This window comes from Schistocerca cancellata, chromosome 1 (genome assembly GCF_023864275.1).
Source record: "Schistocerca cancellata isolate TAMUIC-IGC-003103 chromosome 1, iqSchCanc2.1, whole genome shotgun sequence".
Classification (NCBI taxonomy): Eukaryota; Metazoa; Arthropoda; class Insecta; order Orthoptera; family Acrididae; genus Schistocerca; species Schistocerca cancellata.
In genome coordinates, this window is record NC_064626.1 from 1,068,017,082 (window position 1) to 1,068,089,170 (window position 72,089).

At 44.2% G+C, this 72,089-nt stretch overlaps 2 non-coding genes and 1 pseudogene across 2 annotated transcripts; 2 read left to right on the plus strand and 1 right to left on the minus strand.

Annotated features, from left to right (window-relative positions):
• Positions 1–11,868: 11,868 nt before the first annotated feature.
• On the minus strand, positions 11,869–13,013 carry LOC126127293 (L-lactate dehydrogenase-like; annotated as a pseudogene).
• A 29,832-nt stretch (positions 13,014–42,845) lies between these two features.
• On the plus strand, positions 42,846–42,920 carry Trnat-ugu (transfer RNA threonine (anticodon UGU)). Its single transcript has one exon. It is a non-coding gene; the product is annotated as a tRNA-Thr (tRNA).
• Positions 42,921–43,598: 678 nt separating this feature from the next.
• Positions 43,599–43,673, plus strand: Trnat-ugu (transfer RNA threonine (anticodon UGU)). The gene has a single exon. It is a non-coding gene; the product is annotated as a tRNA-Thr (tRNA).
• Positions 43,674–72,089: the final 28,416 nt, after the last annotated feature.

A 72,089-nucleotide genomic window follows, 5' to 3' on the forward strand; every position in this document is an offset into this window, starting at 1 on the left:
TCAATATGGTCACATAATCCTTGACAGTAATGCGACATTGCAGAATAACCGTGGGACCCAAAGAAACCTACGTACGATATGGGTGCCCAAATCATCATCGATATCCCGCTATGTTTCACTCTTGGCAGTGCTGTCTGCATCGTAGGCTTGGGACTGTGTACGCCAAAAGTAAACTCCGCCAGAAGTTGTAAATAGTGTGAAACAAATCTCATCTGTCCAAATTACTTTCTTCCATTGCTCCCTGGTCCAGGTTTTATGGTTTCGGCACCACATTTCCTTTGTATGGGCATTTGGATCTCAGCTGTGTGGGTCTGGAATTCCAGCTCGCCTTGTAATTCCCTACTTACGGAGCTACTTCCGTGTTGTTCCAGTTCTGACAGGGTTCGTGAGTGTGATAACCAATTGGTTGCAATGACTGTTCAAGTTATCACCCTCTTATTTTTCGTCACAATCCTCTTTAGTGATCGTCTGTCACGATCACTCAACAAACACTTTCCTGCGCTTTGTGACTTAGCGGATGATGTTCTGCCGATTTTCCTGTAAGCGGCGTAAATTTCGATAAGTTTCCTCTTGAAGCACGTTGGTTACGGAAGTAGCCACTATACGAGCACCAACAGTTTTCCCACGTTCGACTCCACTTACCTCTGACATAATGCACTCACAACAACACAGGACACTGTTCTGACCACGGCTGACTCTTGCAATGTACTGAGGACATTTCACAGGTGTCGTTCGTGGCCAAACAGAACAGCGCCACCTGCATGTCTGGTCGTCATTCGCATTTACTTTCAAGCATGCATTACTCGCAATTTTCCCATATTTCTGTCCATTCTCTGTTGTCCATGCTCTCATCTGTTATAGAAGCCTTATCTTTGGTCGAGTAGTAAGAATGCAAGTCTTCTAGCTGTCTTTGAGCGCGGAGCCTCGTCAGGCAATCAAGTTGCTTGGTGTAGAGTTTGAAGTTCGAATGGGCCATGAGGAGTCACGCTTACGCTGGAACGCCTACAGATTTTAACATTGTTCTGTCTGCTGAAGTTCAGAAATTTTCTCTTGTGTGTAGTGTTACTAAGTTGGACATTTCTAAGCTACAGCGTTCAGGATTTTTGGGGAGAGCTTGCTTGCTGGCATTGCATCGTGAAAATTCTGTATTTGATGATTTTCAGGTTTCCGAACGTGTTTTCAAGTGAGCGAAGTCTATCCTTTGTTCGGTTCACGTCTTTGTCTGAGTCATTGAGGATTAATCCTTGTTTTTCTTCAATTATCTGCATTTATCAATAGCTTTTCATTTGCATTTCCCACTACGTTTTTGTTGTGGTCTTCAGTCCTGAGACTGGTTTGATGCAGCTCTCCATGCTACTCTATCCTGTGCAAGCTTATTCATCTCCCAGTACCTACTGCAGCCTACATCCTTCTGAATCTCCTTAGTGTATTCATCTCTTGGTCTCCCTCTATGATATTTACCCTCCACGCTGCCCTCCAATACTAAATTGGTGATCCCTCGATGTCTCAGAACATGTCCTACCAACCGATCCCTTCTTCTAGTCAAGTTGTGCCACAAGCTCCTCCTCTCCCCAATTCTATTCAATACCTCCTCATTAGTTATGTGATCAACCCATCTAATCTTCAGCATTCTTCTGTAGCAGCACATTTCGAAAGCTTCTATTCTCTTCTTGTCTAAGCTATTTATCGTCCACGTTTCACTTCCATACATTGCTACACTCCATACAAATACTTTCAGAAATGACTTCCTGACATTTAAATCTGTACTCGATGTTAACAAATTTTTCTTCTTCAGAAACGCTTTCCTTGCCGTTGCCAGTCTACATTTTATATCCTCTCTACATCGACCATCATCAGTTATTTTGCTCCCCAAATAGCAAAACTCCTTTACTACTTTAAGTGTCTCATTTCCTAATGTAATTCCCTCAGCATCACCCGATTTAATTCGACTACATTCCATTATCTTCGTTTTGCTTTTGTTGATGTTCATCTTATACTCTCCTTTCAAGACACTGAAATCATATAGGGTTAATTTTATGCTTTTGTATATGTGTGGTACTGTTTTTTGGAGAACATTTGTTAAACATGTAGCTGATACTGGTTACTGACACCTAACCCATACTTAGTTTGCTCGCACTGCACTTCCTGGAAAGTCTATTACTGTAGCTGGGTGGCATACATACCAAGTGTTTCTCCTAAAAGCTGTTTCTCTGTGGTTTCATAAGATGCTTGCCATTTTTTGTCGAAATTGCATAATTTTTTATTTTGTGCGTCTTACTTACGTTGATGTACTATTTTTGCTGCAGTCGTTACTGGTTTTGGGCTGACACGTCCATTCTCAAACCACACACCTTGTTGTTACCAGTAACTAGTTATACGATATGGTACCAAAACGGCGCGAATTGTTTCTGTACAGAAAGTTACTGTGGGCAACAAGTATTCTCACTGATAAGCGTTTGAGTCTAGAATTTCACCCGTTGGTTTTGTCAGTCAGATGCAACAGTAGTCACATGGGCTACTATCAAGGAGAGTGCACATCTAGCCTAGTCAAATATACCATGTTAATTCTCAACCAGTTCACTTCTGCTACAAAGTACTGAAGTACAAGAGTCGCCTATTCAAACATTTAAGTCACAATGGAACGGGATGCACAATTACTTATAATAATATATTTTTCCAAATGTTCTGTTGCCAAGCACAGTCTGTCTTAGAATACGTTTTTGCAAATAGAGAATGATCGCTCACCTTCGTAAAAAGTCAACGGTGCACATTTATACAGAGGGATTGTCTTAGCGGGTTCTACAGTTTCACCACTAAATAAGCGAGACAAAATAACAAGATTTGAGTATCCAGGGTTCTTATTCAGCACTGGTATCTAAACTACCCACTTCACTTGGTATAACAGTGGCCTGCCGAACTGCATCTTCCATTATTCCCACAGCCTCTTGGACAGGCACACGTGAAGCATCTAGCACCATAATACAGTCGGGAATACAGCAGAAGTGATTCACGATGTATGAAGCTGAAATGAGCACTGCAGAACTGCTCTGTGCTGACAAGGATTCACTCACGATCGCTGCAGGATCAGAAGAAAGGGCCTCCATCACTGACTTACTGTAAAAAATCGCAGCTTCAGTCCATATTGCCCATCTTATTGTCATTGGATCCGGAGGCAGAGGTACATCAGTAAGCTGCTTCCTGTAGCGTTGTACACGATAAGGACATTTCAAGAAAACCTGTTCGTTGCTGATATCAGTGTATTTACTTCGGGGAACTGATGTCTAGCTGCCTCTACATCTACATCTACATCTACATCTACATCTACATCTACATTTATGCTCCGCAAGCCACCCAACGGTGTGTGGCGGAGGGCACTTTACGTGCCACTGTCATTACCTCCCTTTCCTGTTCCAGTCGCGTATGGTTCGCGGGAAGAACGACTGTCTGAAAGCCTCCGTGCGCGCTCTAATCTCTCTAATTTTACATTCGTGATCTGCTCGGGAGGTATAAGTAGGGGGAAGCAATATATTCGATACCTCATCCAGAAATACACCCTCTCGAAACCTGGCGAGCAAGCTACACCGCGATGCAGAGCGCCTCTCTTGCAGAGTCTGCCACTTGAGTTTGTTAAACATCTCCATAACGCTATCACGGTTACCAAATAACCATGTGACGAAACGCGCCGCTCATCTTTGGATCTTCTCTATCTCCTCTGTCAACCCGATCTGGTACGGATCCCACACGGATGAGCAATACTCAAGTATAGGTCGAACGAGTGTTTTGTAAGCCACCTCCTTTGTTGATGGACTACATTTTCTAAGGACTCTCCCAATGAATCTCAACCTGGTACCCGCCTTACCAACAATTAATTTTATATGATCATTCCACTTCAAATCGTTCCGCACGCACACTCCCAGATATTTTACAGAAGTAACTGCTACCAGTGTTTGTTCCGCTATCATATAATCATACAATAAAGGATCCTTCTTTCTATGTATTCGCAATACATTACATTTGTCTATGTTAAGGGTCAGTTGCCACTCCCTGCACCAAGTGCCTATCCGCTGCAGATCTTCCTGCATTTCGCTACAATTTTCTAATGCTGCAACTTCTCTGTATACTACAGCATCATCCGCGATAAGCCGCATGGAACTTCCGACACTATCTACTAGGTCATTTATATATATTGTGAAAAGCAATGGTCCCATAACACTCCCCTGTGGCACGCCAGAGGTTACTGTAACGTCTGTAGACGTCTCTCCATTGACATGCTGTGTTCTGTTTGCTAAAAACTCCTCAATCCAGTCACACAGCTGGTCTGATATTCCGTAGGCTCTTACTTTGTTTATCAGGCGACAGTGCGGAACTGTATCGAACGCCTTCCGGAAGTCAAGAAAAATAGCATCTACCTGGGAGCCTGTATCTAATATTTTCTGGGTCTCATGAACAAATAAAGCGAGTTGGGTCTCACACGATTGCTGTTTCCGGAATCCATGTTGATTCCTACATAGTAGATTCTGGGTTTCCAAAAACGACATGATACTCGAGCAAAAAACATGTTCTAAAATTCTACAACAGTCAGAGATATAGGTCTATAGTTTTGCGCATCTGCTCGACGACCCTTCTTGAAAACTGGGACTACCTGTGCTCTTTTCCAATCATTTGGAACCTTCCGTTCCTCTAGAGACTTGCGGTACATGGCTGTTAGAAGGGGGGCAAGTTCTTTCGCGTACTCTGTGTAGAATCGAATTGGTATCCCGTCAGGTCCAGTGGACTTTCCTCTGTTGAGTGATTCCAGTTGCTTTTCTATTCCTTGGACACTTATTTCGGTGTCAGCCATTTTTTCGTTTCTGCGAGGATTTAGAGAAGGAACTGCAGTGCGGTCTTCCTCTGTGAAACAGCTTTGGAAAAAGGTGTTTAGTATTTCAGCTTTACGCGTGTCATCCTCTGTTTCAATGCCATCATCATCCCGGAATGTCTGGATATGCTGTTTCGAGCCACTTACTGGTTTAACATAAGACCAGAACTTCCTAGGATTTTCTGTCAAGTCGGTACATAGAATTTTACTTTCGAATTCACTGAACGCTTCTCGCATAGCCCTCCTTACGCTAACTTTGACATCGTTTAGCTTCTGTTTGTCTGAGAGGTTTTGGCTGCGTTTAAACTTGCAGTGAAGCTCTCTTTGCTTCTCTCTCTGCCACTCGTTGTAATGCATGAGCCGTACATGTAACATGCGCTAAGTTTGGATAAAATAAATTACACTATTTCTCCGCTTTCAATATGTATGGAGCTGTGTACATCAATCGGAATGCCATGTTGCCATAGTACCTTAAGTCCATCATTAAAGACTCAGGCAGTTGTTGACTATTTATTACATCCAGAGGTTTTCTATAAATTAAATAGGGTTTACAAGCAGCCTCAGAGTCCAACTTGCCCACGTTTAGATTAGCTATGAAACGACCTATAGCATCTGTTGTCCCATCAGCAGAGAGCCAAATCCCACATTTTTCAGTGTCAGCCCTGACTTTCTCTAATATGTCAACCTGATAAGAATCAAGATGATTCCTTCTGAGAGTGGACTCGACAGGAATGGTGCGGTTGCAGTACTTCTGTAAGGAAATGGTTACATTCAGATACCTGAAGTTTGTTACAGAGTTGTGTTCCTTTTAAACAATGCGAAACACGGTTCTTTGTAAAATTCACTATTAGATGATTTAACCTATTCCTGCAACTGTCTAAGTAGAACCTGTTTCTTTGTTGTTTATTCCTAATATATAGACTGCTTCGTAAATGTTGTTCAGTTCGATATTTCATCTTACATCTGATATGGTTCGCAAGTTTGGCGAAGGAATATTTAAAGTAAAGGCAGAGGAATATATAAAACACTGCCAATAGAAATCCATGTTTTCAGCTTTGGTCAGAACGAAAGCACAACCGGTGCCTTGGTTAACTTAAAGGCAACTGACAGAAACATAGTATGAAGCATTTGAGAACAAGAAAGGAAAGCGTTTAAAAAGAGTCACTGCTGTCGCAACGAACTTGTGCAGTGTATTTTTTAGTGTATCGGGTTTGACGATACAGAATAACAAAATTAATTTATTTTCCTTTCCTGCTAAGTAACGAAAATACGTGGGACTCACGAAAATGTATGGTAATTCTGCAATAATATTAAAATATGTTAAGTTATGTAGTATAGTGGTAAATGTGTATTATACCTCAAAATATGTAATTTAAAACTTTGAAATAAGTGTCCTATCAGTGTAATTCGTCGACATTTTAGTTTTTCTTTTAACTACATGTAATCGAACAGAATACCGGTATGTAATTACATAAAATCCGGGATCTAATCATGACATAAATGGTCTGCTTGCTTTAGGGAAAGACCAACTGCAACATTACCTACGCCCAGCAACCAGACCATTTACGTCACGACTTTAGGACAAAGCAGCAACCTGCAGATGTTCAATCAGTTAGTTTCATGTTCCATAGATCATTTTGCGGTATAAATCGTAATGGTGTGGAACTTTTTATTTTTATTTTTCAACAAAAGAAACCGAGTGTAACACAATAAATGTGTAATAATACAGCTAAGGTGGTTTTTTTTATTAATTATGAACCTTGTCGGCTGTGGTGCTCAGCATGATCAACATTATCTTGACGGAGCACGACAGGCGGAATCAGGTTGAAATAAATTCGAATACAAGTGGGAAGAATGTTTCTATGATCTCCCATCAATAACAAAAATATAGATAAAAAGTTGAGCTTTGTGAAAAAATGTCGTGCATTTCATTTGGAATGACATTCGTCGTAATCCATACACGAGGAATGTTCAAAAAGTAACTGAATTTGTAGAATTTTCTATGGAACTTTATTTATTTGTGTATTTCATTGTTGTGGTTTCAAAATAGTCTTCATTAGATATTATACATGTACGCCAGCACTTTTTGTAATCCTCAAAACACTTTCTGAACTCGATCTTCGCGATAACTTTCTGGTCTCTTAGCGATCCGTTTTTAATCTCTCTGTGCTTACAGAGTGCTGGTCCTTTACGGTTTTCTTTCTTTATGAGAACAGAAAAAGTCACGTGAGACCATTTCTGGTGAATATGGAGGCTGGCGCTTCATTACAGTATTGTTTTTGGCTGCATACATACACCTTAGTGTGACCAGGTGCAATATTGTGATGCAAAAGCCATGAATTGTTTCGCCACAAATCCGACATTTTTTTCGTATTGCTCTACCTGAAACATCGTTGAACTAGTAAGTAGTACTCCTTTTGGTTGACCATGTGGCAAGAACTCATGGTACACTATGCCCTTAAAACTGAAGAACACAGTGGCCATAGCCTTAACATTTTACAGCACTTGTCGGGCGTTTTCCGGTCTTGGCGATCCATAATTCTTCTACTGTGACGTTTGAGCCTAAGTTTTTGCGTCATATCCGTAAAATCGTGTTTCATCATCTGTTATGACACGTTTCAACTGTTCCACATCGTTGTTAACTTCATGTACCGATTCCTGAGTAACTTCCATTGTTGCTGTTTTTGTTCGAAGTAATTTGAAACAAATTTTGTTATCATACGTTTCATAGTAAAAAATTTTAAAAAATCGTGGCATGAGGCAGTTTATATGGCAACATCATCATCGATTTCTCTGACTGCGATTTGGCAATTGTTCAAAATCGTTTCTTTCAATTTTTCCACGATTTCGTCGGTTGACGTTATTCTGGGGCTCATCTACAACGTCTTCGCGGCGTTTTCCCAAACGCTTATACCACTCGCTAATTCATGTTTTACTCATATCAGACGCACGAAATACGTTTGTAAAAGTTTGCTCTGCTATATTCTGTTTCTTACAGAAAAGTTTAATACTTATCCTCTGCTCAACTTTAATACAAAATAAATAACTGCCGATACTACCAAAACAAATGTAACCTTTTAGACAGCTGACAACAGACTAAATGTCTGCACAGATATTTCTCACACATTCCGACCAATCCAACGACGCAGAAATTGCGGGAATCGATCGTATTTGACCCGAGAAACAACATAACTTTCGTTACTTTTTGAACCCTTCCATCCCCCTACCTCTGCCTCTGTCCCTACGACTGTAAGCAGCGTCCTCCTCGCATATAACTTTTATTTATTTTTGCAAGCTGGAAGTCACGAGCGCACAAGATACACGAAGGATATGGGCATGTAGTGATTACTGAAAATTGACTTATGTCACCAAATTTATGCTCACTTGACTCCACTTTTTTGACCACTCACAAATAGTAGTGCCAAATTTGTTACGCCCCTGTCCCCAGGGAAATTGTTTCCTCGATAGTAACGAATATGGTCTGAAGCTAGACAAAAATTCCTCCATGAGAATGCAACGATTAATGTTTCTATCACAGACAGTGTTGTTATTATACCTAAGTCAGAAGAGCAAAGTGACTGACAGCTATTTTTGTGATCAGTCTTCTGACTGGTTTGATCCTGTGCAACACAAATTCTTCTCTTACACCAAACTCTTCATCCCAGAAGTACTAGTTGTGCCATAATTCCTCAATTATTTGTTGGGTGTATTCCAGTCTCTGGCATCCACTACAGCTTTTACCTTCTACAGCTCCATTTACACTCCGCAACAAAATTAAAGTATCACTTTTTGGAAACCCTGTAATTCCCACCCACTTATGTTTGAAATTTAGCTCAAAGGTGCGTACAACTTTTCTCTGCAAAGGTACAAAAGGGTGGTACCCTGCGACGTCACCCTTGGCTTCGGAAACGCTTCAAACAGGAAGCTGTCGATTCTTGCGAAAAAAGGCCACAACTCAGAAGTTCATGTGACGTGTAAGCTGCGTTAATTATGTCAAATAGGCACCAAATATCACCGCAATTCTGTTCAATGCCACGGTTTTTGTCACACGATCGGAAGGCCGCTACATCCCCTCTTACCCACATTTAACTCGTTCTTTTGACGCCTCTGCAATGGAGGTCAGAACCGTGCCGCTCAGCTTTGAAATCACACGGTTTTCTGATGAGGTGACGAGGAAACCATTAAAGACACAGTCACTCAGAATCAGCACGAAAAGGCCGCAGGGGTGGCATACACGGCGTCAATGAAACCACCCCCTTTCTTGGGTCATTAATTCCCACACATTTCGTGGTCGAAAACGACAATTTGCAGAGTGGTGAGCAACAGTAGGATATTCTTGACAACCTCAGACGTTTCCACCCTTCTCTCAGCTCGTTGTGGAGCTGCATCCCCATCGAGTGTGATTGGAGCCATTTGATGTGTAGCGCCACCGCAATTTTTGCTCTCGTGTACAGGCGGTACCTCTAGGGACCATTGAAAACCATTCAACGAAACCAGCTAAGGGTGCTTACGATCTTTCAGCACTACTTTTTTGTGCCCCCCTGTGTTGTGATCACGATGGGATGCGACACTGACACATGCGAGGATAAAACGGCAAGACCCACCCCCACCCTACCTCCCAGTTCGGCAAAAGCCACGGTAGTAACCACCTACTGTTATTGCGAATTTTAAAAAAGCACCTGTACAGATAGAACGAATGACGAGAGTACTAGGCGCCTTCAGGTAGGCTACACTACTGCTCTTTCGCGGCTACAATATTGCTCTTGCGCCTGATAGTAGGCCATCCGGAATGGGGAGTGTCAAAGGGGTTGCCGGCCTGCAGGCGCCTAGGACGGCGTTATGGGTTATAGCTGTACAGTAGCGATCCTTTAATTCTGTTGCGCAGCATGGTACCATGGAAGTTATTCGTTGGTGTCTTAACACATGTCCTATCACCCTGACCCACTTTCCTGCCAGTGTTTTCACGTTCCTTTCTATGGTGATTCTGTAGAGAACCTCCCCATTCCCTATCATTTTAGTCTACTTAATTTGAACAACCCCTCTACAGTGTCACATCTCAAACCCTTCGACTTTTTTCTTTCCGGTTTCATCACAGCTAGTTGTTTACAAAAGAGGTAGTGTAGCAACAACCTACCAGAGAACGAACTTGGTCACGCTTCTTCTAAGTTCGCCATTTATCGCTCTACAGGTGGCAACTACAGCCATTAACATGACAGTCCTAATTCGTTTTCACCGTACGTTTTGTTTCCATGTGCTTTTTTTCTTCGGAATATGCAAAAGAACATCTGCAGATAATTGGGAAAATGAGCAGCAAAGAAAAAGTAAGGCTATTAAGTTCTTACTCTCTGCTAAACAGTAGACTCTACTCAGGGGAATAAGCGTAAGGGAGCAGATGAAGTAACACTGCACCGCCGTCCTGTACAAGAGCCTAGTGGAGTTAGTTTGCCGTTGCTTTCCGCCGATCTGTCGTGAACTATCACTGGTGTAATTGCTTCATGTAGATGGCTTTGATGAGTGCTTCTACAATATAATGTTGGATATATGTTGTCACGTACGAATGGACGGGAGAGGATGAAACTAACTGCAGCACATAGCCTACTCCTCTCGAAAATCGTCAGGAGTTTCCTATACCCTCATTTCATGAGGGACTGTGGAGAGGTTTCACGCCACCACCTCTCCTCCCCTTGCCAGCCAAATAGGGGCAGTGAAAATTTAATCACCACCTGGATTCGAACCAGCTTAACTCCGAGTCGAGCACAACCGCACAGGCGTGCGTTAGCGACAGCTCCTACATTTTTTTTTCTTTTGCTAGGCAAGAGGTTTTCTAGTATTCTTTATTTATCATTAATTTATAACTATCCATTTACTTACAATGTGGGCAACATGCTCAACCACTTGAATTTTTTACAGTAAATACTCTATGTAACATATGGTTGCAGGTTCGAATCCTGCCTCGGGCATGGCTGTGTGTGATGTCCTTAGGTTGGTTAGGTTTCAGTAGTTCTAAGTTCTAGGGGACTGATGACCTCAGATGTAAAGTCCCATAGTTCTCAGAGCCATTTGTACCATTTGAATCTTTGTAACATATTTTTGTAAATACTTAAAACCTGAGACATTACTAGATAATTTTGCAATTTTGCTTCATTGATCTCTCAGGTACGGCTTAATGAAATGTCATGGTACAAAAATTATGAAACAGCGTTTTAAATTAAAGGAAAAAGTACAGAAATTTGTATTCTTCTGAAAGGATTATGTTGTATCTAGTTACACGAAAACTAACCATGAGTGGCTAAGACAAAAGCCTGTGCGACACTTTCACAAGAGAATAAAAATACAACATAATTCACAGTACTGTGTTGGGAGCACACCCACATGAGCAGACCTCCGCTTGTACACACATTAGTACCACATTATTAAAAACACAATCCGAAATACATAGACACGCATATGTGACACAAATGGACTATTCTTACATGTATTTACATGTATAAAAATTCTGCACTAGTAAAGTATAGAATGGTGTAAGCAGGTTCAGATGACAGTTATCATTCAACATCTGAGTTTTGAAATTATCTGGAGAAAAGTACATAGGTCAATAATTATGACAATAAAAATGCACAAATGAAACATTTTTCAAACGAAATATGGCGAGGGAAGAAGATTTGGCAATTTTCGTTGAGTAGGTACTACCTTCTCAGTACAAACGATGTAACTCTAACTGTTGATATTGACAGATCGTAAAATAAATTCTTTGCTGTTGTGTGTTCTTCGGCAGTCATCAACTTTACCACAAATATTTAAGAGCATTTTTATCGATCCGTTTATCTCTGAATTTCAGATCCTTGTCTTGCACGTCTCATGTATATATGTTCATGTACTGATAATAATGCTTCATTAACTTGAAAAGTGAGTCAGCATATATCCTGTTGGATAACTTTAAAAAAAATTAGTGTCTAACACCAATGTAACCGTTCATACCAGTTTGTACCTCACAAATAAAATCATCAGATTTATTTAGCATTGAGGGTTTCTTCCACTACGAGTGTAATTCCATTCTCTCCCAACACAGATGGCCATGAGAGAAACACGCCCTTTTTAATACTTTGATAACAACTGACCAGCGTTGACACAACATGAATAACATGGGTATTGGGCAAAATGCTTTGTGCTAAAGCTGAAACATTCAACCGAGTCGCCCACGATGTGTCGCCCTTTAATTTTCTGATCTCATATGCGCTCTAAAGTACTTGTTGGTGAAGTTATTCGCAGTTTTCTTTATCAGCTACTGTCCCCCACATCTTGATTTATATCTAGCTACCTGACTCCTACCACATTCACGCCGGACGTGACAGCCAAACTGGTGTCACTATGCTCTCCAATCATCCACCCATGACAACTTGTTGGAGCAACATTTAATTTCTGTGGCACCGGGAACAGGAAACTAGATGACTCTAAGTTTGTACCAGTCCATTGAGACGATTCTTTGGAGGGCTGTTCAGCTTCCAACCAACATACGTTAGGATATGGTTCAAATGGCTCTGAGCACTATGGGACTTAACTTCTGAGGTCATCAGTCCCCTAGAACTTAGAACTACTTAAACCTAACTAACCTAAGGACATGACACACATCCATGCCCGAGGCAGGATTCGAACCTGTGACCGTAGCGGTCGCGCGGTTCCAGACTGTAGCGCCTAGAGGCGCTCGGCCACTCCGGCCGGCATACTTTAGGATATCAATTGAATTACTATCAATGAGCAAAATAGTATTTGGACTGTGCTTAACCAAGTTCGGAATGATATCTTTGAACCTAGTAGTGTTTCGATGAACCAAGTCCAGCCATAATTCTTCTTCCCTCTGAGAGGCCGCAGAATTCACTGTGTACAGCCTTGACCCTGCAACTAAAGCACAATCAATGCTAGTAACAATCTTCCCCGTCTTCATAAATGTAAGGTCGTGTTGAAAATCCAACATTTCACCCTTCAGTTCTACAGCAACCACATCAGGTAGTGCAACTTCACTTGGAACATGCTGTGTCAGTATACTGAAGGCACAGAACATTCCAACCTGGCCGGTTCCCACCACTGCGACCTTGTTGCCGGATTTTCCCTGTGGCTCCGCAACTTCGCTCAAGAGAGCACTTGCAATTTCAGCCATTCCGAAAACTTCCTGTTCTCTGTTTTCGCTGCTACAGTCTCCAATGCTATGCACCCGTTCAAAATTCCTCTTCATATTCGATCCATGTCTGTAACGGAGTTCGTTGCCCTGTACGAGACGCGATCTACGTCCAGACGTACAAAGCTACGGAAGCGAGTATTCAGTAATATACGTCAAAGGAAAATCTACGACACTATTCAGTACTGAATTACGCAGCTGTCGCTGCCGCCGACACATTGGGAGTGGAGGTAGCAATCAACCCTAAGCATCTCTGCCTGTAAATTACGTTTTAGAATTAACTGGATTTTCCGTCGATGCTTGGCAGAACACGATAATAATAATAATAAGAGTACAGTATTAATTAGTATAATATCTCCTAAAGTTTTGTAAAACTGTATTTATACAGTCACGAACCGTCTTTGGGCTTCTTAAGGGCTATCTTCGGGTGACAACTGAGTGTTACTAACACAGGTACAAATGATGTGCGATCTACATAGACGACATTTGTACGGAAGATAAAAATGTGACATAGAGCGTAATTCTTCAGAATTTCCCGGCGATCTGTTCATGTCTTGAGGTGCCGGGTATCGGCGTCGTTCATGCACGATATTTCGGCAACGTGACACGTTATCTTCATGGGGTGCTATCTTAAAGTCGTCCATGCACGACGCTGATATGCGGCAGTATACCCGACACCTCAAGATGTCGAGATGCAGAGTGTTTACATATATAAACATAAAATATTTGACACACAGAAATAATTACATTGACAAAAATGGGGAGTAAAAGGATTTTATGTGGAGATTTTATTTAATAAATGACGAGATATGAGATGAATTTACTGTTTGGATCTAGTATTTGTGATCAAAACTTAGTTTAATAAAAGGGAAAAAGGAAACTGAGCTGTTTAAATTATTAAGTACTTTAATTCTCAGATGACATTCGGTCTCATATGTTTGTTGATTTCCAGTATTTCCAGTAGTATCAGCTTAGTGCTTTGTCAACAGAAAGTAAAACTTCGCTTTCTACATCATATAAACGATTTTCCGTTAAAAAATGATCAGCAAAGGTTGAATACTTCTTCCTTAATTTCCAGTTTCTCTCATCAGAACTATGACCCTACCGGAAATATTGGAAATCAACGAACACATGACACAGAATGCCAGCTTAGTATTAAACGGTGAGAATCAATTTCCTCTTCCCCCTTTGTTAAATTAAACTGTTGTCACAAATACTATATTCAGGTTGACAATTTATAAATCATCTTATTTCTCATAAAATTTTAAACGTATCACCACACACAAACTGTTCTCCACTTTTAATAGTTAACGTAATTATTTCTCTGAGACAAAAAATGTTATGTTTCCTTACGCAAATACTCTGAGTCATATTTATATCTTCTGTGCAAGTAATACGTGCGTAAGTCGAACATCATTTTAGTCTGTGTTTGCGACACTCGGTTGTTCCCTGAAGACGGCTTAAGAAACCGTAAGTCGGTTAGTGACCAAATAAATATAATTTTTCAGATCATTAGGAAGTGCTTCCTATTTAATATTATTAATAATTTGTGTTGATAACTATCTACAGCTGGGTAGATATATTAATATATCATTAATCTAATGAATAGACTGCAGTTTTAATTTATAATCTATTACATCCAATGTATATTTCAGTAGAAGCCCGAGGTCTAAGGCGGCCGCTGTGGCCGAGCGGTTCTATGCGCTTCAGTCTGGAACCACGCGACCGCTACGGTCGCAGGTTCGAATCCTGCCTCGGGCATGGATGTGTGTGATGTCCTTAGGTTAGTTAGGTTTAAGTAGTTCTAAGTTCTAGGGGACTGATGACCTCAGATGTTAAGTCCCATAGTGCTCAGAGCCTTTTTTGAACCCGAGGTCTAACGTCTTATGCAGTTAGTAGCCTAGATCTTAGTTTTGAGCTATCTGTAACCTGAAGTTTATTTTTGTTATATGCGCAGTTCAGTAATGACCAGCACATAGATTAATTTTTACACAAGCCTTTTGTTCATATTTTGTTTGTATGATTAGTTCATGTAATTAACACAATGGCGTACAAATGATGTTACTGTATACATTGACACTTATAGCTCACTGTTTAGAATTATTAGGAAAATGTAAATAGTGTGATTTTATTTCATAATCAGTCACACCCAATTTATGTTTCAGCCATAGCCCGAGGTCTAAGTTTTATGTTATTGGTAGCCCGAGGTTTAGTTGCATGTCATCTGTAGCCCAAGGTCTACAGTGTGCTACAAGCATATCTTACTGATCTGTGATGTAGGTCTATTATCTAATATAATTCCCAACATCCCTTGTTCCTACAATTGCATATTAACATTTTGTGTTATACAGGACGCATCTCATAAGAGTCGTCAGACGTACTTTCTCTGGTTTTTCGGCAGATATTTGCAGTTCTGTTTCTGCAAAATGTAGCTGGTGTCGGCCACACAAATGCTGCTCATCATGTCTTTCATGCGACCCCAGTGTCGACAGAAAGCGTAGGTTGGTTTCCCGTTACAAACAAAATGACTATTAAATCAGAATTTTACGTGCCATTCGATAGAGCGCTCCAAGATTACCCTAATGCATTATTGATTTTGTCGATACGTATTAACAGGAACAGTAAAACACGAAGAATAATCAGTACTCTAGCAGCGACCGAGCAGCGCGCTTCTGCATGGCGGTAGCAGTCATCACGAGCCAGAGCGGTACTGTCGCAGTTGCAGTACTCGTTATTTCCCATGTTTTACTGTTCCTGTTAATAAGTATCGATAAAACGACGCTTTCCATAGACCCTGGGCGTCACATGAAAGACGTAATAAGCAGTCTTTGTTCAGTTGAGTTCAGTAACACGATGCAAAAACAAAACTACAAATAGCTGCCGAAACACCAGAGAAAATGCGCCAGACTACCCTTAGGAGAGACACCCTCCGTATGCAATAGTTTGACCTCACTCTTTTCGAGCACTCGATATCTAACGCACAACAAAAATGTTTTATTATGATTATTCATAAATGTTCATTTATGCATCCAATATGAGCTTTTATATTACGTTTGTTGACTTGCATTTTATTGGTGATAAAGATGCGTTTTTATTGTAGCGTAAATACACTACTGGTCATTAAAATTGCTACATCACGAAGATGACGTGATACAGACGCGAAATTTAACCAACAGGAAGAAAATACTGTGATATGCAAATGATTAGCTTTTCAGAGCATTCACACAAGGTTGGCGCCGGTGGCGACACCTACAACATGCTCACATGTGGAAAATTTCTAACCGATTTCTCATACACAAACAGCAGTTGACCGGCGTTGCCTGGTGAAATGTTGTTGTGATGCCCCGTGTAAGGAAGAGAAACGCGTACCATCACGTTTCCGACTTTGATAAACGTCGGAATGTAGCTTATCGCGATTGCGGTTAATCGTATCACGACATTGCTGCTCGCGTTGGTCGAGGTCCAATGACTGTTAGCAGAATATGGGATCGGTGGGTTCAGGAGGGTAATACGGAACGCCTTGCTGGATCCCAACGGCCTCGTAACACTAGCAGTCGAGATGACAGCCATCTTATCCGCATGGCTGTAACGGATCGTGCACCCACGTCTCGATCAGTGAGATAACAGATGGGGACGTTTGCAAGACAACAACCATCTGCACAAACAGTTCGACGACGTTTGCAGCAGCATGGACTATCAGCTCGGAGACCATGGCTGCAGTTACCCTTGACGTTGCATGGCGTACTCAACGACGAACCTGTGTGCACGAATGGCAAAACGTCATTTTTTCGGATGAATCCAGGTTCTTTTCACAGCATCATGATGGTCGCATCAGTGTTTGCCAACATCGCGGTGAATGCACATTGGAAGCGTGTATTCGTCATCGCCATACTGGCGTATGACTCTGCGTGGCCGTCTGGTTGTGGCCGAGCGGTTCTAGGCGCTTCAGTCTGGAACTGCGCGACCGCTACGGTCGCAGGTTCGAATCCTGCCTCGGGCATGGATGTGTGTGATGTCCTTAGGCTAGTTAGTTTTAAGTAGTTCTAAGTTCTAGGGGACTGATGACCTCAGATGTTAAGTCCCATAGTGCTCAGAGCCATTTGAACCGTTTTTGACCCGACGTGATGATATGGGGTGTCATTGGTTACACGTCTCGGTCACCTCTTGTTCGCATTGACGGCACTTGAACAGTAGATAATGCACGACCGCATGTTGCAGGTCCTCTACGGGCCTTTCTGGATACAGAAAATGTTCGACTGCTGCCCTGGCCAGCACATTATCCAGATCTCTCACCAACTGAAAACGTCTGGTCAACGGTGGCCGAGGAACTGGCTCGTCACAATACGCCATACGGTGGTATGGTGTTGAAGCTGCATGGGCAACTGTACCTGTACACGCCATCCAAGCTCTGTTTGACTCAATGCTCAGGCGTATTAAGTCCGTTATTACGGCCAGAGGGTACTGATTTCTCAGGATCTACGCACCCAAATTGCGTGAAAATGTCATCACATGTCAGTTCTAGTGTAATATATGTGTGCAATGAATACCCGTTTATCATCTGTATTTCTTCTTGGTGTAGCAATTTTAGTGGCCAGTAGTGTAGTAAATCACTTTGTTCTTGTGATCAGGAGTACATCGCAGAGCCAACCCTTACGCCTCATCTTGCCTGCAGCACGTGGATTACGGCCGAGGACTCATCATTGGCGACTACGTGGAACAGATGAACGTTCGTCGGTTAGCGTCGTGGTCGGTGCAAAGTCTTTCAAGGGCTTCGGATAGAGTCCTGACGACTCGGGTCGCACCCTTGAACGAGCAGCTTGTAGAAGGAAATGTTTCTTCCTCTCGGGCGCGAAGGTCGGCGGCCGTCGAGGGGTAGGTGACGGCGCACCGGCACCACCCGTCGGTCTGCGGGGCGGTGGCGGGGGCGGGGGAATCGACCCACGGGGGGCGCGGCGTAACGTAGCGCCGAGCGCCAAGCCCGGACGTCAGTGTTTTTGGGTCGCGCGGCGCGGCGCGGCAGTGTGCGGCGTGGCGTGGCGTCTCGGTCGGCTTCGCAGCAGCGGCCACGGCGCAGCACGGCGAGCCGAGCTAGAGGTAGGCCAGCAGGCGCGCCGACTCGCCCGCTCAGTGGTTCGCGGACGCTCGGCGCCGAAGCACACCGCGCACACCCACGCTGCGCGGCGTCGCCTCCGACTCTCCGTGGAGCAGCCGCGATGTACCCCGTCGGCGACGGAGCGCGTCTCGTCGCTATCAGTGCTACGTTTAAACTACTTCACCGTCTTCTTGTTCTACAAGCCACGACTTCACTGCGTCCTTCTGTGATTTAGGTAATGCTTGTGCCGGTGTCAAAGGTAACAGTGGTGCTCCGTTGTCATTAAACGCTAATACACAATTCGATGCACCACTCTTCCGAGGTACCACCCCACCACGATATTATTGCACTTCGCTTCCTGTGTCAGTTACTGGAAAGACGCTGTGACCGTACAGTAAGCAAGTACAGTGGTGACTAAAGAAAACGCAGGGCACTGTGAAGATTTCCAGACATGCGCGGACATACTATCAAGCGTTCCAGCGTGTTCTCGTGAAACATCATGACAAGCACTTAATCCTACCTTATCGCCCCTACTCCCAGGTGCAGTAATATCGTGGTAGACTAATAACTTCATTGCAACGTCAACTCAATCTTATCTCTGCATTCAATGTACACAAACAATTCGCTATTTTTAGCAGATGACAAAATGCTCCCTGGTTCCTTTGGTGAGCCGATCGCGCTGATTCAATCCATGATAGCTGTGCACCACGAGCACAGTAATGATACCTCAGAAATTACGTGGTGGTGTCTGATCCATCTTTATGATATAAATTGAAGCTTATAAATCTTGTACGTGGCGTGTCAGGCCTGGTGTAACTTTCTCAAGTACGCTGAGAGCTGATGTTGCAGACAGTCCATCGTAAACTCTTACTCGATTTTACTAGTGTGGATTACGATTACCTCAAACGCATATCACTATAGTCGGCCAGTCAGTGGTTTATGGAGGTAGTGGCTTCCCAATCACACACTCTTTAGGATTAAATCATATATTAGAATATATGGCATCGTATAACTATCGTCGTGTGTCAAACATGTTAACGTCCTCGTTATTGGGTCTCTCAACAATGGAAGCGGATGGGTGTCATTGATACAGTAAAAGCTAATTTATGTAATAGCATCCTATAACTAACGTCGTGTGTCAAACGTGTTACCGTCCTCGTTATCGGGTCTGTCAATAATGGAAGCGGATGGGTATCATTGATACAATACCAGCTGTGCTACCAGAAATGTTGATACTTCGTATAAGTTAACAGTTACCATGGAGACCTTGGTCGTCCAAGGATTTTTAATGGTATCAAAGTATCTGATTCCTCTTTACACTTGACAGTGACAGATCCTACGCCAGCAATCAGAGTGACGTGTGGAAAAACTCGGGCGACATCTGGGTGCAGCTTGAAGCTACTCTCAGTCTGACGAGCTAAGGTGTTCCATCAGCGTGTGACGATTACTGTAGAGCGATATTCGTTGAATCGGCCCTGCACGTGGCGCCTGTAGTGCGGTGGCGGTCAGTGAGGACGGTAGTGCTGGTGAGACGCTGGTTGCCTCCAGTCGCCTTCCAGCCGCTCCAGTGCCGCCGGGCAGGTGTTCTGCGGAACGCCGAGGGTCTGATGAGCTGCCTCAGCGCGCTCTGCGGCGGATGCCGGTCCTGGGTGAGTACACGCTGTCCCTGCCTGCCGCTGCCCAACGCAGCGGCGCTACGCTACAGACGTGTGAAAGTTCTTAGCCTCGAGTAGGATTCCTGCGAAAAGAAGACTTTCATTGAATGTTTATGGCTAACTAAATGTGTACAGATGTGCCACACGTATTATAAATTTTAATAGGAAAAATATTACACTACTGGCCATTAAAATTGCTACACCACGAAGATGACGTGCTTCAAACGCGAAATTTAACCGACAGGAAGAAGATGCTGTGATATGCAAAAGATTAGCTTTTCAGAGCATTCAAACAAGGTTGGCGCCGGTGGCGACACCTACAACGTGCTGACATGAGGAAAGTTTCCAACCGATTTCTCATACACAAACAGCGGTTGACCTGCGTTTCCTGGTGAAACGTTGTTGTGATGCCTCGTGTAAGGAGGAGAAATGCGTACCATCATGTTTCCGACTTTGATAAAGGTCGGATTGTAGCCTATCGCGATTCCGGTTTATCGTATCGCGACATTGCTGCTCGCGTTGGTCGAGATCCAATGACTGTTAGCAGAACATCGAATCGGTGGGTTCAGGAGGGTAATAGGGAACGCCGTGGTGGATCCCAACGGCCTCGTATCACTAGCAGTCGAGATGACAGCCATCTTATCCGCATGGCTGTAACGGATCGTGCGGCCACGTCTCGATCCCTGAGTCAACAGATGGGGACGTTTGCAAGACAACAACCATCTGCACAAACAGTTCGACGACGTTTGTAGCAGCGTGGACTATCAGCTCGGAGACCATGGCTGCGGTTACCCTTGGTGCTGCATCACAGACAGGAGCGCCTGCGATGGCGTACTCAACGACGAACCTGGGTGCACGAATGGCAAAATGTCATTTTTTCGGATGAATCCAGGTTCTGCTTACAGCGTCATGATGGTCGCATCCGTGTTTGGCGACATCGCGGTGAACGCACATTGGAAGCGTGTATTCGTCATCGCCATACTGGCGTATCACCCGGCGTGATGGTATGGGGTGCCATTGGTTACACGTCTCGATCACCTCTTGTTCGCATTGACGGCACTTTGAACAGTGGATATGACATTTTAGATGTGTTACGACCCGTGGCTCTACCCTTCATTCGATCACCTGCGAAACCCTACATTTCAGCAGGATAATGCACGACCGCATGTTGCAGGTCCTGTACGGGCCTTTCTGGATACAGAAAATGTTCGACTGCTGCCCTGACCAGCACATTCTCCAGATCTCTCACCAATTGAAAACGTCTGGTCAATGTTGGCCGAGCAACTGGCTCGTCAGAATGCGTGAGTCACTACTCTTGATGAACTGTGGTAACGTGATGAAGCTGCATGGGCAGCTGTAGCTGTACACGCCATCCAAGCTCTGTTTGACTCAATGCCCAGGAGTATCAAGGCCGCTATTACAGTCAGAGGTGGTTGTTCTGGGTACTGATTTCTCAGGATCTACGCACCCAAATTGCGTGAAAATGTAATCACATGTTAGTTCTAGAATAATTTATTTGTCCAATGAATACCCGTTTATCATCTGCATTTCTTTTTGGTGTAGCAATTTTAATGGCCAGTAGTGTATATTTTACTTAACTTTTGTTCGACTCCACTGCAGACCAGTTGATTTCAATATTCATGCTGGTTCCAAGTTGTTCGTAATACCCGCAACTGGAAATTATGACTTTTAGTTTTTCTATTAATTAATTTCTTCTCTTTTCGTCTGGCACAGTGATTTATTTCCTTTTAATTATACAGGCTGAATGTGAATATGAAACATAATCCATGGATAACAAACTACACGAAATAGTTCTCCATATGTAAGCTTCACAAAATTTTTACCTATGGGTATAGGTCAGCCCAACGACATAAAAACGGGTTTGGCACACAAAAACAAACTTGTCACAGCTCAGGACTGGCCAAATACAACAATGGTAAGGCCAAAAATGGGCACATGCCACGATTTTTACCTGAACATACTTTTTAAGGATTAGATCATTAATAAAAATTCAACGCAGACGATACTCTAACATCCCTCATGTTTGCAGATGAGATGGTGTACTAATTTACATCTGTGGCTGATTTCGGTTGACAGTCACAGGATGTATGTAAAATGAAAGGTAAATTGCAAATATAATTTAAATAACAATAAAATCGATATTTTCTAATCTAAACATAATCTGTATGTATTATTTCTGGAAAATAAAGTAAAAGAAGCTCATTGTGGATGCCATTGCTGTGGTGAAACGTGTTTTGGTGTTAAAATAATAATTATGTGTACAAGAATTGCTTTGTGGGTTGAAGAAACGCACAGGGTAAATAACCTAAAACTTGCACCTCAAATATTGCGGAAATGGGAAGTGCTATTGGTGCATGGGTAATAATTAGAAAATCTAGTTTTTGTGCAAGCATACACTTTTTCAAACGGAACAAAGCCTACTGACGTTAAAAAACTAAAAATCAGAACGTCCGTGGTGTTTATTGCAGGAGTCTATTGCGATTCTTTTACGAAATATCGTATTTTGAAGAGTTTCCACACCGACACTTGTTTGTGCTATTCATCCTGCGTAGATGCTAGGTACAATGTTGTGGCGTTCGCTTACAGTGTTCTTGTGTTTTCCTTGAGTGCAGTGCCACTGGCTAGTCAGTGTGTGGCAGTTCAAGCAGTAGGTCTTGACTGGACGATGGATTTACCAACGTAGAACAAGCCGATATGCACATGGTGTATGGAGAGTGAAGGAACAATGCAGTTCGTTCTTGTACGGTGTATGCGGCAAGATATCGCAATAGATTTCAACCGCCTCTGCACTTATTTATCAACCTCTTCAAGCATTTACGCGAAAGTGGTAATGTAAACACCTAAGCAGCATAACAGAAGGAAATGGGCGACGACAGAAGAATGGGAAATTAAAGTTCTTGCTGCTGTTGCAGTTGATACGCACGTTAGAACACGCACCAACTAATGAGAAAGTGGCATGAGACCTATGCATTCTCCACGGACATCGATTCCAATCCAATCACATTTGTATCCATGACGAGTTGCATGGAAACGATTATGATAATCGTGTTAATTTCTGTATATGGGCATTAAGAACAGGATACTCCAGATCTATCACCTATCTTCGATAATGATCGAAGCAGACGAAATAAATTAAAATTTGTGCTGCGGCCGGGACACGAACCCGGGTCTTCTCGCTTGCTAGGTAGGAATGCTAACCATTACACCAGCGCAGTACAATGGTCAATATTACTGCACTAACTACTTAAGCCTAGTGCCCTCCTCAACACAAACTTCAATTCATTTTTCCCTTACGCATTGTCACTACTGCCAGGGCTCTCCGATATTGGCAAGCACCCCGGCATTGGACGTAATGGGACGTCCTTGTACCATTGGTGATCTTATAGTCCTTATAATTAAATGTTTCCTAGCGACATTTAAGTCTCTTTTTATTATCTACGATAATGATCGAAGCAGACGAAATGAATTAAAATTACGAGTCCCGATCGCAGCACAAATTTTAATTAATTTCGTCTGCTTCGATCATTATCGTAGATAATAAAAAGAGACTTAAATGTATCAGGGAAACATTTAATTATAACATCACGTATCTTGTTTAGAGATGAAGCCGCATTTACCAATCATGACTAGGTAAACCGCCAGACATGCACAATTGGTCTGTTGACAATTCTAATTTGTTTCGTCAGGTGGAACTTCAGCGTCCATGGAGTGTAAACGTGTGGTGTGGGATAGTGAACCATAATCTCATTGGCCTGTTTTTCGTAGACCGAACACTGATGCGCACAAGTATTGCAGCCTCCTAACACACCATTTCCACGGATGCTAGCAGAAGTTCCTCTGCAGACTAGAAGGAACCTGTGGTACTAACATGACGGCTGTCCAGCCCATAGTACACGAAGTACTACAGCATGTTTTCACGAATTGTTTCGGAATCGTTGGGTTGGACCTGAACCTTGGCCGACTCATTCCCCGGATTTGACACCTGAAGACTTTTTTATGCAGGGAAAACTGAAACAATCTGTCTACAAGGACATGCCAACAACACCCGAAGGCACGCAACGAAGTTTTACTGCAACCTGCTCCGACATCTCTGTTCAAATACTAGCACCCTGTGCAGTATTCGTTCCATACTAGACTGGAAGCGTTTACTGCCGCTGCCGGTGGTCGTTTTGAACCCAACCTGTGATGGTCAATTCTCTCGTTACTGGTTAGAATCCACATAATTAGTATATGCAGTTGTGCTGTTCTTTAGTGTGTGCTGTCGCAGGTATTGCACAAGTGTCGGCGTGGAACTTTTCAAAATACGGTATCCTGTAAACGACTCGCACTAGATCCTACAACGTATACCACTGACATTCTAATTTACCCTACCTTAGGTTTGTTAATATCAATAGACACTACTCCATTTAAAACGCAGTATGTCTGTACAAAAAATGTACTTTCTAAGTTTCATTACGATACGTTTCTTGGCTACCAACAGAAGCTCCTGACCATCAATCTATTCTGTGAAAACCGTACATCAATAGCACTTTCCAGTTCCACAATATTTGCGGTAAAAATTTTAGGTTATTTACCCTGTACGTTTCAATTATTGTTTTATTTTAACACCCAAACACGTTTCACCACAGTAATGGCATCCGCTATGAGCTTTTTTCACTTTATTTTCCAGAAATAATACATACAAATTATGTTTAGATTAGAAATTATGGACTTTATTGTTATTTAAATTACATTTGCAATTTAACTTTCATTTTACATTGTCTGTCCTGCGGCTGTCAACCGAAATCAACCACAGATCTAAATTATTACACCATGTCAGCTGCAAACATGAGGGATGTTAAGAGTATCGCATGCGTTAAATTTTTATTAATGATCTAATCCTTAAAAAGTATGTTCAGGTACAAATCGTGGCATGTGCCCGTTTTTGGTCTTACCATTGTTGTATTTGGCCAGTCCTGAGCTGTGACAAGTTTGTGTTTGTGTGCCAAACCTGTTTTTATGTCGTTGGGCTGAACTATACACACAGGTAAAAATTTTGCGAAGCTTACATATGGAGAACTATTTCGTGTAGTTTGTTATTCACGGATTATGTTTCTTGTTTTGACAGTGTTTATTCACATTTTCTCCTGCTCAGTTGTAAATAATGTGTTTTGCTATGTTTTTATTGCTTGGACAAACGTTTCACTTCACAAATTTACGTTTGCGACGCGCTTCCGACTGTCGTTTGTTTACTGCTTTGTTTTGGTTTGACGTCCGCGAACTTTGAATCTGCTCCTTTTGTTTTCGTTCTGCGTGTTTGTGCGTGTGTGTGTGTGTGTGTGTGTGTGTGTGTGTGTGTTCGTTTGCGTGTGTTTATTTTGTGTCGTCCGATATTTCATTTAGGGTGTTGAAAAGTGTTTTGTTGCATAGAACTGTTTGGTCATTGACAACTTTTTCGCCCTGTGTAATTGCTTTTGGAATGTGGTAATTTTCTTCCATTGTTGAAAACTGGAACAGATGATTACAGTGTTTTAGGATTTGGAGGTCTGTTTCAATGCCACTGCGGTGGTGGTTGATTTTGATGAGGTGGTATGCAAGTGTCGAATGTGTGCTGTCGCTTTTCAGTGCTCTTAAATGTTCTAAGTATTTTACCCTGAGATTTCTGCATATTTGTCCGATGTATACTAAAACACAGTGTTTGTAAGTTAGCTGGTATATATTTGCTTTTTTGAATTTATCTGTGGTGGTGCTGGGTATTTTTGATCTTTTCTGCAGAATGTTGTTCCTTTTATACACCACATGTATGCCGCAACTAATCTTCACAACGAATACAGTCTAACTCCAGAGTTCAGCAATGTCTTTCTCACGATACAGTTAACGCCGAAGATGATGTACCAATCATAGAGATATATCTAAGGAGTGAGCATTGTCTACTACACATGTTACCAACATCAAACTGGGCTAGTCACTTGATTTTGGGATGATGCTGCTTGTCTAAAATTTGCGGTAATAGAGAAACTTGAATATTACATGTATTTGCCTTGTTTTGCCTTGTTTCACTTTTAGTAAGAGTTATAGTAGAATATTGATGTTGCTACGGATGTAAAGATAAGTATTTGAAACAAGGACTAGTTACTTTTTATAAGTGTGTACAATGAATGTATAATTGTAAATGTCATACTGAAATGAGGCACTTCATATATGGAAAAATGTCGAGTCATGGTATTATAAAGTCTTGTACTGGAGAGATAATTTTTGCCTTTTTTGGCTATAGGCTTACGAGACAAATGCTAGATAAAATTGAAAGTATGTTAGAGTACATAAACTGCCTGTCAGTGCATACATATTGATACTATGTTCAAATGCAGATAAAATTGACATTTGGCAGTCTGATTAATGTCCTCCAATTTATGCACCTCCTATACCCTTGCGTGTATTTCAATATTTCTACATAAGTCAGTTTCCTATACAGTGACATTGTAACGTAATTTATTAGAACAGATACGACAATCTGAATCAGTGCAATAGAAAACATAAAAAGTATTGTTGGTTACGACTTCTTTTATTACTCCAAAATTCGAGCTCTGATCTGGTACGTTTTATTTATTTATTTATTTTTTGTGCTTATCGTATGGTTTTACTTTTCTGATGAGATGGCGAAAAAATATTATAGATTTTTTATTTGTATATAAAAATCAGAAGGGTAAACAAAGAAAAACAGAAAATTATAATAGGTAGTGCAAATCGCTTACCACATCTGCTGTAACAGTTTCATAGTTCCAGAGACGTTGTCTTTTCGTGACGCTTCGGCTCCGTCTACCTTCTCATTGTAATGTAAATTATTAGAGCAGAGATTCGACAATATGAATAAGTGCTATAGAAAACGTAAAAAAATATTGTTGATTGTCATTTTTTATCCCGATATCGAAAAAACGTAAATAACGTGGACTCTGAGCTGTGATACTGTGGCGAAAAAGCACAATACCACTGCTCTTCACATCTTCAAGCCAATTCGGTATCTGATGTCAAACTGTTAAGATGTCTGTGAAACGCATACACGAAGTTTCATTGCAATTCTGAAGATAATTTATACGCAGAACCGATGTAACAACACTAAAAATACGCTAAGCGCTATACAGGCTAATATGCGCCGTCCCTAAACCACGTGACTTGAGCTGCAGATTTTGCGGACAGAATTCTCGTTCTGCAAATCCGAATGCTCAGTCCTTAGCTATTTATACTTTATGGTACAAATCAGCGATTAACTGTACAATGCAAAGATTTGACATTGAGTGTTTGGAAAAATTAAACTTTTTAAATAACTGATTTAGAATTTTTCGTATGTTAACAATATGTTTCAGATTTACATAAATAAATTTAAATAACGTTCTAAGACATTGTCTTTTTATATTGTATCAGAAAAATAGAAAAAAATATTAGTAGCACCAGATTTAGAAGTGACAGAAACACACGTACAAGTGCCCTTACGCAAATACTATCTCAAAAAAAGAAAAAAAGAAAAAAATGAATACTGGTAAAACTGGGCATCATCTTACGAAAATGACAAAATGAGTTGATCGATTAGCCGCCTGATTTCGATATACATCTCACGAATCTAGCGTAGGCTTGCCCATTCCAATTTTGCAAACGTTGTCTGCGTCTGTAGTTTACTACTAAAGGGCAGATGAATTTCTCCAGACAAAGTAACAAATCTTTGAGTGGTGAGGGGAGGTGGCGAATCACTGTCTGCTTCCAGCATATTACGAGGTTCTCATTGGATCTTGCGCGAGATGAACGGTTATTTGCGTTGTCCTTCGCAGATATCAAGAATCCCCATCTGCAAACAAATTACACATCACAAGAAGCAATATTCTGGTTCTTCCGGTTATGCAGTTTTCTTAGAGCCTTTGCACAATCGTCTACAGTGTCTTACTAAAATAGATATCACCTCGAAATGTGTCATAATATATCCAGTTTCTGCCAGTTGAGAAATTCATCCTGTGTCTTGTTAGAATAAACATTATTTTTATTTTTTCTTCCCCGACTTTATCAAATTTTCACCCCTTTAGGTATATTTTCACAGCGTGAGGAGATGCAGTGGTTAAGATACTGGATGAAAATCTCTGAAGAACCAAGTTCATACTTCCATCGATCATTCAGACTAAAGTTTTCACAGATTTTTCAGTAGCACTTTAGTTCACTTAGGGGTAGGGGTGGGGGGGAAGGTCTTCAGACAACAGTTTGATTTTCACGTTTTGGAGGAGCAACAGTTACACGGAATTAAAAAGTTGGGGAGGGGGGTGGGGGGCTACTGCAGAAGAGGAAATACTCTCATGCTGTTTCTAGCAACATATTTCTAGCAAAATACTCTTGTACTATGCACCCACAATCAACGCAGTTATGAGCTGTCATGATGGCGTACCTGAATGCTATGGAAGATCCTTCTCGTCTTCGCTCGAATACCTTAGAACATTGCGATAAAATTCTTTCCCAAGTAGCTGACGAGATTGGAGAGTCCCTTCTTTAGTACCAGAGTAGGACTTCTTAGTAACGAAGTTGTAGCCAGGCAGCAAGATTTGGTCATCAGTAGCCTTTTAGGAAGTGTGGATCTTACTGAACTTGCCGCTAAACTTACGAGCGGAGCTGATTTTTCCATAGTACAGTACTCGTAGCGTAAACTTCGCCAGTGTCAACTGCGTGTTTAATTTCTATTTCTATTTCTATTTCTTGAAAAGGCCTTGAGAAAACCAGGAGCGATTTCTTACCAGGTCCCCCGTACAATCTGAGCGTGCGGTTTGTCTCTAATTACCTCGGCGTCGACGAGACGTTAAACCGCAATTTTCTTCCTTCCTAGCTAAAAATGGAACTTCAGATACACAAGGTATTTTACAAGGCCAGCCACAATAAAACATCTGACTTTCGGAGGCATAGCAGTGAGACCACTTTCGCCGAAAACCGACCCATTCGAAGAGATTGGTGTCACTTGACGTACAGCTGTAAGAGGAGTACACGGCTGATCTACGAGTAGTAGTACTCGTTAGACGCACTCACACCTACTCTCACCTTATTGGAACTTGTGGACAGTGTAACGTCGTCACTGGAGAGAACATGTGTGACATATAAGTGGATCCGCTGTTCCTCGTGTCTTCTACAAATTTGTGTTAGTTCTATTTTGTCAGATAACGACATTATTCGAAACCCACGTCTGTTATGTGATACAGAATGTTGATGTTGCACAGAACAACCAGTCGTAATTTGGTTTTATTGTACTTTATTAAAAAGGCGTTGTGAGCTGCTAAAGAATAACTCTCTCAACAAGAAACACGGAAAACAACATGAAGATATTACACTTAGCAAATAAGGCAGCCACTATGAGTGTGTTAGATCAAATTGAGATAAACACAAACAAAAACAATTTCCGTTTCCACGTCCCCAGCGAGAACATTGAGTTGGCAGCCCTCCTTTTCTAAAAGGTTTCCAGAAGTTACTTCCCACACTCGACTATAAATAACGTTTCTCCACCAACCTGCAGGGCAAACTACTTACGATGTATCTATCTTTGGTATAGTAAATAAGTTTTATGATACTAAATATTAAAAAACTAGTACTCTATTTGACAGCGATATTCAGACAACACATGTGGTTTCACACTTTTACTTCACAACACTTATTTCTGTGCGATTTTGTAAAGTAGATTAGTAATGCGGTAAATCCCCAAATGCTATTTCTTCTCTGTTGAGTACGATATGTTTAGTCCGAAATACTATCACAATCCAACTTAGCTGCAATATATGCCTCCTTATCTTGAGGTGCCAGGTATTTTGTGCATTATCACTACATCGCAGCAACTCTGGCGCTCATGTACCTAGTGGCTATCCTGTATCGGTTTTCATCTGATGCGAGTCAAGATCTCTTGTGTCTTGCTTTATGAACTAGAATACTAATGAAAATCGCACTATGTGTATGTGAAAACACGAAGAAAAACATATTTGTTATTCATTCGGGAAAGACGATAAAAACAAAATTTTCTGGGTTCACTTCAGGTAAGTTTCATTCCAACACGGGCTTATAGCTAAACCAACATTGTTATGCTCTTGAAACTATAAATTTTTTGTTTTTTCCAAGACAACTTTTCTTTAAACAAATGTCCACGTACTTTGATAAAAGTATGCAACCACCTGAAGATGAATGTACAGGGTGTTACAAAAAGGTACGGCCAAACTTTCAGGAAACATTCCTCACACACAAATAAAGAAAAGATGTTACGTGGACACGTGTCCGGAAACGCTTAATTTCCATGTTAGAGCTCATTTTAGTTTCGTCAGGATGTACTGTACTTCCTCGATTCACCGCCAGTTGGCCCAATTGAAGGAAGGTAATGTTGACTTCGGTGCTTGTGTTGACATGCGACTCATTGCTCTACAGTACTAGCATCAAGCACATCGGTACGTAGCATCAAAAGGTTAGTGTTCATTACGAACGTGGTTTTGCAGTCAGTGCAATGTTTACAAATGCGGAGTTGGCAGGTGCCCATTTGATGTATGGATTAGCACGGGGCAATAGCCGTGGCGCGGTACGTTTGTATCGAGACAGATTTCCAGAACGAAGGTGTCCCGACAGGAAGACGTTCGAAGCAATTGATCGGCGTCTTAGGGAGCACGGAACATTCCAGCCTATGACTATCGACTGGGGAAGACCTAGAACGGCGAGGACACCTGCAATGGACGAGGCAATTCTTCGTGCATTTGACGATAACCCTAATGCCAGCGTCAGAGAAGTTGCTGCTGTACAAGGTAACGTTGACCACGTCACTGTATGGAGAGTGATCCGGGAGAACCAGTTGTTTCCGTACCATGTACAGCGTGTGCAGGCACTATCAGCAGCTGATTGGCCACCACGGGTACACTTCTGAGAATGGTTCATCCAGCAATGTGTCAATCCTAATTCCAGTGCATATGTTCTCTTTACGGATGAGGCTTCATTCCAAAGTGATCAAATTGTAAATTTTCACAATCAACATGTGTGGGCTGACGAGAATCCGCACGAAATTGTGCAATCACGTCATCAACACAGATTTTCTGTGATCGTTTGGGCAGGCATTGTTGGTGATGTCTTGATTGGGCCCCATGTTCTTCCACCTATGCTCAATGGAGCACGTTATCATGATTTCATACGGGATACTCTACCTGTGCTGCTAGAACATGTGCCTTTACAAGTACGACACAACATGTGGTTCATGCACAATGGAGCTCTTGCACATTTCAGTCGAAGTGTTCGTACGCTTCTCAACAACAGATTCGGTGAACGATGGATTGATAGAGGCGGACCAATTCCATGGCCTCCTCGCTCTCCTGACCTCAACCCTCTTGACTTTCATTTATGGGGGCATTCGAAAGCTCTTGTCTACGTAACCCCGGTACCAAATGTAGAGACTCTTCGTGCTCGTATTGTGGACGGCTGTGATACAATACGCCATTCTCCAGGGCTGCATCAGCGCATCAGCGATTCCATGCGACGGAGGATGGATGCATGTATCCTCGCTAACGGAGGACACTTTGAACATTTCCTGTAACAAAGTGTTTGAAGTCACGCTGGTACGTTCTGTTGCTGTGTGTTTCCATTCCATGATTAATGTGATTTGAATAGAAGTAAAAATGGGCTCTAACATGGAAAGTAAGCGTTTCCGGACACATGTCCATATAACATATTTTCTTTCTTTGTGTGTGAGGAATGTTTCCTGAAAGTTTGGCCGTACCTTTTTGTAACACCCTGTATAATTAGAAACCAGTAATGATGCTTTTTGAATAAAGTACTACAAAACCAAATTGCGCTTTGTTGCTCTTATATATATTATCAACATTATGCTTTTTGTTAGTTGTTGGGCGAAAGGATAGGCAGTTAATATGCCTACCACCCGAATGAATACCGCAACTGTCTGTAAATTAGTTTGCAGCTGCAGGTATTGACGGGCCGCGCTCGTTAATTCTACTAGACTACTTGTGGATCCGAAATGGAATTGGTTCACCACGGTCCCACGCCCTTCCGTTCTCTCCTTCGTTCGCTACACCACCCTCTCCTCCTCTACCCTCACCACACTGCAAACTGTGTACTCGGTCATTCCACAATTACAACTTGACACGTTAATCTACATTATTCCTATCAGCGACTGTGTAGAGGCTTACTTATCGAAGACGGTAAGATTGCATCGTGCGAATTACTAGTTGAATAATTGGCAACATGTCCTCGCGTCAATGTGTGCACAAACGCTTCAGACCAAATATTCGTCACATGATACAATAAGTCTCGTTGTTGTATTTATCATGGAACATGGCACTCACAAACGACAAAAAAATCATCTGCAATATAACGTGAAGTGCAATAATTTTAAGTAAATATACAAGCAGGATATGGTAATGTGGATGAAAGCATTCCTCTAAGTAAATGTGTTGCATCTTGTATATGTATGACATATACAGGGTGGTCGAAAATTCCCGTTACAGACTTCTAGGACTTGTACAGGGGAGTGAGTACATGGTATTTTGAATAGGAACCCGTGTCCGGAAACGTCATCCAACGAGACTACAGTGCGTCAAAGTTATAGGTACATGCGTCTGTAAATGTACGTATACACGGGGTGATTCCGTGATAATGTTACAGACTTTCTAGGATGATGGAGAACGATAAATACATTAATTTGAAGATAGGATCCCTGTACCGGAAACGAACGAGTGGAAAGTTATAAACGAGAAAAGTTCTGATATCTCTGACAGTTGAATACATGTACCGGTTCTTGTGTTGGGAAGAGTATAGGGCTGGTAACTTTCAGTGGTGGTAGTGTGGACAAAAACGAGAAATAATGTCCAATAAACGTGGGCTCTAAAGTGCGTACCTTAACACCTATGAACACTTGCACAATAGAGGAGATGTGTTTCACATTAGCGAAGATGGACGAATGGTCATAGCTCCTCAGGTATGCAATTTTGAGCCCACGTTTATTAGACATTTTTTCTCGTTTTTTTTTTCCACACTACCACCACTGAAAGTTACCAGCTCTACACTCTTCGCAACACAAGAACCGGTACATGTATTCAATTGTCTGAGGTATCAGAACGGTTTTCGTTTATTAACTATCGACTCTTTCGTTTCCAGTACAGGGATCCATACTTCAAATTAATACATTTATTGTTCTCCACCATCCTAGAAAGTATGTAACATCATCATGGAATCATCCCATGTATACGTACATTTACAGAGCGCCCAGGCGTATAACTTTGACGCTCTGTACTCTCGTTGGATGACGTTTTCGGACATGAGTTCCTATTCAAAATACGATGTACTCAATCCCCTCTACAAGTCCTAGAAGTCTGTAACGGGAATTTCCGACCACCCTGTATACGAAGTACAATATACACTTTAAGGAAAAAGAATCCGATCCACCACGAAGGAATGATCCGAATGGAACGGAAATCGGTAGATATGAAGTATGTGTATTGACAAACAAATAGTTACAATTTCAGGAATACTGGACTATTTAATCAAGACAAAAAGCTTCTGAAATTGAGAAAGTCAATAAAGCGTTGATCCACATTTGCCCCTCGTGCAAGCAGTTATTCGGCTGGGCACTGATTGTTAGAGTTGTTGGATGTCATCCTTGAGGATATCATGCCAAATTCTGTCCAAGTGGCGCATTAGATCGTCAGAATCTTGAGATGGTCGGAGGTCCTGCCCATGATGTTCTAAACGTTCTCGATTTCGGAAGGGATCCGGCGACCTTGCTGGCCATGAAAGGCAAGTGAATGAGGTGTAGAATATAGTCGATGTACCGCAGTGCTGTGAGGATGCCACGGATGATAACCAAAGGGGTCCTGCTATGAAAAGAAGTGACACCGCAGACCATCACTACTGGTTGTCGGATCATATGGCGGGCTACAGTCAGCTTGGTACCCCACCGCTGCCTGAGGCATACATGTCTTCGGACTAGAATCTCATTGATTGGGAGTAGAATTGTCTCCAGTGATGTAGCCCTCTTCGAACTGAAACCCAGCCGTAATATGACACTAAAGAAATAATTAAAAACTCATTTCATCTACATTTACATCTACATTAATACTGCGCAAGCCACCCAACGGTGTGTGGCGGAGGGCACTTTATGTGCAACTGTCATTACCTCCCTTTCCTGTTCCAGTCGCGTATGGTTCGCGGGAAGAACGACTGCCGGAAAGCCTCCGTGCGCGGTCGAATCTCTCTAATTTTACATTCGTGATCTCCTCAGGAGGTATAAGTAGGGGGAAGCGATATATTCGATACCTCATCCAGAAAACGCACCCTCTCGAAACCTGGACAGCAAGCTACAGCTCGATGCAGAGCACCTCTCTTGCAGAGTCTGCCACTTGAGTTTGCTAAACATCTCCGTAACGCTATCACGCTTACCAAATAACCCTGTGGCGAAACGCGCCGCTCTTCTTTGGATCTTCTCTATCTCCACCGTCGACCCGACCTGGTACGGCTCCCACACTGATGAGCAATACTCAAGTATAGGTCGAACGAGTGTTTTGTAAGCCACCTCCTTTGTTGATGGACTACATTTCCTAAGGACTCTCCCAATGAATCTCAACCTGGTACCCGCCTTACCAACAGTTAACTTTATATGATCATTCCACTTCAAATCGTTCCGCACGCACACTCCCAGATATTTTACAGAAGTAACTGCTACCAGTGTTTGTTCCGCTACCATATATTCATACAATAAAGGATCCTTCTTTCTATGTATTCGCAATACATTAGATTTGTCTATGTTAAGGGTCAGTTGCCACTCCCTGCACCAAGTGTCTATCCGCTGCAGATCTTCCTGCATTTCGCTGCAATTTTCTAATGCTGCAACTTCTCTGTATACTACTGCATCATCCGGGAAAAGCCGCATGGAACTTCCGACACTATCTATTGGGTCATTTATATATATTGTGAAAAGCAATGGTCCCATAACACTCCCCTGTGGCACGCCAGAGGCTACTTTAACGTCTGTAGACGTCTCTCCATTGAGAACAACATGCTGTGTTCTGTTTGCTAAAAACTCTTCAATCCAGCCACACAGCTGGTCTGATATTCCCTAGGCTCTTACTTTGTTTATCAGGTGACAGTGCGGAACTGTATCGAACGCCTTCCGGAAGTCAAGGAACAAGAGTCTTGTTACACACTGAATCAAAGGCGCTCTAAATGAGTTTGTACATTCATCCAGCCTTTGATACTAGAAACGAGGCTTAGATGCATGCGAACAGATTTCCTTGAACTTGCTAAATTTTCTCTCTTGCTGGAATATGATAAAAACTGATTCAGATGACCTGAAGAACATCATCGACCAGTTGCACGCCCTCAAAAGTCTGAAAATGCGTTTACTTTCTAACAGTTCGATTAAGATTTTCTAACGGTGCAAAAAGGTGCCTCTCTATTTCTCTCTCCCTCTCCGTCTTTGTAGTTGTGTGCGTGTGTGTGTGTGTGTGTGTGTGTGTGTGTGTGTGTGTGTGTGTGTGTGTGTGTGTGAGTGAGTGCAGTTTTATGTACGCATGTGTTTACACTCTGCCTCGCCTAATTAATGTCACAAAGATAACAGTAAACCACGCAAATAGCTGTTCGCTGGAGCATTTATTTGACGTGAGATCACGGGAGACAGTGAAACAGCACGCGTAGCACTCAGCAAGGCGGCGTTCCGGTATAGCGCAAAACATGTTGTCTGAAGCAACAGCGATCAAATCTCGCTAGGGACATCCCCGCGAATAATGTTTTCTCCGTTCACGTACTCCCGCTAAGGAGAACGTAGGAAAATTCTAATTTTCATCGTGGGCGCAAGTAACTTAGTGCTAACTGTTTTGTTTAAGATTATTATGAGCTGTAAGGACATTCCACAACTGTAGAAGCGTACGGTAATTATGCAGCAACTCTAGATGCAATTTTATTTACTGCAATGCACCGATTCAGCTCATAGGTATTACCGGGTTTCTGCGAATAATTATACGGTTAATGACTGGAGCTTTTGTGGCCACATACAGTAGTACGATTTTTGCGGTGGCTGTGTTGTTCAGAAGTACGATGCTACATTCTTTCGGACATGCATGCATATACACTCCTGGAAATTGAAAAAAGAACACATTGACACCGGTGTGTCAGACCCACCATACTTGCTCCGGACACTGCGAGAGGGCTGTACAAGCAATGATCACACGCACGGCACAGCGGACACACCAGGAACCGCGGTGTTGGCCGTCGAATGGCGCTAGCTGCGCAGCATTTGTGCACCGCCGCCGTCAGTGTCAGCCAGTTTGCCGTGGCATACGGAGCTCCATCGCAGTCTTTAACACTGGTAGCATGCCGCGACAGCGTGGACGTGAACCGTATGTGCAGTTGACGGACTTTGAGCGAGGGCGTATAGTGGGCATGCGGGAGGCCGGGTGGACGTACCGCCGAATTGCTCAACACGTGGGGCGTGAGGTCTCCACAGTACATCGATGTTGTCGCCAGTGGTCGGCAGGAGGTGCACGTGCCCGTCGACCTGGGACCGGACCGCAGCGACGCACGGATGCACGCCAAGACCGTAGGATCCTACGCAGTGCCGTAGGGGACCGCACCGCCACTTCCCAGCAAATTAGGGACACTGTTGCTCCTGGGGTATCGGCGAGGACCATTCGCAACCGTCTGCATGAAGCTGGGCTACGGTCCCGCACACCGTTAGGCCGTCTTCCGCTCACGCCCCAACATCGTGCAGCCCGCCTCCAGTGGTGTCGCGACAGGCGTGAATGGAGGGACGAATGGAGACGTGTCGTCTTCAGCGATGAGAGTCGCTTCTGCCTTGGTGCCAATGATGGTCGTATGCGTGTTTGGCGCCGTGCAGGTGAGCGCCACAATCAGGACTGCATACGACCGAGGCACACAGGGCCAACACCCGGCATCATGGTGTGGGGAGCGATCTCCTACACTGGCCGTACACCACTGGTGATCGTCGAGGGGACACTGAATAGTGCACGGTACATCCAAACCGTCAACGCACCCATCGTTCTACCATTCCTAGACCGGCAAGGGAACTTGCTGTTCCAACAGGACAATGCACGTCCGCATGTATCCCGTGCCACCCAACGTGCTCTATAAGGTGTAAGTCAACTACCATGGCCAGCAAGATCTCCGGATCTGTCCCCCATTGAGCATGTTTGGGACTGGATGAAGCGTCGTCTCACGCGGTCTGCACGTCCAGCACGAACGCTGGTCCAACTGAGGCGCCAGGTGGAAATGGCATGGCAAGCCGTTCCACAGGACTACATCCAGCATCTCTACGATCGTCTCCATGGGAGAATAGCAGCCTGCATTGCTGCGAAAGGTGGATATACACTGTACTAGTGCCGACATTGTGCATGCTCTGTTGCCTGTGTCTATGTGCCTGTGGTTCTGTCAGTGTGATCATGTGGTGTATCTGACCCCAGGAATGTGTCAATAAAGTTTCCCCTTCCTGGGACAATGAATTCACGGTGTTCTTATTTCAATTTCCAGGAGTGTATGTCCGAAGGAACACTTCTGAACGACGTAGGCACTGCAATATCGTATTTATTCGCCAACAACCGGTAACTGACTTTCAAGCAAAATGTCTCCCCTGTACGGGAGTACATATAATGGATGTAGAGTACAGGTTGTAGACGCATGGTTGGCGGCACATGGAAATTACGGTCTAGCCGTGAGTCATGTTCAGACAGCCTAATGGTAAGGCGACCGCTCGAGGTAAGCGACAAACCTGGGGTTGGAGGCCCGGTCAGGCACAAATTTTCATTGTTGTCATTCCCTTATACAGCCGATAATTTCATATTGGCAACTGCGAATACATTTCATCTACATACAGTTGTTTCTGACGTATGTAATAACGAAAATATTTGCTAGTAAATGATGTTAAATTTGCAACAAACACTGTGAACCCACGGCCATATGTCACTACACATCTCAAAAGTAATTATTCGAGAGGGTAACTGGTTCTTGGGCTGGACATCATTAAAAGAGAGGCGTTTTTCGTTGTGACGTAATCGTCTCACGAAATTCCAATCACCAACTTTCTTCTCCGAATGCAAAAAGATTTTGTTAACACCGACCTTCATAGGGAGAAACGACCACCACGATAAATAAGGGAAATCAGAGCTCGTACGGAAAGATATTGCATGGGGGCTTTCTTAATTATTAATGAAAATATTTTTTAGTAGCTGTTAGTCCGATTACGCAAGTCTCGTAAACGGCTGGCCCTGACTAGTTTTAGTACGCAATCTGACTGCTTAGAATGACAACAAAGAATGTAAGAAAATTTTCGTTAACACAGTTAATTAATTAAGTCCCCAGCAACTATAAAACCTACGAAGCCAACATAGCACAAGTGTAGCTGTTCTGTGTGTGGAAGTATGACTCAACGTACACATCTGGCACGGTTCTTCTTCAACAAGACAAGAAATTTTAAATACCATTTATACTGAAGTGATAAAAGAAAATTAGAAATACTATAATTGTGCAAGAAAACCAAAATTACACTCTAATACAAGAACACACGCCAGGTGCTTTGTTGACTGAACCTGTACTGACATACTTTTCAGGACACTCCAATAATAAAACAACATAATACTTATTACCTTCATATATATTGACGAAAAGCACTCAGATCATTACAATATCTCCATTGGAATAACATCTGCTATCTCTCCCATCAAATAACTGCATAAAACATGGGACAACACTCTCCACTACCACATCTCACTCTGACTTCACGACAAGCAGTGTCCACCACAACTTCTCGGCAAGCACTGCCTGTCGCTGCGTCTCAATAATCACTGCCAGTGGAGGCGGCGGAACAATACTCTCTGGCGCGATTTTTGGCGCTGTGGCTCAGTGTAGCCACCTTTCAATATAGGTGTTCGTTCTTTCCGCGCGCTGTACGAGATTGGAATACTAGAGAATTGTGAAGGTGGTTCGATGAACCGTCTGCCAGGAACTTAAATGTGATTTCAGAGTGTCCGTGTGGATGTAAATAGATGACGTAAGTTCAAATTTCGCGCCAGTCGCATAAGAGTGGCGCTAGTAGCGCCACTATGAGGACGGAAATCAGGTTTGCTTTAAACACAAGATGTAACGGTCGTGAGCCTTAGCTACCTTTGAAAGACAACGAAGACGCCATCATCAGCACCTCACTGAGTTTGAAAGAGATCGTGTAATAGGGCTACGAGAAGCTGGATGTTCCTTCCGAGATACTGCAGAAACACTTGGCCGTAATGTAACCACTGTACACGATTGCTGGTAGCGGTGGTCACGAGAATATACGGTCGCGATCAGACCGGGCTCCGGACGGCCACTAACGAGGGGGAAGACGATAGTGTTCGGTGTATGGCTTTGGCGCATCGTGCTGCATACGCCGGAGCAGTTTGAACAGCAGTTGGCGCCACACTGACGCCACGAACTGTTACAAATCGGACACCTCAAAGACAACTCCGAGCCAGACGCCCTGTAGCGTGCGTTCGACTGAGCCCGAACCAAACTTCACCAGCAGCGTGAAGCGAGAGCTCATCGGAGGATGGGGTGGAGATTTGCTGCGTTTTCTGATGAAAGCTGGTTCTGCCTAGGTGGCAGCGATCGACGTGTTCTGAGCGCCTGCAACCAAACTGTCTGCGTGCTGGTCACACTGGACCTTCATCTGGAGTTACGGTCTGGGGTGCGATTGCGTATGACATCAGGAGCACCCTACATCTACATCTACATCTACATTTATACTCCGCAAGCCACCCAACGGTGTGTGGCGGAGGGCACTTTACGTGCCACTGTCATTATCTCCCTTTCCTGTTCCAGTCGCGTATGGTTCGCGGGAAGAACGACTGTCTGAAAGCCTCTGTGCGCGCTCTAATCTCTCTAATTTTACATTCGTGATCTCCTCGGGAGGTATAAGTAGGGGGAAGCAATATATTCGATACCTCATCCAGAAACGCACCCTCTCGAAACCTGGCGAGCAAGCTACACCGCGATGCAGAGCGCCTCTCTTGCAGAGTCTGCCACTTGAGTTTGTTAAACATCTCCGTAACGCTATCACGGTTACCAAATAACCCTGTGACGAAACGCGCCGCTCTTCTTTGGATCTTCTCTATCTCCTCCGTCAACCCGATCTGGTACGAATCCCACACTGATGAGCAATACTCAAGTATAGGTCGAACGAGTGTTTTGTAAGCCACCTCCTTTGTTGATGGACTACATTTTCTAAGGACTCTCCCAATGAATCTCAACCTGGTACCCGCCTTACCAACAATTAATTTTATATGGTCATTCCACTTCAAATCGTTCCGCACGCATACTCCCAGATATTTTACAGAAGTAACTGCTACCAGTGTTTGTTCCGCTATCATATAATCATACAATAATGGATCCTTCTTTCTATGTATTCGCAATACATTACATTTGTCTATGTTAAGGGTCAGTTGCCACTCCCTGCACCAAGTGCCTATCCGCTGCAGATCTTCCTACATTTCGCTACAATTTTCTAATGCTGCAACTTCTCTGTATACTACAGCATCATCCGCGAAAAGCCGCATGGAACTTCCGACACTATCTACTAGGTCATCCCATAACACTCCCCTGTGGCACGCCAGAGGTTACTTTAATGTCTGTAGAGGTCTCTCCGTTGATAACAACATGCTGTGTTCTGTTTGCTAAAAACTCTTCAATCCAGCCACACAGCTGGTCTGATATTCCGTAGGCTCTTACTTTGTTTATCAGGCGACAGTGCCTGACCCTCGTGGTTATCCTGCGCCCCTCGCCTGCAAATTTGTACGGCAGTCTGGTGTTTCGACCTGTTGTGCTGCCATTCATGAACAGCGTTCAAAGGGGCTGTTTTCCTTCTCGATAAGGCTCGTCCGCATTCCGTCCGTGCACGGTTGCTGAGTGGTTGTCGCCACTGTAGCTCAGCGTGTTCGGTCAGACAGCCGATAGCCCTCTGTAATAAAAAATCTGAGTACAGGAAACTACGATCAACTTGAACGAATGTCCTGTGACTTCCGTCGAGACTAAACGCAACGAACGATACCGAACAAAATGAAAAAAAAGGGGGGTCAGCGCGACAGAATGTCAACCCTAAGGTATATATGACGGTAGTATCTGTTCCCGAAAGAACAGTTACCGTGGATGACCATGCAGCTTTGCTAGAAATGAAATGATAATTAAATGGACACCCTAGCTGCAAACAGGCGTTGATGTACTTCATTGGGGACATGTTGAAAATGTGTGCCCCGACCGGGACTCGAACCCGAGATCTCCTGCTTACATGGCAGACGCTCTATCCAGCTGAACCACCGCGGTCACAGAGGATAGTGCGTCTGCATGTTCATCCACGGTAACTGTTCTTTCGGGAACAGATACTACCGTCATATATACACTCCTGGAAATTGAAATAAGAACACCGTGAATTCATTGTCCCAGGAAGGGGAAACTTTATTGACACATTCCTGGGGTCAGATACATCACATGATCACACTGACAGAACCACAGGCACATAGACACAGGCAACAGAGCATGCACAATGTCGGCACTAGTACAGTGTATATCCACCTTTCGCAGCAATGCAGGCTGCTATTCTCCCATGGAGACGATCGTAGAGATGCTGGATGTAGTCCTGTGGAACGGCTTGCCATGCCATTTCCACCTGGCGCCTCAGTTGGACCAGCGTTCGTGCTGGACGTGCAGACCGCGTGAGACGACGCTTCATCCAGTCCCAAACATGCTCAATGGGGGACAGATCCGGAGATCTTGCTGGCCAGGGTAGTTGACTTACACCTTCTAGAGCACGTTGGGTGGCACGGGATACATGCGGACGTGCATTGTCCTGTTGGAACAGCAAGTTCCCTTGCCGGTCTAGGAATGGTAGAACGATGGGTTCGATGACGGTTTGGATGTACCGTGCACTATTCAGTGTCCCCTCGACGATCACCAGTGGTGTACGGCCAGTGTAGGAGATCGCTCCCCACACCATGATGCCGGGTGTTGGCCCTGTGTGCCTCGGTCGTATGCAGTCCTGATTGTGGCGCTCACCTGCACGGCGCCAAACACGCATACGACCATCATTGGCACCAAGGCAGAAGCGACTCTCATCGCTGAAGACGACACGTCTCCATTCGTCCCTCCATTCACGCCTGTCGCGACACCACTGGAGGCGGGCTGCACGATGTTGGGGCGTGAGCGGAAGACGGCCTAACGGTGTGCGGGACCGTAGCCCAGCTTCATGGAGACGGTTGCGAATGGTCCTCGCCGATACCCCAGGAGCAACAGTGTCCCTAATTTGCTGGGAAGTGGCGGTGCGGTCCCCTACGGCACTGCGTAGGATCCTACGGTCTTGGCGTGCATCCGTGCGTCGCTGCGGTCCGGTCCCAGGTCGACGGGCACGTGCACCTTCCGCCGACCACTGGCGACAACATCGATGTACTGTGGAGACCTCACGCCCCACGTGTTGAGCAATTCGGCGGTACGTCCACCCGGCCTCCCGCATGCCCACTACACGCCCTCGCTCAAAGACCGTCAACTGCACATACGGTTCACGTCCACGCTGTCGCAGCATGTTACCAGTGTTAAAGACTGCGATGGAGCTCCGTATGCCACGGCAAACTGTCTGACACTGACGGCGGCGGGGCACAAATGCTGCGCAGCTAGCGCCATTCGACGGCCAACACGGCGGTTCCTGGTGTGTCCGCTGTGCCGTGCGTGTGATCATTGCTTGTACAGCCCTCTCGCAGTGTCCGGAGCAAGTATGGTGGGTCTGACACACCGGTGTAAATGTGTTCTTTTTTCCATTTCCAGGAGTGTAGTTAAAAATATGGCTTCCCGGCCATTGACCTCCTTGTGCGAACGCACACGCTATGCCCGAACTCGTACGGGACTTGATAGATTAATCTGCCACGAGTAATGAGTATAATGGGCAAACATCTGTTAGGCGCACTACGAATGTAGTGGTGTGGACATGTTGGGAATGTGGATCTCACGGGGAGCGTGCAAGGGATAAGTCCCTGCAGAAGCACTATCCTCTGTGCCCGCGGTGGCTCAGATGGATAGAGCGTCTGCCATGTAAGCAGGAGATCTCGGGTTCGAGTCCCGGTCGGGGCACACATTTTGAACATGTCCCCAATGTAGTACATCAACGCCTGTTTGCAGCTAGGGTGTCCATTTAATTATCATTTCATTTCTAACAAAGCTGCATGGTCATCCACGGTAACTGTTCTTTCGGGAACAGATACTACCGTCATATATAGTTAAAAATTAACTAATGAGGAAGTATTGAATAGGATTGGGGAGAAGAGAAGTTTGTGGCACAACTTGACCAGAAGAAGGGATCGGTTGGTAGGACATGTTCTGAGGCATCAAGGGATCACCAATTTAGTATTGCAGGGCAGCGTGGAGGGTAAAAATCGTAGGGGGAGACCAAGAGATGAATACTCTAAGCAGATTCAGAAGGATGTAGGTTGCAGTAGGTACTGGGAGATGAAGAAGCTTGCACAGGATAGAGTAGCATGGAGAGCTGTATCAAACCAGTCTCACGACTGAAGACAACAACAACAACATAGTTAAAAATATGGCTTCCCTGCCATTGACCATCTTGTGCGAACGCACACGCTATGTCCGAACTCGTACGGGACTTGGTAGATTAATCTGCCACGAGTAATGAGTATGATGGGCAAACATCTATTAGGCGCACTACGAATGTAGTGGTGTGGACATGTTGGGAATGTGGATCTCACGGGGAGCGTGCAAGGGATAAGTCCCTGCAGACGCACTATCCTCTGTGCCCGCGGTGGCTCAGATGGATAGAGCGTCTGCCATGTAAGCAGGAGATCCCGGGTTCGAGTCCCGGTCGGAGCACACATTTTCAACATGTCCCCAATGAAGTACATCAACGCCTGTTTGCAGCTAGGGTGTCCATTTAATTATCATTTCATATCAGTCCTAAGGGCCCGGGTTCGATTCCCGGCTGGGTCGGAGATTTTATCTTCTCAGAGACTGGGTGTTGTGTTGTCCTGCTCAGTTGTTGACTAAAACTGCCTGACACTGTACTTGATCCACCTCCACGGGGCGGGACACGGGCAACGGCACATCAATAACTCAAGATCGTATATGTATCAGATCAGTACGTGGAGCTTTGATGGGTCTATGTTCATTACTATGTGGATTTTCCCTTGTTGTTGATCTTGAGTTACTGATATGACGGCTAAGAGACCAACTGCAGTATTACAGCCCGCTTTTTTATACAGGCAGCGGGCTTATTTGGCAAGCAGCAAGTGAAAAAAAGTGTCCTAAACATCATCATTTCATTCCCATCGACGGGCAAGTCGCCGAAGTGGCGTCAAATTGAAATACTTGCACCCGGCGAACGGTCTACCAGACGGAAGGCCCTAGTCACACAACATTTACATTTTATTTATCCACATACCGCTGTTGAAACCCAATATACTCTACAGTTTGACGCCCACTCTGTCACTAGACCCGTCTCACATCGGGCACATATGGGACATAACGGACGACAACTCCTGCGTCGTCCACAAACACGTTAACTCTCCCTGTATTGACCGACCTACTGCAACAGACATCCATCTCACAAATTGACATCCGCCACCAGTACAACACCATTCACGCACGTTTGCATGCTTGCGTTCACCATTCTGGAGGTTACACTGGTTATTAACCTACCGCGTTTGCATTGGCTTATCTCGCGCTTATCACAACCTTGATCTTGTAATGTTAATCGTTTAAATTTGTTATCTAGACAAACGTATTCCCTAAATTTCATTATGCACTCCGTCTTCAGGCCACAAGTGGCCCGTCGGGACCATCCGACCGCCGTTCCATCCTCAGATGAGGAACTGGATAGGAGGGGCGTGCGGTCAGCACACCGCTCGCCACGCCGTTGCGATGGTTTTCTTTGACCGGAGCCGCTACTATGCGGTCGAGTAGCTCCTCAATTGGCATCACGAGGCTGAGTGCACCCCGGAAAACGGCAACAGCGCATGCCAGCCCAGATGGTCACCCATCCAAGTGCTGGCCACGCCCAACAGCGCTGACGTGAACCGGTGTATCCACTGCGGCAATGCCGTTGCACCTAAATTTCATTATTCTACATGAATAATTTTTTGGCGCTGCAATTTTTTTCCATCGGCGTGGTTAATGGAGCGTTTTGAAATAAAGCGCTGGCTACTGAGAAAACTGTTCTGTTTTCAAGAAACTTTAATGTAATTGAAACAGCGAAATATTCCTTTCCTAACGCCATTGACTGATAGCTACTTGAGATGTTTTAATTTATACTATCTGATAAAAAGTATCCGGAAACCTGTTACTGGATATTTATATGGGACGTGTCAACCGTTCGCCAAGGGCGCTGCTTGCAACACTTCCTATAAGGTTTCAGAATGTCTGCGGAGAAATGTTAGCCCATGCTCCATCAAGAGTCGAAACCAGAGCAAATAGTGATGTAAACTATAGACTTGAGCGAAGTCACGTTCTAACACATTTCAAAGGTGTTCCATTGGCTTCACATCGGGAATCTAGGCGACCCAGGAATGTCACTCTGCACAAACCATTGCCTCAAAGGTGCTGCCTTACGACAGGGTGCGTTGTCATTCTGATACAGTCATCATCCCTGAACTGTTCATCTGCTGTACGCAGTACAGAGTGCTGTAAAATACCATATCCTTCTGCAATTAGCGCTTTCTTAAACGCAATAAGGGGAACGCACCATAAAGAGGGAAAGTATCCCATAACGGAATACCCTTCGTACCTCACTTTTGACGTTAGAGGTGATTGGAGGTAACGATTTCCAGGCATTTGCCAAACCCAAACGCTTCATCACTCCAAATTATTCGTTTCCACTCATTTACCGTCTTGTGGCGTTGCTCTTTATACCACCCCAAGCGCCGCTTAGCATTGGCCACATAAATGTATGGCTTATGACGAACTCCTCCCTCAACCATTGTATCCCATTCTTTTCAACTCCCTACGCACCGTCATTGTGCTAGCTAGGCTGCGACTCGCGACTGAAACCTTCCGCTGATTTCATGCGATTTTTACAACCATCCTCCGCAGTGGTCAGTGGTCCCTTGTCCGCCAGTACACGAAGTCTGTCTGGTTTTTATTTAGCTATGGTTGTTGCTTTGCCTTGCCACTTCACAACCAAATCACCTACAGTCGACGTGAGCAGCTTTAGAACGGTTGAAATCTCCCTGGTGGATTTGTTACGCAGGTGACATACAAAGAGTAGCCCTTCTTCGAAGTCGTTTTGTTCTCCTCGCCTATCCATTCCTGTTACTCTTCCTTTACTGACAGCGTTACATTCTCTACCTCATTTTATACTGGTGGTTCGTCTTTTAATATTTTTTTTTCCTCTCGTGCACACGCAACATAAAATTCATACAATGTTTAAGTAATGCTCAAAAATGTGTCCTGTCACAGTGAAGCCAAATTTAATTTTTTTTTGTGGGATCAAAAATTTTAAAAAAAATCTCTCACACCGGCCTGATTTAGCTTCACTGATCAGGATAGTAAAAACATGCGTATGTTAAGGGAATTTTCATTCACAAAGCAGGCTTATCACATTCACACAATTCAATTCTGTTCTATCCTGATTAAATTGAGCTTAACTTAAATTCCATAAGGCAGTGAAGCGATTTCGAAGTCTCGTTGCGACGAAAATTGTCAGTCGATCTCCTGGAAACATTTGTAATAATTATTAACTTTCGGTGATCACATGGGGAAGACCGGAGATCTGCTGGTAAGACCTTGTTAGCCTATTTATTTGAAGTAACTGGATATCTTGAGCATACAAAACGGCAGGTTCGTCCAGTGTAAATCAAACGTTCCCCACTGATCCCGTGCAACACAGCGTAGTAAGCAGACACTGTCAAAAATAATCAGTTAAATAATACGCGAACACTCTTACTTTAGTTTAGTTCATGTATTAAATTCCTTCTCATACAGAATCTCATCAAGATGGCGACTAGCTCAACAATACATACATATACATCCTCCTTCTTTCACGACTAATCGGTAAGAATTCCTTCATTCTTTTCCTAAGAGAAAACATAGATAGCAGAGGAGCTATTCCATGGAGTAAATGGACGCTCCAAGGAATAATTGGGCTTGAAACTACTTTGCATTGATAATCGGTAAGATAAGAAGAGATATTTCGAGATATGTGCTGAGTTATATAATTTATAAAATTTCTGAAAATATCGCGGAGAGACCGCTGCAAGAGACATTACAGTCTCTCGTGACATCCAGCAGTCAATCCCGCATTACATAGGGGTTTCGGATATTTTTCCTCAGATAGTGTATACTAAATACTAAATAACATGACCAACTTCTTACTCAATTCTATTCAAATGGTTCAAATGGCTCTGAGCACTATGGGACTTAACATCTGAGGTCATCAGTCTCCTAGAACTTAGAACTACTTAAACCTAACTAACCTAAGGACACCACACACATCCATGTCCGAGGCAGGATTCGAATCTGCGACCGTAGCGATTGCGCGGTTCCAGAGTGTAGCGCCTAGAACCGCTCGGTCACAGCGGCCGCCTCAATTGTGTTATTTGTGCATTTTTTATAATATCGATTTTCGAAGCAGTAAGTTTATAATCAGCGTCACAGTTACAATCGCCACCAAAACTGGTATGAGCTTTATATTTATAACCACTTCGAAAATCCTGCCTTAAATTTCTATTACAATGACACTCATACCACTAGTGTGGTATGAACACAGCATTCATATCACTCCCGGTTACAGTATCGACGCCAAAACGTGATACAATCATACTAACATGCACTTGTGCATATTCGATGGGCAACTGGTGAGATCCGTGGCTGTTTTGTTGTACCATGTAACACGTAACTGCTAAGATGCTTCGATGAAGTTCATGCTCATACCCACTACAGTAAGCCAAGACTCTATTCCATAAATGAAATCCCTCTCCTAAAGCCAGAAAGATGATGTTCACATTATTGATAATAGCAATCTTACCGACTTGGGAAAGACGGATAAGCTGAATCAGCTGTATGAAGATAAACTTGTAGGATCAGAAACATAGAGTAACTGCAGGAATAAACTAAACTGAAGAGAAACTTGTGAATTGATCTAACCCTGCAGTGACTGATTAGTGTGCAATAAGTCACACTGACTGTACAAGAAAGCAGTGAAATTCTTTTCGGAGGTGATACCTTGATGTGTTCCGACCGATAACGTATCCTCAAAGAAAAAAAAAATGAAATTCCCGTATTCATGTGATTACAAGGTGAAGCCTAACTCCCCCGACAAAATATTGGAGGCTGTTCGGGGATATTTTCTGAGTAACTGGTCATATATCAGCTTGTAGTTCATCGGTGTCAGCGATCACGGCGAAGAATTGCTGTAAATATGGCTACATCCAAACACACACACATTCGGTTTCACAGGTTTTACTTCCATAAACGTCAGACCCCACGCCCTTCACTAAATTAGTTATGACCAGTCGAGACGAAATTACGCAGTTAAGTCTCATTTATCAGGTATGCACTGACTGGACCTTCTAATTTCACGACAATAGTTACCGTGCAGTATAACCTAACCAACCAACAACAGTCTCGCTCAGATGAACAATACACGTCGCACTTTTAAATTAAAGTTAATCAGCACTCATTGTTAATTTCCTACTTCACTATCCGCCTTCTTATTAACTACAACACACCATTGCACAATTACGTTATTACGGTTCAGATTGACATGGGTTCCACACTCGGAATCTAGACACTATCTCACTTTCATATTCAAGTTAATCGGCATATGTTATTAACAGTTCTGATTCACAGTCATATTTCATATTAAGTTAAACGCATTAATGTACAATGACACGGGTTCCAAGCTCGAAATCTCGGAACAGACTGACTTAAAATGGCTTTAGGCTCAGTGCTCACATAGCTTTGCAAAAATGGTTACTAAAGTTTTGGCATTATGAAATACATAATTTCGATAATATACAATTAGAATTTTACATCTGAAATTAAGTGAATAGTGCACAAAAGTTGGTTTTGTTCTGAACTTTGTGTTACAATAAAAGTCTCGACTGAAATAAGCCTTCTCGATGATTAAAACTGCAAAAATAGCTAAATAAACAATACCATAAATAAACGTGTCAATTACGTGGAAACTAATAGAGTGCGGATGTTCCTACCATCCTTTTTTAAATTAGCTTCATGAATACTTTAAGGGTTATTATTGGTCGTTTTCCAAACTTTATCAGTACTATAGTAATTACAGCTGTTTACATGTCAGCGATGTGACTGGGTTATGATATAATTACTGTTAGTTAACTGAACTTAGCTTTAGAATAACTTGTTACTTGAAATGGTTCAAATTAATTAGGAAATTATTCTGAGTAACGTAATTTAGCAAACTTGGGACTGGTCTTATTCGCCGGCCGTTGTGGCCTAGCGGTTACAGGAGCTTCAGTCCGGAACCGCGCGACCGCTACGGTCGCAGGTTCCAATCCTGCCTCAGGCACGGATGTGCGTGATGTCCTTAGGTTATTTAGTTTTAAGTAGTTCTAAGTTCTAGGGGAGTGATGACATCAGATGTTAAGTCCCATAGTGCTCAGAGCCATTTGAACCATTTGGTCTTATACTTGGAATCACAGAATTACAGCTTTATCTTTTGCATATCTGTCACTAACACTAATGATAATGTCCGCCCCCGGTAGCTGAGTGCCGGCACGGTAGCTCAGCGTGTTCGGTCAGAGGGCTTAGCGACCCTCTGTAATAAAAACAAACTGAGTAAACGGATCAACGAACAACCTGAACAAGTATCATCGGACGTCCGCCACGAACAAATTGAACGAACGGTATAGAACAAACTGAAATAAAAAAAAGATTGGTCAGCGCGACAGAATGTCAATCCTAAAGGCCCGGGTTCGATCCCGGCTAGGTCGGAGATTTTATCTGCTCAGGGACTGGGTGTTGTGTTGTCCTAATCATCATCATTTCATCCCCATCCAGATCGAAAAACTTGCACCCAGTGAGCGGTCTACCCGACGGGAGGCCCTAGTACCACGAATTTTTTTTTTTACTTAAGATAATTAAAGGCGCAAAAAAGTCATTTAAGGAGGGAAATAACAAAACAAGATGGGAACGGGTCCCAGATTGCTGTGCTACATACTCTTGTAAAAGGGACCCATGTTCTCCGGTGGCTTGTTGCAGAGTAATAATGGAATTGTGATTTATTTTGTTTGTTGCCACTATTACATTTGTTCCTGTGAAAATACCTTCAAACCATTAAGGCCTGTAAACTGCAGTTACCAAAATATGCAATATAAAACACAGAGTAATGTAACAGCCCTCAGATACAAAGGTACTGTGGTGTTTTTGACGTCGCTACGAGAACAGCTCAGTATCGCTCCGTTGCGTCGCTATTCCACTGCATCCAATGAACTTATGCATGAAGTACATATCGGCCAATTCTCATCGTTAACGTACAATTAACACTGCAACAAAAATAAACCCGAGACGTGAGCGGAGCTTTGTTGAATGCAAGTTCAGGGACGAAGAATAAAGCGGCCATTACTGCTGTCAGCAACAAGTAGGCCTACAGCGGGCGAACAGAACAAGTTTGTTAAACAAGACACAGAACGCACATCGTCTACACTTGCTCTGTTGTCTATTTTCGGGTCAGTACCGTTCTGAGTTAAATGGAGGATAAGAAATCTCACGAAACGCGGTTTCGCTGTCGTGAGCCAACTGAGAACGCGGATACTATATACGAAAATGCTCAGGAAATATTTCCGAACAATCTCCAAAGTTTTGTCGATGGAGTTCGAGTTCAACCTGAAGCCATCGTTGCTCGTCTGCAAGAATTATAAAAATCAAATATCAGAGACTGATAAACCATAATAACGATGGCATTTCAGAAGAACGAACAGACAAGAATACTGCCCGTAAATGTACTTTTCTGGCGGGTTCCTGTGCTGGACAGATCTCGGTAATTCCAACGTCAACCAATCAGTGTCAAGTTATTGGCAACAGTGTTTTCCGCTGCACGCCGTACCGTAGTCTGTCCTTCACGGTTGAAACTTTAGCTTTGTGCCCGCATAAAAGGAGGACAGCTGACGGCTGCTTGTGGTTTCCATTTTGTATCAGCGTAACAAAAGGACAAAGACAAATGAAGGTTCAGACGGATTCGTAATCGAAGACCGGAACACTTCTCGATTCAGGGACACTGAAATTTGAAAGTGCCGTTGGGCTCACCAATTGAGAATAGACAACGAAACCCTTAAATTTATAGGTAACGTAAGATGCCGCACTACCACAATTATGACGCTGTTAGACGTGAATGTGTTTTAAAATCATAGCTTTGAAAAATATAATCTTGAGGAATCCGCCTCGATCAAATTACAATTTTTTTCCCCTCTGTTTAGCTATGCATGTTTCAGTGATGCGACACTATCATCTTTGGGTTTCATTTTTTTTTCTTAATTGCACATTTGGTAGTTCATAACGCTGTCTTGTACAGGGTAGATAGTAATTTTACATGGTTTCATCTGCAACTTTGTTATTGGCGCTAATGATTTTCACAGCTCTATGGACTGTGACAAAAATGTGGAAACACTAAAAACATGACACATTACTACCACTACATTTACTGCAGAAACATCGTTGGCATTCAAAATAACTTCCAGTCATTCTGGAATGGATAAACACAGGTACTGTACAGTTTTCAAGGGAATCTTATGTCATGGGTAGCGTTTACATAACCTTCTCTCCAAAGTAGACCGCAAATGCTTAATATACACCTCAAAAATGTTTTGCATCACCTCGGTTCCTACACACCTCAAAAAAAGTTTTGCATCACCTCGGTTCCGAGAGTTCCGGAACCTGTACAGAATGTTGGAATAGAGGTCAACATAAACATCATTTCCTTCCTTATTATTGCTCATGAAAACCACGCATGTCGTTATCCTGAAGGAAGTCATTCTCAAGAGCCGCATGAAGGGGGGGGGGGGGACAGAAATTGTCGTCCATGAAGACGAATGCCTAGCCAAAATGCTGCCGATATGGTTGCACCATCGGTCGGAGGATAGCATTCACGTATCATACAGCCGTTACGACGCCTTCCATGACCACCAGCGGCGTACGTCAGCCCCACATAATGCCACCCAAACACAGCAGGGAACCTCCACCTTGCTGCACTCGCTGGACAGTGTGTCTAAGGCGTTCAGCCTGACCGGGTTGCCTCCAAACACGTCTCCGACGATTGTCCGGTTGAAGGCACATGCGACACTCATCGGTGAAGAGAACGTGATGTCGGTTCTGAGCGGTTCATTCTGCATGTTGTTTGGCCCATCTGTACCGCGCTCCGTGGTGTCGTGGTTGCAAAGATGTACCTCGCCATGGACGGTTCAAATGGCTCTGAGCACGATGGGACTTAACATCTGATGTCATCACTCCCCTAGAACTTAGAACTACTTAAATCTAACTAACGTAAGGACATCACACACATCCATGCCCGAGGCCGGATTCGACCCTTCGACCGTAGCGGTCGCGCGGTTCCAGACTGAAGCGCCTAGAACCGCTCGGCCACTCCGGCCGGCCATGGACGTCGGGAGTGAAGTTGTGCATCAAGCAGCCTATTGCGCACAATTTGAGTCGTAACACGACGTCCTGTGGCTGCACGAAAAGTGTTATTCAACATGGTGGCGTTGCTGTCAGGGTTCCTCCGAGCCATAATCCGTAGGCAGCGGTCAGCCAATGCAGTAGTAGCCCTTGGGCGGCCTGAGCGAGGCATGTCATCGACAGTTCCTGTCTCTCTTTATCTCCTCCATGCCCGAACAACATCGCTTTGTCACTCCGAGACGCCGGGACACTTCCCTTGTTTAGAGTTCTTCCTGGCACAAAGTAACAATGTGGACGCGATCGAACCGCGGTGTTGACCATCTAGGCATGGTTGAACTACAGATAACACGAGCCGAGTACCTCCTTCCTGGTGGAATGACTGGAACTGATCGATTCTCGTACTCCCTTCGTCTAATAGGCACTGCTCATGCATGGTTGTTTACATCTTTGTGCAGGTTTAGTGACATCTCTGAACACTCAAAGGGACAGTGTCTGTGATACAGTACCCACAGTCAATTTCTGTTTTCAGGAGTACTAGGAACCGGGGTAATGCAAAACTTCTTTTGATGCGTGTATGTCGGTACTGTCCGCAAAATGTGTTGCGAATAGAGTTTCTAGCAAAGAAGTAACAAATTAAAATGTCATGCCTGACGGTGCAGTTTTACTGGATGAACGGCGTAAATATAGTAAGCGATGAACTTTTTCCTTTCATCACTGTGGTGGAAGTGTCAGCGAGAAACTGTTTCGTAAATGTTTGGAATGATATGTAAAGTTTGAGGCAAGTTACTAAATGTTCTCAGTCTCAAATACTGGATGAGTATAGTCCTAAGTAGTTTTCAAGCTGTGAGTTGGTCATGAAAACCAGACATGTCGTTATCCTGAACGAAATCATTCACAAGAGGCGCATGATGGGGGCACAAATTGTTGTCCATGAAGACGAATGCCTCGCCAATATGCTGCCGATATGGTTGCACTATCGGTCGGAGGATGGCATTCACGTGTCCTTGACCACCAGCGCCCTATGTCGGCCCCACATAATGCCACCCTAAAACAGCAGGGAACCTGCACCTTGCTCCACTCGCTGGACAGTGTGTCTAAGGTGTTCAGCCTGACCGGGTTGCCTCAAAACACGTCTCCGACGATTGCCTGGTTGAAGGCATATGCCACACTCATCGGTGAAGAGAACATAATGCTAATTCTGAGTGGTCCATTCGGCATGTTGGGCCCATCTGTAGCACGCTGCGTGGAGTCGTGGTTACAAAGATGGACCTCGCCATGGACGTCGGGAGTGACGTTGTGCATCATGCAGCCTATTGCGCACAGCTTGAGTCGTAGCAGGACGTCCTATGGCTGCACGAAAAGCATTATTCAACATGGTGGCGTTGCTGTCAGGGTTCCTCCGAGCCATAATCCGTAGGTAGCGGTCGTCCACTGCAGTAGTAGCGCTTGGGCAGCCTGAGCGAGTCATGTAAATCGACAGTTCCTGTCTCTCTTTATCTCAGGTAGCCGGCCTCGCTCCCTATATTTTACCCCTGCCAACCTCAGAATTTGAAAGAGAGTATTACAGTCGACATTGCCAAAAAATTTCTCTAACTCTACAAATGCTAGAAACGTAGGTTTGCTTTTCCTTAATCTATCTTCTAATACAAGTCGTAGGGTGAGTATTGCGTCACGTGTTCCAACATTTCTACGGAATCCAAACTGATCTTCCCCGAGGTCGGCTTCTACCAGTTTCTCCATTCGTCTGTAAAGAATTCATGTTAGTATTTTGCAGCCGTGACATATTAAACTGATAGTTCAGTAATTTTCACACCTGTCAACACCTGCTTTCTTTATAACTTCGAAAACTGCGGTAAACAGGAAGTGGTAGTAAAAACTCCATATATGGGAAGAAGGAGAAGATTTGACGCCAAAATTGCGGCTTTAAGAGCACAGAAATTATGTAACATGAAAAACGGCTAAGAAATTTCCTGTGATGCATAATTTTACATCACACAATAAAGAGACGACTTAGCGACTTTTATTAACCACACACATTCATTATGATTCCACTTCCGTAAAGAATTGCACTCACGCCACCTTCTGTCGCAACATGAATGAAACTGATAGGGAATGTAAAAGTCAGCTGCTGTTTTTTTTTACCAAGTAGTATTAAAGAGATGTTAATAATAATCAGTGTTTTTGCTGATATTTAAATCCCATTGAAACAAGCGTTAGACAGAATATTTCTATTCTTCTCTGTCGTTAATGTTCTTTTGTCACTCTAGTCATGTAGTTATAGCTGATACAAATTGACACTTAACTTACATCTACCTTATTTCCTTTTTTAATGGTGTGCTTTTAAATTAAGATTTACAATAGGGAACTTCTGCTGACGCAATCTTTCAGGATTATTTCTCGACTAAAGTCGCTAATGAGACGCAACTTTTCCCGAAGTCTCTAATTTTTTTCTTCTTCGCTTGAAGTAAGTAAGTTAGGAGCTTCGAAACTTTCGACCCGTCTGCAAGTTTACTCGGTGGACAGCTCAAAGAGATAACTTAACATTAACTCGCCGGATAAGGTCTACGTGCCATATAAGCCAGATATAAGGTACTCTGTGTACCATGGCACATAGTTTCCTGAAACGCTGCTTTGCAAAGGTCTTCATTCACTATTAAATAAAACGACAAACGGTGCAGATAATGTACACTTTTTTCTCGTATCTCTTCGAGTCGCCTCTCGGTTGCGCTACACTCTCTTAAAAAAATATGCATATTTTTAGTCTCTATTGAAATTATTATGTCATCTCTACTACTTTTCTTTTAGTCTTTTAACAGTCGCTGTGATCGAGAGGTCTTTAAAGATGCAGTGGTGCATTGCCTAAGTAATTTCAGTGAAACTTAATTGGCCGATGCATGTTACTGAACTTATTTAAACTATTCCGAGAGTTAAGACTAAAGCACATGCTGTGTAATGAGTTTGAGTTTTCGAAGGTTCTGTTCAAACCAACAACTTGTTATCATTTCACTGCATATACTCCGATGTGGTTAGAAATAATCTGTGCAACTTAGAATAATTTTAGCTGCCACCTATGGGAGCTTTCTGTCGTAAAATCGAGATTCGTCAGGCAGCACATGATGGTTGGACAAGTATCTGTGATATAAAGTCCATGCTGAACTGTCTGCAAATGGCTAAGAAACGTACCCATTTTTACGGATATTACGTTCTTACCTGTTATGTAAATGTTGGCCGACCGGGGTAGCCGAGCGGTTCTAGACGCTACAGTCTGGAACCGCGCGACTGCTACGGTCGCAGGTTCGAATACTGCCTCGGGCATGGATGTGTGTGATGTCTTTAGGTTGGTTAGGTTTAAGTAGTTCTAAGTTCTATGGGACTGAGGACCACAGAAGCGCTCAGAGTGGCTCACCCATAGTGCTCAGAGCCATTTGAACCGTTTTTGTAAATGTTTTTTTAGACTGTGTTGTCAGTGCCAATGAACGCAAAAAGGAAAATTTTTAAAATTATAACAGCAGTTTACGTATTGAATTCTCGTCCTTCCGTGATATGTACGTCTCTTACTGTAGTGACGGCAGCAGTTCGGATTTTTACAGTGTTCCTCAGTGCTTGGTGTTAAATGAAATGTAGAGTCTCGGCTCAACAGTTATCCAACATACCTTGCGTACAATTTTTACTTCCGATATTTTTGAACTGTGGCCGAAAAGAGTGGGCGTCAGGCTTGTCTTCAGATTGTTAAACACTCCAGTTTCGAGCATGAGTTACAACAATCTCTTGGGTTTAATTACTATTGTTATTTGTCGAAATGTTCTGAAACAGTATTCGTCTCCATTTCCATCTCCGTTTTTTCGGAAAATGTGCATACTGTATTTCTATAAGTATATTTTACTTTATTCAGTATAACACTGAAGAGTCAAAGAAAGTGGTACACCTGCCTAATATCGTGTAGGGCCCCCGCCAGCACGAAGAAGTGCCCTAACACGGCGTGACATGGACTCGACTAATGTCTGAAGTAGTGCTGGAGGGAATTGACACAATGAATCCCTCAGCGCTGTCCATAAATCCGTAAGAGTACGAGGGGAGATCTCTTCTGAACAGCACGTTGCAAGACATCCCAGATATGCTCGATAACGTTCATGTCTAAGGAGTTTGGCGGCCGGCGGAAGTGTTTAAACTTAGAAGAGTGTTCCTGGAGCCATTCTGTAACAATTCAGAACGTAGGGTGTCGCATTGTCCTGTTGGAATTGCACTAGTCTGTCGGAATGCACAATAGACATGAATGGGATGCAGTTCATTAGATAGGATGCGTGCCAGAGTTGTAATTATACGTATCAAGGGTCCCATATCACTCCAACTGCACACGCCCTACTCCATTACAGCGCCTCCACCAGCTTGAACAATCCCCTACTGACATGCAGGTTCCATGGATTCTTGAGGTTGTCTCCATACCCGTACACGTCCATCCGCTCGATTACAATTTGAAACGAGACTCATCTGATCAGGCAACATGTCTCCAGTCATCAACAGTCCAATGTCGGTGTTGACGGGCCCAGGCGAGGAGTGAGACTTTGTGTCGTACAGTCGTCAAGGGTACACGAGTGGGCCTTCGGTTTCGATAGCCCATATCGATGATGTTTCGTAACTGGTTCACTCGCTGACACTTGTTGATGGCCTAGCATTGAAATCTGCTGCAATTTGCAGAAGTGTTGCACTTCTGTCACGTTGAACGACTCTCTTCAGTCGTCGTTGATCCCGTTCTTCCAGGATCTTTTTCCGGCCACAGCGACGTTGCGGATTTGATGTTTTACCGGATTCCTGATATTCGCGGTAGACTCGTGAAATGGTAGTACGGGAAAATCCCAACTTCATCGCTAACTCGGGGATGCTGTGTCCCATCGTTTGTGCGCCGACTATAACACCATGTTCAAACTCATTTAAATCTTGATAACCTGCTACTGTAGCAGCAGTAATCGATGTAACAACTGGGCCACACACTTGTGGTCTTATATAGGCGTTAGCAACCGCAGTCCCGTATTCTACCTGTTTACGTATCTCCGTATTTGAATTCGCATGTCTGTACCAGTTTCTTTGGCGCTTCAGTGTACAGGGTGATTCAAAAAGAATACCACAACTTTAGGAATTTAAAACTCTGCAACGACAAAAGGCAGAGCTAAGCACTTTCTGTCGGCGAATTAAGGAAGCTGTAAAGTTTCATTTAGTTGTACATTTGTTCGCTTGAGGCGCTGTTGACTAGGCGTCAGCGTCAGTTGATGCTAAGATGGCGACCGCTGAACAGAAAGCTTTTTGTGTTGTTGAGTACGGCAGAAGTGAATCGACGACAGTTGTTCAGCGTGCATTTCGAACGAAGTATGGTGTTAAACCTCCTGATAGGTGGTGTATTAAACGTTGGTATAAACAGTTTACAGAGAATGGGTGTTTGTGCAAAGGGAAAAGTTCTGGACGGCCGAGAACGAGTGATGAAAATGTAGCACGCATCCAGCTAGCATTTGTTCACAGCCCAGGAAAATCGACTCGCAGAGCTAGCAGAGAGCTGCAAATTCCACAATCAACTGTATGGAGAGTCCTACAAAAAGGTTAGTTATGAAACCTTATCGCCTGAAATTGGTTCAAGCACTGCCTGCAGCTGATAAGATTAAAAGAATCGATTTCTGTGATTTTATCCTTGCTCAAATGGAAACAGATGAATCTTTCGTTTCAAAGATTGTGTTTAGTGATGAAGCAACTTTCCACACTAACGGGAAAGTCAACTGTCACAATGTCTGTATATGGGGCACTGAGAATCCGCGGGAAACAACTCAGTATGAACGTGACTCGCCTAAGGTGAACGTTTTCTGTGTCATTTCAGCCAATAAAGTTTTTGGTCGCTTTTTCTTCGAAGGTGCTACTGTAACTGGACTACAGTATCTGGAGATGTTAGAGAATTGGCTGTTCCCTCAGCTCGAAAAAGAAGCACAACAATTCATATTTCAGCAGGATGGAGCGCCACCACATTGGCACTTATCTGTCTGTAACTACCTGAACGTCAACTACCCGAGGCGATGGATCGGCCGCCAGGCAGCCCGTGACAGAGCACTTCATCACTGGCCTCCAAGAAGCCCTGATCTTACCCCCTGCGATTTTTTCTTATGGGGGTATGTTAAGGATATGGTGTTTCGGCCACCTCTCCCAGCCACCATTGATGATTTGAAACGAGAAATAACAGCAGCTATCCAAACTGTTACGCCTGATATGCTACAGAGAGTGTGGAACGAGTTGGAGTATCGGATTGATATTGCTCGAGTGTCTGGAGGGGGCCATATTGAACATCTCTGAACTTGTTTTTGAGTGAAAAAAAACCTTTTTAAATACTTTTTGTAATGATGTATAACAGAAGGTTATACACTCCTGGAAATTGAAATAAGAACACCGTGAATTCATTGTCCCAGGAAGGGGAAACTTTATTGACACATTCCTGGGGTCAGATACATCACATGATCACACTGACAGAACCATAGGCACATAGACATAGGCAACGGAGCATGCACAATGTCGGCACTAGTACAGTGTATATCCACCTTTCACAGCAATGCAGGCTGCTATTCTCCCATGGAGACGATCGTAGAGATGCTGGATGTAGTCCTGTGGAACGGCTTGCCATGCCATTTCCACCTGGCGCCTCAGTTGGACCAGCGTTCGTGCTGGACGTGCAGACCGCGTGAGACGACGCTCCATCCAGTCCCAAACATGCTCAATGGGGGACAGATCCGGAGATCTTGCTGGCCAGGGTAGTTGACTTACACCTCCTAGAGCACGTTGGGTGGCACGGGATACATGCGGACGTGCATTGTCCTGTTGGAACAGCAAGTTCCCTTGCCGGTCTAAGAATGGTAGAACGATGGGTTCGATGACGGTTTGGATGTACCGTGCACTATTCAGTGTCCCCTCGACGATCACCAGTGGTGTACGGCCAGTGTAGGAGATCGCTCCCCACACCATGATGCCGGGTGTTGGCCCTGTGTGCCTCGGTCGTATGCAGTCCTGATTGTGGCGCTCACCTGCACGGCGCCAAACACGCATACGACCATCATTGGCACCAAGGCAGAAGCGACTCTCATCGCTGAAGACGACACGTCTCCATTCGTCCCTCCATTCACGCCTGTCGCGACACCACTGGAGGCGGGCTGCACGATGTTGGGGCGTGAGCGGAAGACGGCCTAACGGTGTGCGGGACCGTAGCCCAGCTTCATGGAGACGGTTGCGAATGGTCCTCGCCGATACCCCCGGAAGCAACAGTGTCCCTAATTTGCTGGGAAGTGGCGGTGCGGTCCCCTACGGCACTGCGTAGGATCCTACGGTCTTGGCGTGCATTCGTGCGTCGCTGCGGTCCGGTCCCAGGTCGACGGGCACGTGCACCTTCCGCCGACCACTGGCGACAACATCGATGTACTGTGGAGACCTCACGCCCCACGTGTTGAGCAATTCGGCGGTACGTCCACCCGGCCTCCCGCATGCCCACTATACGCCCTCGCTCAAAGTCCGTCAACTGCACATACGGTTCACGTCCACGCTGTCGCGGCATGCTACCAGTGTTAAAGACTGCGATGGAGCTCCGTATGCCACGGCAAACTGGCTGACACTGACGGCGGCGGTGCACAAATGCTGCGCAGCTAGCGCCATTCGACGGCCAACACCGCGGTTCCTGGTGTGTCCGCTGTGCCGTGCGTGTGATCATTGCTTGTACAGCCCTCTCGCAGTGTCCGGAGCACGTATGGTGGGTCTGACACACCGGTGTCAATGTGTTCTTTTTTCCATTTCCAGGAGTGTATTATGTTTCTTTCATTAAAAACACATTTTTAAACTTGTGGTATTCTTTTTGAATCGCCCTGTATATTCAATTTAAAATCGAAAATGGGATGAAAAATTCAGTTGAGTTAACGAATAACTTCTACTAGTATCTCATAGCCCGCCTGGCTAGTCGCGCGATCCAACGCGCTGCTTCCCAAGCGAGAAGGCGTGCCGGTCCCCGGCACGAATCCGCCCGGCGGATTTGTGTCGAGGTCCGGTGTGCCGGTCAGACTGTGGGTGGTTTTTAAGGCTGTTTTCCATCTGCCTCGACGAATGCGGGCTGGTTCCCCTTGTTCCGCCTCAGTTACGCTATGTCGGCGATTGCTGCGCAAACACTGTCTCCACGTACGCGTACACCACGCAAACGTTGGGGTTATACCCGTCTCGTATGAGACGTTCCCGGGGGAGTCCACTGGGGGCCGAACCGCACAATAACGCTGGTGGATTCAGCGTGGGGTGGCGTTGGGGTGGGTGGGCTGCTGTGGCCTGTTGTGGGGTTGTGAACCACTGAGGGCTGCGTCTCTAAGTCACCGGTTCAATACACAATACACAAGTATCCCATATCGTTGTCCAGCATTATGTATTGTTTCTGTAGCAGCAATTCAGTATTCAAGCCATCGACGAGTCCAGAATCTGCTTCGCTATTTTCTGCGCTCTTCTTCGACAATCGCTAACAGAGTTAACGCAGCTATTTCATGGGCGGATATTTTCGTAAAGAAACTTTGTGGTTTGCGAGTTAAATAAAGCTGACAACGGCCGCTCGAGAGAGCTGAGAACGCAAATAACGTTAACCCTTTCAGTTTCGAAATATTGAAACTTAGCTATTTGAATTATTTTCGTCTATTATTAGATTTTTAGGTATACATTGAAACAGGACAATGTGAAAACCAAGTGTTACTTACATTAACTGAATACATACGGGATGGTTGCAAATGGAGCTACTTCGCATGAAAAGTTGTTACTTTTGGTGGTAATGTAAAAATGGGTCAGATGGCTCTAAGCACTATGAGACTTAGCAGCTGAGGTCATCAGTCCCCTAAACTTCGAACTACTTAAACCTAACTAACCTAAGGACATCACACACATCCATGCCCTAGGCAGGATTCGAACCTGCGACCGCAGCAGCAGCTCGGTTCCGGACTGAATCGCCTCGAACCGCTCGGCCACCACGGTTGGCGTAATGTAAAACGGAGTTCCTTTCCGCAGAGAGGCATAAGGCTACTTGACACAGCCCACACTTCCATCTGATTCTGTGAGGTTCCTTCTTTGTGCTACAGTGTGCACAATTCCTTGAGGTGTCGTGTATTGGTAGATGCTAGAAGCTAAACGATGTCAAAGTTAGAGTAAGGAGGGCTATGCGTGAAGCGTTCAGTGAATTCGAAAGTAAAATTCTATGTACCGACTTGACAGAAAATCCTAGGAAGTTCTGGTCTTACGTTAAATCAGTAAGTGGCTCGAAACAGCATATCCAGACACTCCGGGATGATGATGGCATTGAAACAGAGGATGACACGCGTAAAGCTGAAATACTAAACACCTATTTCCAAAGCTGTTTCACGGAGGAAGACCGCACTGCAGTTCCTTCTCTAAATCGTCGCACAAACGAAAAAATGGCTGACATCGAAATAAGTGTCCAAGGAATAGAAAAGCAACTGGAATCACTCAACAGAGGAAGGTCCACTGGACCTGACGGGATACCAATTCGATTCTACACTTTTTACGCGAAAGAACTTGCCCCCCCCCCCCCCTCTAACAGCTGTGTACCACAAGTCTCTAGAGGAACGGAAGGTTCCAAATGATTGGAAAAGAGCACAGGTAGTCCCAGTCTTCAAGAAGGCTCCTCGATCAGATGCGCAGAACTATAGACCTATATCTCTGACGTCGATCTGTTGTAGAATTTTAGAACATGTCTTTTGCTCGCGTATCATGTCGCATTTGGAAACCCAGAATCTACTCTGTAGGAATCAACATGGATTCCGGAAACAGCGATCGTGTGAGACCAAATTCGCTTTATTAGTTCATGAGACCCAGAAAATATTAGATTCAGGCTCCCAGGTATATGCTATTTTCCTTGACTTCCGGAAGGCGTTCGATACAGTTCCGCACTGTCGCCTGATAAACAAAGTAAGAGCCCAGGGAATATCAGACCAGCTGTGTGGCTGGATTGAAGAGTCTTTAGCAAACAGAACACAGCATGTTGTTCTCAATGGAGAGACGTCTACAGACGTTAAAGTAGCCTCTGGCGTGCCACAGGGGAGTGTTATGGGGCCATTGCTTTTCACAATATATATAAATGACCTAGTAGATAGTGTCAGAAGTTCCATGCGGCTTTTCCCGGATGATGCAGTAGTATACAGAGAAGTTGCAGCATTAGAAAATTGCAGCGAAATGCAGGAAGATCTGCAGCAGATAGGCACTTGGTGCAGGGAGTGGCAACTGACCCTTAACATAGACAAATGTAATGTATTGCGAATACATAGAAAGAAGGATCATTTATTGTATGATTATATGGTAGCGAAACAAACACTGGTAGCGGTTACTTCTGTAAAATATCTGGGAGTGTGTGTGCGGAACGATTTGAAGTGGAATGATCATATAAAGTTAATTGTTGGTAAGGCGGGTACCAGGTTGAGATTCATTGGGAGAGTCCTTAGGAAATGTAGTTCATCAACAAAGGAGGTGGCTTACAAAACACTCGTTCGACCTATACTTGAGTATTGCTCATCAGTGTGGGATCCGTACTAGATAGGGTTGACGGAGGAGATAGAGAAGATCCAAAGAAGAGCGGCGCGTTTCGTCACAGGGTTATTTAGCAACCGTGATAGCGTTACGGAGATGTTCAGCAAACTCAAGTGGCAGACTCTGCAAGAGAGGCGCTCTGCATTGCGGTGTAGCTTGCCCGGCAGGTTTCGAGAGGGTGCGTTTCTGGATGAGGTATCGAATATATTGCTTCCCCCTACTTATACCTCCCGAGGAGATCATGAATGTAAAATTAGAGAGATTCGAGCGCGCACGGTGGCTTTCAGAGAGTCGTTCTTCCCGCGAACCATACGCGACTGGAACAGAAAAGGGAGGTAATGACAGTGGCACGTAAAGTGCCCTCCGCCACACACCGTTAGGTGGCTTGCGGAGTATAAATGTAGATGTAGATGTAGAATTACGCACTACTTAATAGAAATGTGCCAGATTTGTCACTCCATCTCCATGCGTGGTACGAATCAAGAAGTCAGGTTCTGCTTGTCAAAAAACTGAAATGGCGTCACATTTAAACGCTGGATGCCGCGCCGTTCCAGAAGGGACGAGACCGGGGCGCCACAGGGCGGCAGCCGGTGTGTCGCCGCCGCCTGCCGTGTCCGGCGTTCCGTCATTGTGCCGGCAGCGGACAATGCGACTTCCGGCCCGCCGCGCGGACTTTTAGAATAAAAGTCGGCTTGCGCAAGAGGCTGTGCCGCAACCGCCACGTGAGAACTCGCGGCTAAAAAGCGCCCCGCCGGCTGGCGCTAATTTCTCCCGCGCGGAAGCGCGCCTGCGACCGCTCCTGCAGTTGCGTCAGCCGCCCCGTCCACTGCTGCTCCTGAGGCCGACTTCCCGCATCCTGCGCGCGTACCTCTCGCCTCCCGTTTGCGTTGTTACGACTTCCCCCAGCGCCGCGCACGACGCGTGCTGGCGGGGCGTGGGTGGCGGAACAGGAAAACGGGGCGTAAAAATAGTTCCACATTCGCTGTATCCTGAAACCGTAACGGAGCTCTTACCCTGGCGGAAATGGGGAGTGCTCTTCTTCCTCTTCTTCGGCTCCTGCCCTATCTCCGCGAGATCAGCATGCTATTTCGGTTTTGGCAATGTTGAAACTTCCTGGCAGATTAAAACTGTGTGCCGGACCGAGACTCGAGCTCGGGACCTTTGCCTTTCGCGGGCAAGTGCTCTACCACTGAGTTACCCAAGCACGACTCACGCCCCGTCCTCACAGCTTTACTTTGGCAATGTTACTGGTAGTTGGCAGGGATGGGAAAAACTCACCGGTAAAAACCGAAACCGGTATTTCAGTTTTCCTTAAGCGGTATTCTTCGGTATTTATTTAGTCTCGGTTGTAACGAGTTATTAGTGTTACTAATAACTCGATGAAAAATCGGCATATCAATTTGCCATAGTTCTAGAGCTAAAATTTTTGGTTTTTAATAAAGCATTTTTTTACCAATGAGAAATGCATATTTTTAAATTTCCATTGCTTTAAAATATTGGACTAATATGGAAAATGGAAGAAATGATCTGTGCTATTGTAATAAAAATGCCAACAGTTGGGATCTAGCAACAAAAACGTAGGAGTCGGTACAGAATTGCTGAGACAATAATGTACCTGTTTACCGCATGGCGCGGCCTATCAGACCGGTGGTAGTCAACCTGCTCCCTAACGCCATTAATGACCATTCCAGCTTTCGTGGCGGGCAGTAGGCGATAGAGAATTTAAAAAACATTTTCATTAGACTTACATAAAATTTTGAGAAAGTCGTATGTTTTTGAGTGGGATCCGCCTTTAGCAATACACTATTTTTTTTGTTGTCCCAGACGTGTTTCACTGCAGTTGCAGCATCAGTGCGTTTTTTATTGTTACGGCTGTTAAACATAAGGAATGTTCTTTACTGTTTAAATACATACAAATATTAGTTTCTAAATCGTAATTACCTGTAAATCCACTGATGATGCTGCAACTGCAGTGAAACATGTCTGGGACAAAAACAAAATAGTGTTTGCTAAAGGCGGACCCCACTTAAAGACATATGTTATTGTTAAAGCAAACACAGACTAAAGAGCTTCAACATCAAGATGATGATTTTGACAAAGTATTTGGCATATAATTATTGTTATTATAATTATTATTATATGCTTTAACTTCCTGAAACTCTGTTCTATAAATTTAATAATGTAAAATTACTTGACTTCTTCGTAAGTAGCCATTACCGTGAAACGGGCGGACTGTTAGATAATTTTACTGCTTACAGATATACAGAAGTGGGTGACAGGTAAAGAAGGCGTACTACCCCTGTATTAGACGATACACGTGTACGTCCTCAGCTCAAGACTTGCCCCCACCTGGTCTATACGTTAGTTTCTCACTGTCGTCCTCCGACATCGGTTGTATTGCAAAATGGCGTGAATCCCTAGTGTGGAAGTATTTTACGAAGTGCGGTAACAGTCAAGTACAATGCTCCATTTGCTTTAAAAGATAAAAAACGGAAGGAGGCAACATACGTAGAAAGCATACACAGTGACCTTTGGGTGGGAAGGTGAATTTGACTGATATACATATACACTACTGGCCATTAAAATTGCTACACCAAGAAGGAATGTAGATGATAAACAGGTATTCATTCGCCAAATATATTATACTAGAGCTGACATGTCATTAAATTTTCAAGCAATTTGGGTGCATAGATCCTGCGAAATCAGTGCCCAGAACAACCACCTCTGGCCGTAATAACGGCCTTGATACGCCTGGGCATTGAGTCAAACAGAGTTTGGATGGCGTGTACAGGTACAGCTGCCCATGCAGCTTCATCACGATACCACAGTTCATCAAGAGTAGTGACTCACGCATTCTGACGAGCCAGATGCTCGGCCATCATTGACCAGACGTTTTCAATTGGTGAGAGATCTGGAGAATGTGCTGGTCAGGGCAGCAGTCGAACATTTTCTGTATCCAGAAAGGCCCGTACAGGATCTGCAACGTGCGGTCGTGCATTATCCTGCTGAAATGTAGGGTTTCGCAGGGATCGAATGAAGGGTAGAGCCACGGGTCGTAACACATTTGAAACGTAACGTCCACTGTTCAAAGTACCGTCAATGCGAACAAGAGGTGATCGAGACGAGTAACCAATGGCCCCCCATACCATCACGCCGGGTGATACGCCAGTATGGCGATGACGAATACACGTTTCCAATGTGCGTTCACCGCGATGTCGCCAAACAGGGATGCGATCATCGTGATGCTGTAAACAGAACCTGGATTCATCCGAAAAAATGACGTTTCGCCATTCGTGCACCCAGGTTCGTCGTTGATTACCCCTTCGCAGGCGCTCCTGTCTATGATGCAGCGTCAAGGGTAACCGCACCCATGGTCTCCTAGCTGACAGACCACGCTGCTGCAAACGTCGTCGAACTGTTCGTGCAGATGGTTGTTGTCTTGCAAACGTCCCCATCTGTTGACTCAGGGATCGAGATGTGGCTGCACGATCCGTTACAGCCATGCGGATAAGATGCCTGTCGTCTCGACTGCTAGTGATACTAGGCCGTTGGGATCCAGCACGGCGTTCCGTATTACGCTCCTGAACACACCGATTCCACATTCTGCCAACAGTCATTGGATCTCGACCAACCCGAGCAGCAATGTCGCGATAGATAAACCGCAATCGCGATAGGCTACAACCCGACCTTTATCAAAGTCGGAAACGTGATGGTGCGCATTTCGCCTCCTTACACGAGGCATCAAAAAAACGTTTCACCAGGCAACGTCGGTCAACTGCTGTTTGTGTATGAGAAATCGGTTGGGAACTTTCCTCATGTCAGCACGTTGTAGGTGTCGCCACTGGCGCCAACCTTGTGTGGATGCTCTGAAAAGCTAATCATTTGCGTCTTCTTCCTGTCAGTTAAATTTCGCCTCTGTAGCACGTCATCTTCGTGGTGTAGCAATTTTAACGGCCAGTAATGTAATTTTATTGACGTGCTATAAACTTGGAACTCTAAATTTTGTGTTTGCTTCTGGGTGAAAAACTTGTATCATAAAAATAGAGACGCAGGAAAGTCATCGACTTGTGATATTTTGTTCTCGCTATCGCGCTCGTCTGCTTCAACTTCGCGTCTTTCCTGAAGACAGTGAGACCTCATATGATCGAGATCTCCTACTCCTTCACTTTCACTCGAATTGTTCAGTCTTTGTTCGAATTCTAAGAAATAGCAGCAATAAAATATCGAAAGTGGTTACTTCAGAAACCAATTATTTTAAGAGATTTTAACAGTCAGGTTAAACTGGATACAAAAAAATGATATAACCGAAAATCTGTTGTTTCAGGTGTAACCACCACCCCTACCCGAGGGGGTTACAGACAGACAGTCTTACGAAGTACTTTCGAACACATTTTCTGAAAATTGTCTTGAGCAGGTCGTTCGACAGCCCACATGCAACGGAAATATCTTACACTCTGTAGCTACAAATTCAATCAAGAAGACTAGGAGGGTATTTCTGCTAGAAAGAGCAGTCAGTTGTTGGCATCTCACTTGGACATCAGTTAGCTCCAGTAAGAGGGACGTAGAGGAATTATCGGCAAAGCTTGAGCATATTGTAAATCATGTTCTGGAGCCTAGTAAGTGGCTTAAGGATGGAAAGGTGCCACCATGGCTTAAAAATGAAATTCGCAAAATACTGAGCAAGGAGAGGCTGTTGTACTCTCGGTTAAAAAGAGAACGCACAAATGATAAAAAGAAAAGTTTAGTAGAGATTCGGACGTCTGTGAAAAGATCTGTGCGTGAAGCACACAATTGCCACCGTCATATCTTAGCAAAAGATCTGGCGCAGAGCCCGAGAAAATCCTGGACGTATGTAAAATCGCTAAGCGCGTCTAAGGCTTCCATCCAGTATCTTGTCGGCCACTCTGGCGTGGCAGTTGAAGACAGCAAAACAAAAGCCGAAGTTTTAAATATCTAGTTCAAGAAATCGGTCATGCATGTGAATCGTACAAACATGACAATCGGACAGACGCCCGTATGGATGACACAGTAATAAGCGCCCCTGGCATGGTGAAACAACTGAGAGATTTGAAAGAATACACATCACCTGGTCCGGATGGAATCCCACTTCGGTTTTACAAACAGTACTCTTCGACATTGGCCCCTTACTAGCTTGCATTTATCGCGAATCTCTTGCCCGGCGCAAGCCTTATGCCCAAGAATCAGCATGGTTTTAGACTGCATCGCTCTTGCGAAACTCTGCTTGCCCTTTTCTCACATGATACAATGCGAGCTATGGATGAAGGGCAACAGCACATTCCATATTTCTAGATTTCTGGAAAGCATTTGACACGGTGCCTCATTGCAGGCTGCAAACGAGCATACGGAATAGGTTCCCAGATATGCGAGTGTTTCGAAGACTTCTTAAGTGTTAGAACACAGTATGTTGTCCCCGACGGCAGTGTTAGTGTTCATCACAGACAAGGGTATCATCAGGAGTGCCCCAGGGAAGTGTGATGGGAACGCTGTTGTTCTCTATATACATAAATGATTTGTCGGACAGGGCAGATAGCAAACTGCTAATGACGTTGTGTTATGCGGTAAGGTGTTGAAGACAAAGTTTCTAGTTGGTGCGGTGGATGGCAACTAGCTCTAAACGTCGAAAGATGTAAGTTAATGCGGATGAGTAGCTGAAACGAACATGTAATGTTAGTATATTGCATTAGTAGTGTCCTGGTTGACAGAGCCACGTCGTGTAAATATCTGAGCGTAATGTTGCAACGCGATATGAAGTGGAACAAACATGTGAGGACTGTGGCAGGGAAGCGAATAGTCGACATCGGTTTACTGGGAGTACTTAAGGAAAGTGTGGTTCATCTGTAAAGGAGACAGAGTACAGGACGTGCGTAGACCTGTTCTTGAGTACTGCTCGAGTGTTTGGGATCCAAAGCAGGTCGGATTAAAGGAAGATAGCGAAACAATTCGGAGGCGCACCGCTAGATTTGTTACCGGTAGGTCTGAACAACACCTCAGTGTTAAGTATATGTTCGCGAACTCAAATGGGAATAAGTCTCATTTAATTTACATCTATGGTCACAAACTTTTTGTTAACAGATTACCGGTTTCGGTCTATAATTACCATCATCAGATCGGCAGCAAAAAATTGGAAAAATATAAATACGCTCGCAGATTGTCTACAGCTTAAAAACGATAAATAGACCATAATGAAAAGTACTACTGACATATATATGCATTGGTGCGCTTTAAGTATGAAGAGGCATACCTGTTTTATAAAAACAAAGTCTTAATGTACTGGAGCCATAGTGGCATCGTCAAATGTTGAATGCAAAATCAGCACCAGCATCGTCAAATGTATGTAAATAACATTATATGCACGAGTCATGTTGTCGGTAGCACTACTGTCCAAAACAACCTGCTGTACAGTAGCGACAATATGTTTGTGTTGTAAGTTCATTAGCGACATCTGGTGAACTTACAACACAAACATATTGTGGCTACTGTGCAGCAGGTTGTTTTGGACAGTAGTGCTACTGACAACATGACTCGTGCATATGATGTTATTTATATACATTTGACGATGCTGGTGCTGACTTTGCATTCAACATTTGACGATACCACTATGGCTGCAGAACATTAGGACTTTGATTTTATAAAACAGGTACGTCTCTTCATATTTAAAGCGCACCAATGCGTATATATGTCAGTAGTACTTTTCATTATGGTCTATTTATTATATTTAAGCTGTAGACAATCTGCGAGCGTGTTTATATTTTTCCCATTTTTTGCTGCAGATCTGATGACGGTCATTATAGACCATAGACCAAGTTTGTAACTATAGACATAAATTAAAGGAAACTTATTGTATATACGGGTCACTGATTTATTCGTCACAATGTCGCAGCTTGTGAAATCAAATGGGAATCCCTGGAGGGAAGGTGAGTTCCTTTTCAATGAACAATGTTGAGAAAATTTAGAGAACAGGTATCTGAAGCTGGCTGCCGATCGACTCTACTGCCACCAACATACATTGCGTGTTAAGGGCCACGAAGATAAGTTACGCTGAAAAAAAAATGGTTCAAATGGCGCCGAGCACTATGGGACTTAACATCTGAGGTCATCAGTCCCCTAGAACTTAGAACTACTTAAACCTAACTAACCTAAGGACGTCACACACATCCATGCCCGAGGCAGGATTCGAACCTGCGACCGTAGCGGTCTCGCGGTTCCAGACTGAGGCGCCTAGAACCGCTCGGCCACACCGACCGGCCAGTTATGCTGAATTAGGGCTCATACGCGGATATATAGAGAGTCGTTTCTCCCTCGCTCTGTTTGCGAGTGGAACAGGAAAGGAAATGACTAGTAGTAGCGCAAGGTACCCTCCGCCAAGCGCCTACGGTGACTTGCGGAGAACTGATGTAAATGTAAGTGCAGAGGTAATAGATGGTGGGCAGATGCCGTTCATGACGCTACCACTTCCTCCTGGGGCGTAACTTGTACACATCTACTGCCTGCGTATAGAGCGAATTTAGTGTTCAAGACAGAGAAGGAGAGCCGACTAAGGATTTCCCGTCCCATGCATAGGTTGTCGTAAACATCATAACACAAAAGGCTGCGTCTGGAGTGGCGCCGTGACCGAGAAGCTTGGACTGCTGTTAAATGGCGTCGAACTGTGATCAGCGACGAATCGCGATTCTGCACTACCCCGAAAGTCCATCGTTGCCGAGTAAGGTGGCGACCTGGAGAGACGTCACATTCTTCCAATGTTTTCGAGAGGCACAGAGGTGTTACTTCTGGCGTCATTGTATGGGGAGGCATCGGGTATGACTTCAGCTCACGGCTAGTGGAGACTGAAGGAACTCTGACGGCACAAAGATTCGCCTCGGACGTCCTCATGTTTTTCCTCTCATGCGACAGTATGGCGAAGCCTGTTTTCAACAGGAAAATACTCGTCCGCGAATGCTTATGTGTCTATAAAGTTTCTTCGTGATGTTGAAGTACTCCTGCCGCCAGCAAGATCCCTAGATTTGTCCCCAAAGGGATCAGATCGGACGTCCACTACGTCCCAGTGCCAGAATACAAGATATCAAAGACTAGTTACGTAACTTGTGAACCAGCTCGTCTCGGGAGAGGGTACAAAGGCTTTACGACACTCTTCCCAACGGAATCAGCGCATTCATCCGGTTCAAATGGCTCTAAGCACTGAGGGACTTAACATCTCAGGTCATCAGTCCCCTAGACTTAGAATACTTAAACCTAACTAACCTAAGGATATCACACACATTCATGCCCCAGGCAGCATTGGAACCTGCGACTGGAGCAGCAGCGCGGTTCCGGACTGAAGCGCCTAGAACCGCTCGGCTCATCCGGTTCAAAGAGGGTGCATTGTGACACTGATAAGTGGCCTCATGCTGCCAAGTTCATTGTAAATTTGAATCAATTTGATATTCACTGAAATAATATCACATACCCTCTCAGCCCATGATGTGTAGTTCTCACCTTCTCTTCTGGACGCGCCACTTTATTTGACTGGCAATGTATATCTGTAACATGTCAAAATTTTTTAGAATCTTTTCAACTCTTTTCAGCAAAAATGTTATGGCAGCCCCTGCTGTTTGAATGTTTGTGTGTAAATCACGCGGAGGGTAGCAAAGAAGTAGTTTTTGAGTCATAGGCTGACATAAACTAGCCAGGCCACTGCCGCGAACTACTCAACGACGCCGATATCATAGCCCATAATACTGCCCACGCCGGCTGGAGCGGCCGTGCGGTTCTAGGCGCTACAGTCTGGAACCGAACGACCGCTACGGTCTCAGGTTCGGATCCTGCCTCGGGCATGGATGTGTGTGATGTCCTTAGGTTAGTTAGGTTTAAGTAGTTCTACGTTCTAGGCGACTGATGACCTCAGAAGTTAAGTCGCATAGTGCTCAGAGCCATTTGAACCATTTGAACTACCCACGAACAAAGACGAAATCGTATCAAATAACAACAGGGACAGAGATCCAGAATCCAAGTCCAGGGTTAGAACGCGAGATAGACTGTTGTAATTGAGGATCTGCCTTCCGAGGCTTCAACATC